General features: G+C 42.7%; 3 protein-coding genes across 4 annotated transcripts; all 3 read right to left on the minus strand.

The window, feature by feature from the left end:
- Positions 1-363: 363 nt before the first annotated feature.
- On the minus strand, positions 364-5,562 carry LOC137286643 (prisilkin-39-like). 2 transcript variants are annotated; one of them, XM_067818617.1, is made up of 4 exons: positions 5,431-5,533; positions 2,892-3,029; positions 2,520-2,822; positions 364-1,273 (listed from the first exon to the last, which is right to left on the minus strand). In XM_067818617.1, the coding sequence occupies exons 1-4, from the start codon at positions 5,477-5,479 to the stop codon at positions 1,200-1,202; spliced, it is 564 nt and encodes a 187-aa protein (XP_067674718.1). In that variant the 5' UTR covers positions 5,480-5,533; the 3' UTR covers positions 364-1,199. The 2 variants fall into 2 exon arrangements, with proteins under 2 accessions (XP_067674718.1, XP_067674711.1); XM_067818610.1 differs by having other exon boundaries at positions 2,520-3,029; positions 5,431-5,562.
- Positions 5,563-32,599: 27,037 nt separating this feature from the next.
- Positions 32,600-51,559, minus strand: LOC137257919 (uncharacterized). The gene is made up of 6 exons (XM_067795431.1): positions 51,277-51,559; positions 42,679-44,388; positions 41,828-41,884; positions 35,070-35,153; positions 33,474-34,583; positions 32,600-32,676 (listed from the first exon to the last, which is right to left on the minus strand). Exons 1-6 carry the CDS (start codon positions 51,557-51,559, stop codon positions 32,615-32,617), a joined length of 3,306 nt encoding a protein of 1,101 aa, XP_067651532.1. The 3' UTR covers positions 32,600-32,614.
- An 8,308-nt stretch (positions 51,560-59,867) lies between these two features.
- On the minus strand, positions 59,868-60,494 carry LOC137285911 (uncharacterized). Its single transcript, XM_067817769.1, has one exon. It carries the CDS (start codon positions 60,492-60,494, stop codon positions 59,868-59,870), a length of 627 nt encoding a protein of 208 aa, XP_067673870.1.
- Positions 60,495-62,880: the final 2,386 nt, after the last annotated feature.

The following is a 62,880-nucleotide window of genomic DNA, read 5'->3' on the forward strand; positions in this document are numbered from 1 at the left end:
GCATAAGAACCTGAGCGAAATGAGCCCACAGTATACAATGATGGAGGTCTCAGACTTTACCTTCCCGGAGCATAACCGATCACCCGCCCAGTGTTTCACGGTGAATCATTGAGTACATGAGCTGAGTAAGAGCATTTGGACACGCCACAAACCTAAGCTCACGACATGGAAGACCACGACCAGCATCCCAACGGCTAAATGTCCAGGATGGGACGCACTGATATAAATGAGATACTGTAATAACATTTCTGCTCTGAGACAGTTAAGTTATTGGTTGCCTGGACTAAATAACGTAAATCCCGATGATGATTCACGAGCGCTTCACTTTACTATGACATGAAACAACATATGACACAATACCTGTTTCATTAACAGCTGATTTAATCAAGGTTCATAATTTTAAACACAGTAGGCCGACCATCACAATGAACTGAACAATAAACTGTAGTCGCCAAGACTAAAACAACCACCTGCCCTTCACGTATGAGCAAGATGATATATGACTGTTTGATATTGGTCCCCCATGTTGACGTTATATATTCACGCTGAGCCAAAGAGTGACGTTATATCTTTACGCTGAGCCAAAAGGTGACGCTATATATTCACACTAGGTTAAAAAGTGACACTATATCTTTACGCTGAGCCAAATAGTGAAGTTATATCTTCACACTGAGCCAAAAAGTGACTCTTTTTTAAGCTAAAAAGTGACACTATGTGTTTTCGCTACGCCAAACAGTGACGCTATATCCTTACGCGGAGCCAAGGATAAGCCAACAAACTGGTGAACACCACATGACCTTATAATGATACACATGCCCGTATGATGGTACTTATGCAGGTCTTCTTTTCATTTAGTTCCTGTCTTTGAAAGGAGGAGCCAAATTTTAATCACATTCAGACGATTGTGTTGTACCCCTGTTCTAGGTGTGTTGATGCAGACCTTGCAGACATTTGACTAGAGTCCCACAGTGATCGAGGTGAACACACTGTTTCGAAGGAGAGGATAGTAGAAGACCAATATATATCAGTGTTCTTATATGAGGCAACCTGAGAATGTGTTGCTACATAGACCACGGCAGTGACAAACGTAGCTGTTGTTTCGGCGCTTATAGATCCTGTTGATGGTCACATACAATGAGGCGATTGTTTTCAGATGTCGTAAGGACGTTAAACGTTGCGCTGATATAACAGTCCAGTGTCTAGAGGGCGAACATTTCTGCCATTTTCGTCATCAATATCAAGTTTGCTGATGAATCGACTGCTTGTTTGTTGACTGAAATGAGAAAAAAAGGTTTATTCACATTTGACCGATGTATGAGTGAGAAGTTCTTCTTGAATGATATGTTACTGGTATCTGGACCATGAGACGAATGCAGCAAACAGGTAGGGTAGTACTGCTAACCCGACTGTATCCTCTACTACTTCTTGTTCTGCTGCTAACACCATTGCTGATACTGAAGCTGTTACTACCGTCTCTGGTATTACCACCACCACCACCGTTACTACTACTACTACTACTACTACTACTACTACTACTACTACTACTACTACTGCTGCTGCTGCTGCTGCTGCTGCTGCTGCTGCTGCTGCTGCTGCTACTGCTGCTGCTGCTGCTGCTACTGCTGCTGCTGCTGCTGCTGCTGCTACTACTACTACTACTACTACTACTACTACTACTACTGCTGCTGCTGCTGCTGCTACTACTACTACTACTACTACTACTACTACTGCTACTACTACTACTACTACTACTACCGGTAATAATAGTACTAGTACTACTACTGTTGTTCCTTTTGTTCTTATGCTACTACAACTATCACAATAGGAGTAAATGATACTACTGCGACTGCTGGTGCCACTGCTATTACAACAACAACAGCAGCAGCAACAACAACAACAACTACTACTATTACTACTACTACTACTACTACCACCAGTACTACTACTACTACTACTTTTACTACTACGACTACTACTACATTTTCTACTACTGCTACTTTTACTACTACTACTGCTAAATAATCACGTTTAAGCGCTGCAGAAACTTAATCTTGTCCCAGAATGGCCTTCAATTTGAACAACCCAACTTTGCAATACTCGTGTTCGTTCGCCTCTATAACTTGGCCAGCGTACCTAAATAGCTATAACACAGCTAGTGCTAGTAACCTACAGTGGTGACTCCTAATGTTGCAAAAGTGTTTAGGGCAAGCTGGCATACCTTCCAAAGAGTTGGAATTGTGGCTTTTTGTAATGACACGATGGACGATATATTTCGAATAATATCCAATCTTTTTCACGCAATAAATAATGTGTGTTCTCTAGACAATTCCATTCCGCTTCTACACGGGGAACAGTCATGTCTCTGCCTTGTTGACAACATTCCATCTGCATCTTTTTCAGTTTTTGAGATGTATTACATATAGCTTCTCTCCTTAACTTTTCTCGTGTATGAATATGTTACACCATGTGAACTTACGAGCAGTAATCCTCAGCACTTATATTCAAGTGATGTTACCCACCGTATAGGGGACAGCACATTCCAATAGCCCCTGCCTGCACACATCGCCGTCCACCACGGAACTTGACTGGACAGAAGTCAAACCCCGGGTAACACCCTCGGGGGAGGAGGTACCGCAGCATGGACTCCATATCAATTCCGTAAGAACAACCCAGTTTCTTCGCCCCGAGGTAGAATGGCGACTTGTGGAAGGCTGATCTTCGTCTCCCCATCATAGCGCCTGCTATACCATCCATTAGTCCCCCTGGCACACCGCCTAGCACACCGCCCGGCGCACCACCTGACATGCCGCCTGGCATCCCGCCTGACATACCGCCTGGCATACCGCCTGGCACACCGCCTGGCACACCGCCTGGCACACCGATTGGCACACCGCCTGACATACCGCCTGGCATCCCACCTGGCACACCGCCTGGCACACCGCCTGGCATACTCATTGGCATACCCATTCCTGGCACGCCACTCATTCCGCCCATCATTGGGGAAAGCTGTCCCTGCATCTGAGCTTCAACTGAAAACAGGACAGGAACAGTACAGGAGAATGATTATATTATTGCGAAATATTTGCAAAGGTAATTATCGCGTACAATCTCTAACTTGACATGATGCGAAGCAAATTCAGTGAAGGTTTAAACTTCAGAGAAACAAAAAATAAACATGATAAGGTTTAGTGTGTAAGAAAAGATGTCGTATTTATTATAAGAATAGAAATGATCAACTGGCATAAAGCTATTTCACTAGGTCAGAAACCTTTGTGTTTACCGTCGGTGCAAAATATTTACTTATATTTTATAAGTAAATCCAGTTTGCCAGGTCGTCTAAATCGCAACATTTGCTTGTTCAGAGTTGCGTCCCTTTGGTAACACGATACATGTAATCGCGAGTTCGAATCCCAGGCTGTTTGCCTTTCCAGTTGCGAAATACGCAGGCTTAATAAATTCATGAGATTTTATGTACATAAAGGGATCAATTCAGCATTCCTTGCGGTGAAAATATTGGATGCAGGATATGGGACACAACGAGGTTGTCAACAACACAGGCGAAGGAATAAATAATGTGGCGTGACATGAACCAGGTGGTATTTTATGTTCTTTAATGAACGTAACTTGACACGCCTTTAACTCATGCATCAAAACAACTTTCATGGAACCTGTCAATCAAAGCAAGAGATGAACGCCACTCAGGGAAATTGAGTAACTCATGTGAAAAAAATATTTTTGAAATATGACCTATCCAAGGACTGGCTGTCCAGAAAGTGACCAGTCCCGAATAAACACAGCCAGTCCCAAACACTAAACCAATGAAAAAATAAGTGATAAGATGGTCTTCAAACCAAGTTAATTTTATTATTTTTATTTGTACCCCGACCAAAAGACGACATTACTTATTTAACATATAGACCTTCGCTAAAATAAAACAACAACGACTGTTAGGACGCAGTATGGCTAATAGTAAACCAAGTAATCGAATAAAACATGACAGAGAATGCAGGAACAGCACCCCCTAAAGATATGTTTATTGCTTTTTATCCTCATGCTACAGGGTTTGTGATTTTTCTTTTTTAACGATCTGGAAAATCCATGAAAATCGCCCAAACAACGAACATTCTGTGCAGAAAGATACAGGTAAATAGGCTGGGAATTCCCAAGACCGTGAAGATAATTCCACGAATTGAACTCTGTGTAGACTGTGCCAGAGCATGATCTGTGATAGAGTGAGGCCCCAATCTATGAACGGCGCAGCTTCATCCACGTCTTGGCTCTCAGACTGTTACTGTTGGTCCTCTAATGACCTCAAACAACGTGAAAGTCAATTTTTATCATAATGTATTCTACCACCTTTTACACATTCAGGGATTTCATATGGTACCTGTGACTGACAGTCTTTTCACTGATAGACATACAACAACCAACTTCAACTTGAGCTAAAGCGGTTCTTTTGTAAGGAGAGATTACGTGAGTGAATGTCTGATCAATGTGCTCTACAACGACCTCAGTGTAGCGCGTCATTGTACGTCAGTGTCACGTGACCAGCGTCTCGTCGAATGGACAAGTTGTATATCGTGTGAACTTCAAAATAACGGAAACAGGTATAAGTTAAACAATAACCGTGAAAAGAGTGTAGAGCTCGCGACCAACTGAGATCATGCAGAAATATCAATGATTTCAACGGCTTCAAGTATTTTAAGTTCTTTGCCAAATTTTAGAAATTGGATGGTACTGTTCTTACTATCAGCTACAAGGTAGTCTATCCAGAGTATTAAGTTTTAAGAATGACTGTTAGAGTTAGTCAAACTAACAAACACATGTCAGGATGCTCCTTACAGGCCACGGTGGGTGAGAAACTAGCGTGTAACATCGTACAGTCTTAAAGCATAATCACAACACCATAATGCTACTACAACTTAAGATCATTACACACATGCACATACGCACAAGCACGCACGAACACACACAGATAAACAATTACTTTTAGATTATCCCATATATTCTGCATTGGGATATGTGAGGACAAACCATATCTTAAAGGCCATTTTAACATGAACACCTAGGGCATCTGAATAACCCTGACAAATATGGCCTTTATTGTGCATTCTACCCCTCTATCGTCAAAGGTATCTCTTATACTCACGTGAAATATTCGAGGCCAAATATTTCCTATCTATTTGTTTAAATTTGAAAATATATATATATGAAATATTCCTTTAAATTAACGTGAAAGAGACACTCAATTATTTTTACATTTTTGCCTTTAGATTATCAGAATCCTTTCAAATGAACCAGATTGAAATTATTGCCTATTCGTAAAATTGTGCACAGTTGTATCTTTCAAATTAAGAACAATACACAAATCTTTGCTCTTGATCTCTAAAACACAGTATCTGGTCCTGATGAACCCGACAGTGATCTTACCTAAACATGCTGCTACCGTCACGGTCAAGAAACAAGGAAACAAAACCATGATGTAATCCAGCAGAAGTCGGCACGCGGACTAACTGCTGACCCGCGATCCGGTCCTTTTATCACGGGAATCATACTCCCCCTGTCACCGACTCGTCAGTCGTCCCACATGTCCGGGTCTATTTTCATGTACTTGTACACTCAGCTAACACGCCGTAACTCGCGGAGTTCACCATAAAAACAACTGTGAAAGACAGGTGGATGTTTATTGTTTACAGTCTAGTGACATTGTTGGGGGTGGGTACAGAATGATCCAGGAAATGCTGTTATATATTATCTTCACCATGTTCAAATCCTAATCCCTACACACTCTAACTGGTCGCCAGTTAATGTTTACCTCAAGAAGAAAATGGGTGAATTGTGTTTTACATCAGTGTAAGCAGGGGGACCATATACAGATATTGATTGTTCCTGGAGTTCGCAATATCCCAGATAACATATATAACACTGAAGGGCGCGAGGAAAACGTCCCCACGTGTTGGATTCCGTCGAGAATCAATCTTTCGAAGTGACGACGGGAAACCTGACCACTTGGCTTACCACACCTTTACCCTAGAAAATGTAATGCAATGTGTCAATACTGGCAACAGTATTGAGCGTTGTAACAGATCGAGTCTGCTCCAGGTTATCTAGTGATTCATATAGTGAACTGCAATACACAACTAACCATTGCTCAGAGCCTGGCCTCCTGATCCATCACGCTGCCTCCTGGAGTGAGGGATCGGAGGGAGGAAGGGAGGAGGGTGTACGTTTAGGTTTACACCGCTTTTAGCGATATTCCAATAGTATCACGGCTGGGGACACCGCATATTGGGCTTCACACATTGTACCCATATGGGGAATCGAACTCGGATCCTCGGCGTGAAGGCGATCGCTTTAACCACTATTCTACTCACACCACCTCCTACGACAAGGAAATGTTTCTGGGGATCACTTCTAACCAAGTAACACCACGTGTTAAATCGCGATATTAAATGTCCCATTTACAACTGTGGGTTAACATGTATTATAGAATTTACATTCAAAATTTGAACAAAATACACTCTTCAAGAAAAAAAAGAAACGCAAAATGAAATTAAAAAGTGATACTTACAATGTTTTCCACATATTATCTCAAACATGTTTTAGGGTTGCACGTTGTTTCTAGAATGTTGTAGAACAGCATGCTTGACCAAACGCAGCCAAAAATGATTTTGAACGGTTTTATCAGGATTGGCATGATGTGTGTGGATGTCATCTACACGTCCTTGAATAACATCCTTGAATAACATCCTTGAATAACATCCTTGAATAACACCAAATTTTCATCGATATTTGGGTTTTGCGCTTCTTTTTTCGAAGAGTGTATTTGTAGCTTGCTGATTCCCAAGGACAATCGTACGGCTGAACCTTGGTGACGTCGGTATTAATTGTTGACAATGACAGCATCTGCTTTCACTCAATGATAATTTCCAAAATGTTTCGTTTAAATGACTTAAATGTACATCAAATTTGACTACTGTAAATAATTTTCCAACCCGTGTAGCAAATGTTGCCAGACTGTGAAGAATAAATTCTGATGATATTACATGTTTGAGACATTTGAGAAATAAGTTGTCTCTACAACAACAGCGCTGTTGATCCACCTTTAATCTATGGGAAATCTAACAACAGGGAACAGTAAGTTCTGTGTTACAACTTTTTAGTTTACAGTTTACTGATTAATTTCCTGTTTAAGTCAGGAATATCCTATGAAATATATTGCGCATGACGTCCTCTTAAACACTCTGCTCATAAACATTTTCCCTGGCTCAAGTACAGAAGACGTCATACACATGTCTTATGAAATGCATTCAGTAAGTTTGGACATAAAACTATACCAGTCGATTTGATTTTTTCAGGCTTGTTATTTATGTGACTCCACAGCAAAGATTGCTCCAGCTCTGTGTTTGGAGACTGGCGATTGGAACGGAGAAGCCAGTGATAAATATTGTGAGCAACGAACACAGTCACTTCTGTCACAGTCACAGTCACAGTCTGTCAGTCACGAAGAATAGAAGCATACATCTCCAATAGTCAAACTAAACTAGCACGTGGACAGGTTACCATTTAATAAAAATCGTAGAAACTATCCATCAGCAGGATGTAGAAACACCTTCATTGTTACCGTCCCTAATTTCAATTCATGGTTGGGTTGTTCAAACACAGGGCAAAACAATAAACAAGCATGAGAAGAACAGTGTAACAGGATGCTTTTTGAAGCCCGGTGTCGTGGTGATAAATGAGTCTCCCCACCTGCCATCTTGGATCACACTTACTCGATATTAATAGAACGTTTCATGTTGCACACACCACATGCCAGTTTTTGTCTGAGTGCTGTTGTTTATGGGTTGTGTCTGTGACTTTGACAATAATAATATTTTTTCGTAACACTGAATAATATACACGCAAAATATTGCCGTACGTGTACGAGTCAGAATACAGCTTATTTCCACAGGCAGATAACCGAGATTGCATTACATCGAATGATATCCTCTCAGCATATTAAGTGAGTAAGTATTGTTTCATGTACAATTCAACCAACGAACTCGATGAAGAGAGCGTTGTTTATACACTCACATGCAAATGAAACGCAAGTATAGTATAAAGTGTGTGTGTACTAATTTTGCGTAATAATTAAAATAATAGAATAAGCATTGATCACTGCAATACATCTCCTGTACATATAGTAGATCTGACTATTCGTAAAGGCCCTGTGGATCCTCCTGCACACATCCAGAACAGCTGCATGAAGCTCATCAGCAGTTGTAGGCACTGGTCGCACTTCATTCAGACGCCTTTCAACCTCATCCCACAAGTGTTCAGATCAGGGCTGAGAGCTGAGAAAGCTAGGACACTGATGTTGTTTTGTTCAAGAGCGAGCGTTATCCTGCTGGAAAAACGTTTTTTACGATGTTGGGCGAACAAGGAACAGCATGGGGTCTGATGACTTGGCCAATGTACCGCTGAGGCGTGACCCCATGTCCTCGACCTTGACCCACATTCTGGAAGCACACTGGTTCAGGTCTTGCATTAAATCCAAATCCGGGCCAAATCATTGCACTAGGTCCACCCCATGCATCCCTTTCCCCAAACAAAATCTCTCAGCCAAACGATCTCCTTGATGTTGACAAATCCTGACCCTTCCATCTACATGTGGCACGCAAAACCGACTCTCATCAGAGAATATGACACGTCTCCATTCACGTTGATGCCACTTTAGATGACCCTGTGTCCCTGAAGTCGTGCTTGTCGATGCCGTGGTTGGAGGAAAGGAAGAAGTGCAGGTCTGCGATATCGTAAGTTGTTGGAACGCAGACGTGGGATGACAGTGTCACTGCTGATGTGTCGAATATGCGTTTCTGTGGTGTCTTGATCAGTCTGACTTCCTGTCAGGAAAGGGTCTCGCTGGTGTTGACGTGTAGCGTGTCGATCTTGTCGAGGCGTGGCGACCCTCGGTCCGCCGCTAAGGGGAAGGTCATCTGTAGTCTGCGTTGTGTTGTATCGATGCTGGAGATGGTGCGATCGTGGTTATGTTGACATTAAAGTGATGGACAATATCTTGGACAGACTCTCCAGCTTCCAAAGGTCCGATAACCTGGTTCCTCTCAAGTTGATTTCAACGTGGCATTGTTGAAAAAAGAGTGACTTGCCAAAGATTGTGGCTCAGTTTTATACCCACTGAAGATAGTGACAACTCGTGCATGTTTGATTGCATGAGAAAAGTGTGCGTGATGCTCACGTCACCATTGAAACGGCGCGTTCAGGCGATTTGGGTTTTTTTCTGTAACAACACTGGCCTTGCAAAATACAACAGAAAACACCACCAAACATTTACCACGTTGTTATACGTTTAGTGGTCTGAGTTTAATTCCTACATTGACTAAGAAACATGCTGTTCTTTTGCGTATACCTGTTAGGTACAATGTCTGGTACTACTGTGTACATGCATGTGCAAAGGGCACATTTCGAGATCGAGTGCCACCCGACGCCCATATTGTCGGGACGCAGAGTTTTTACAAAGTGTTTACATTGCTGAATTTTCACCTGTGCGTTTCTCTTTTGACAGTGTTATGTCTAGATTTGAAGGGAGTTTACTGGCCATATTGTGGACGGTCAAGTACTTCAAGAAGCCAGTTAGAGATCAAGGCAAGAATTCCCATATGAAGGTCATATGTCGTGCAGAATACTGGAAATTTTTGGTGTTGAGTCCTTTATATTGTTTAGGTCTTATTGGCGTGTTGATGTTGAAAATATACCGCTGGTCCTTTTCATTATTCCTTGTAGAATAAACGAGAATTTACCGTTTCTTTTGTGTGGACAATCTGAAATATGTGGAGATTGAGTCCTGAGCTCAGCATAGCGAATATACCGAGAGCTTTTAATCTACAAACTCACGTAAATCGTGACAGGAGGATTCGCTGTAGATTAATGACCTACTATTCAGCAAGGAACTGTCACAAAAAAAGCTTCTGTTTCACTAAAGTGGAACACAAACATGTCCAAAACAAGATTAACTTTTTACTTACGATTATAATCTTTAATATAGAAATAAATTAGCATGGTGTTGTTTTTATGATCAGTATGATATATGCCGATACAATGCTTACACACGAGAGGTGGGTAACAGATATAGTTAGGCTTTTCTTACCGTGGTCTTGTCTATGGTCTATCTTTCCAACATAATCACGTCTAAGACCCAGGAATGATTGGGATATAAAGTGACCTCTTACTGGTTCGCTTCATATAAGTGTGCAATGGATGGCACACAAGTGATTAACCTGTAACACATTAGCATCACATATGCCGTGGAATAGTTCACACACTTGACACATGGGTGGAAATGAACCTCCTGGCAGAATTATTTGGGTATTATTTAGGGAAGAAAACAACTACGTTTTGATCGTACTGGTTTGTGCAGCACTTGTTATTTGTGTAGTTTTCAGCAAGACGCTCTGACATACGTGATCCATAACTGTCACAATATATCTAGTCTTTGTCGGAGACAGTTGTATATTAAATGTTGTTCCTGATACCGGGCAGGTTGCCCGCCACACAGTAGTTATGCAGAACTTGAATAAAGTTCTTTTCCTGTTCATTTGCAATTGACGAAACATTAAAGTGATTTTGGTCTCCAATTTTATTTGGAGAGCGCAGAGAAACATGTAGAAACACGTATGAAAAATGGAAGAATGATACTCCATTATTTAAAGACTATGATAATGTAACTAAGTGACCACACATCACGAACCGAACACACTTATCTGACTATGATAAATAAAATAAGCGATCACTAATTTCGAACTGAAAGTGAAGCCTGACCTAACACCTTTCTGATTATCCTACTATGGAAATGATACTAAATGATCACATATCACAAACTGAAAGTAGTCATTCCAAATCCAATACACTTATCTGACTGTCTGACCTTCGTTTGACCTGATCACGAACTTAACGTGTCTAAAGGGAAATGCATTCCTCCAGGTGTCCGTAAATCATTTAAAACATCTCCCCATTTATCACAGTTATGCTAATATGACGGACTTCGTTCTCGTTTCAAAATCTGAATTTCAAAAGTAATTGTACTAGTTACAACGTGGTGTATTCTGTTAACTTAGCTCCAAGTAAATAAATCAGCCTGGCGAGTAGCAAAGTCTTGTTGTATGTCTGGCATGGCTTGTAGTCTGGCATGTGTTCATGCACCAGTTATATATACATACATGTATCATTGGCTGTCTACGGGTGTTTCTCGTAACTGTAACTACCTCTAATTTGCGATGATGATCTCTCACACAAGTTACGGAACATTCCTCTCAAGAATGCATCATTTCAAACGTTTCGATGTGGAGTGAGTTTAAACAGTGCTCCGGGTATACCGCTATATGTCAGCATACAGGTGAAAGAATCCCAGTAACTCTGCAGCTGTTACATCCTTAATCCAGTTATGTCACGACATTTCGGTTGATTAAGGAAAAGGCGATTATGATACAGGTGTCATACATTCTTATCTGAAACGAATAAAAGCACTAGTTTGTAGGTCGGACAAGGCAGGGTCCTGGTCATCGATGACGTGATTGTCTAGTGTGATTGGTGTATTTCAGTGATTCATTTATGACATTTTCACAGCTCATGCTTCTTGTACATCTAAGGAAGTCAGTCAAGTCTGGTGATTCTTTTGCACTGGCATTTTTATGTTCTTACAGTGCCATTTATGCCTGGATCCATGTATAAATAAAGAAATAATTGTTATTTGTTGTATCTTAATTGTAGTCTTGTTGTGTGTTATTGTAATATTGTTAGTAGATGAATTGCTTTGTTTGTAATTGCTAAAGTTTGTTAGTGTAAGATCCGATAGCACACCAGCAGCAGCACCATCACCAGCAGCAGCAGCAGCAGCAGTAGTAGTAGTGGTAGTAGGATGACAGGAAAGAAGTTAGGTATTTGCCCCTATTATGTTAGTCCAGACAACGAATAGGACATCTAACAGGAAGCGCTGCCTAGTCCACTGACAAAGTTTCGGACAATATCTCTGACGGACACCTTGAACAATGGGGACACAACTAGTGCAAGCGACACAATTAGCAATGTAGATCCACATATTGGGATGTCTTTTCCCTGAATTTTGGCAGTCCAGGGGGCAGATAATTCATAAATATACATCCTTTTATCGTAATTGCCAAAATGGTGAAGGTCAGATGGGTTAATGGTGAACGCTTGAGGCTTAATGACGGCCTGTTACTTTTATCATATCCATTTATCATGACGCAAACTTCAAATTCTGGGTCGTATTCTGGGTCTGAGTTAAAATCAGTATCTGAGTAAAGAAGGTAATAAAAAATTGTTTGTGGCAGTCTGTCGCGATAATTGACAAGGTGTTGAACAATCCCGTGAAATATGTTGCATAATCTACATAATGATTCAACATTACATTCCATTGCCAAACCACGCCAGCGGGTTTTCTAGCTTGAAATGACTGGTCAGTCATTCACGTCAGCGAATGACTGCAGGGTTGCTGTTTTCCGCAACATAGTACCCTCACATGTCTACGTTTAAAGAGTCTTCCCTTGAAACTGAGCAGGCGCAGCTTACATTCCTATATCATAACCATCTTCATCATGCTCATTGTCACTACTGTTTTGAGATTGGGACATTGGCCATTCATTGTCCGTCAAATCAAGAAAGGGATCAATAGTCATCGCCGGAACTGTAACAGCTCGTATCCATCACGGCCCGTTTCACAAGCTCTCGTAAGATTTAAGATCTCGTACCCTTTTTCGTAGCATTCGTAACTCCTATACTGTAACATAGGAAGGGGGCGAGGTCATCACAGGAAACATGCCACATGTTACATAGGTGGAAAGATCTCACAGTCCTGTCCACCGCCACCGTAGTGCATCTTCACACGTAGAACTTGACGACACAGGGACCCCAGGATTGATGAATAATTCATATGTTTAATGACTCCCTGCTGCAGGTACTCGTCGATGTTCAGAAAGTTTGTTACAGCTGTAACACAACACAACTAACCATGGGCATGGTCTTGCCATGCTTCACCAATACGGAGTACGGACTTCCTTTCTTGGACAGTTCTTATTTTGTCCGTGTGTGGTGTAAGAAGGCATCATCTCACCAGACTGTGTTTCATATGTCAGAGTCATTGTACTAGGTGTACCTGATTCGTCTGACCAACTTGTGTTTCATGTATGTCTGTTTTTACATGCTGTGTTAGTGGCTTGTCTCACCAACTCGTGTTTCATATACATCTATGTCAGTGCACAAGATACATAGCTCACCTTAGAAAGAGGGCATTGTGCCACTGTGCTCTTGTTTAAGGAAACAGGCACAGATTCAGTTTCAGGTTTATGTGCGTTAAATCTCCTATAACCGGCTGACATAATGCACCGGTTAGGACACCTTCAACACAACAGGTGTTGATGGACAATGTTTCACCGCTAAGTCAGAAAAACGTTGTTTTGTTGTTCACGTATACGAGCGACATTTAGTCTTTCTTATGCTTAGGAAATTACAGCAAATGTAACAATTAAGTCTGTCGAACGTGGAACTGAAATTGTTCAATGAATAGTTTTGTTTCTCGTTTTAGGTGAATGAATTGAAGGAAATAAATATATAGTAAACCTGTTTGACACCGTCTATTCTTTCCTTCAGACGAAGAATAGGCAGTTCAAACCCTAATTTCACATTCTTAATTCTATCTCTGTCCTGTGTGTGGATTTCTTTACATTCTGGTTCTTTAGATGTTAAATCTGATACACTGTTTGAGTCGACATTTGTTGTGCAGAGACTTGGAGTCAAGGTGAGACTCAGTGACTTAGCTTATAACCTGCACAAGGCGGCGTTAAGTTCACTTACACACACAAATGAGAGATCACGTGTGAAACCTGTTCTGTAAAACATTCTAATTAAGAGAAAGCAATACAGTGAACTAGATGAGCAGCAGCACGTTCAGCGCCTAGTAGTCAAACAGTTTCATCCTTGATGAAAAACGGCAGATTCTCCGAGACAGTTCTTTTGGGTTCGACCAGTTACGTTGGAAAGACACGTGTAGCCAAGTAACCAATACACAATGCTGTTTGACAATACTGATGGTACTCACATGGTGTTAAGTACTCATCTGCAGGTTCACACATTTAAGTTTGCATGTGAAATGTAGATATATCTCGGTGACGAGTAGAATACCTCGGAGACGAGTAGAATATCTCGGTGACGAGTATAATATGGAGGTGACGGGTAGAATATGGAGGTGACAAGGAAGTGAACAGTATCGATCCAGGCAAGCGTTTGTTTCACGCTGCGAGTCTGGGCCAAACATTCCAGTGATCAACAATTTGAGCAACGATCGACACAACTAGGATGCGATGACATGCACCAATCAAGTCAGCAAGCCCACCACTCGATCGATACCATTAAACACCTCTTACGACAAACCTGGGTTACCGAAGACCAAATCTAGCCGGACGGTCAGTGATTTCTAGGCACGTAAGATGATCATACGATGGCATACGATCAACCAGATGAACACCGGAAAAGGTGTCGCCACTTACCGGTTGTTGAGGTACCACTGAGGAACTGCATGCCGATTGACGTTTAGAGGATTTAAGGTCGAAACATGTTTATGTCGTGTTGTTTAGTGGCTTCACGACAGTGTTGCACGTGACCCCTAGACATTACATCATGTGCTGCCATTAATAACACCCATGTTGTGTTCTATGTATTTAACGATAATAGTGCACTTTCACAATGCGCACATGCAGCATGCTCAAGGCGTGTAACGTATTTCTTTACCCCATAACCGCTTGTTGTCCCACGAAGGATGCTGGTTCATGGATATTTGTTTTACCGAATACAAAAAAACTGTCATTCAAAATCTCCTTCAAGTAAGATAATGTAATACTTGGGCATTGTTGTGACCATCATTAATTACATAGTAGTATAGGGAATGGGGGTTCTGGCTCACTTTCAAGAAATGTCTCTACAAAGCCTTATTTACTAAATAAGGCTTTGGTTGGGCCATTAGATCTTGCTACTATTACCCCTACTACAAAAAAGTTGGCGGTAATTACTGTGCCTTGGTAGGAGGTAATACTGTGCCGTACGGTACGATCAATAATTCTTCTCTTACAAAACCCCTACCCGGCCCATCCCTCAAGTAGTACAAGTTAGGTTCGTCGGCTTTCATATCCACTTTATCTATGTTGTAAGTTTTGACTGACCATATAGGATCGGTGGCTCGCTTACGGCTATCGCCCTCGTGTTCCCCCGGCTGGTATAGATACCTCACTTTGGCGCCCTATGTCACGTTTATATCGATGAAACAGTTTAACGTGAACCGCCTACGATCTCTTTGGTGTTCATAATAAAGGCTTGCTGGGCTTTTTGTATTCCCTGTTCTATGTACTTTTTTTTCTCGTCCTCGCTGATAGCAGACTTACGAGACTTGGATCGAATATCTTGTTTCATTTCGTTATATTTTTTGAGTTCAGATAGGATTGAACGAAACTCCTCTTCTGAGATTTTACTGTCAGAGAGTGCCGTGGAAATACGCTCACTAACTGTGTTCAGCTTTGCTTCGGCCAGAACCCTGATCTCGTCGTGTTTCAATGCCTTACGATGCAGTCTGCGTGATACCAACTTAAGCGTCAACCCTAACACCCCCGCTATCCCAGCTGTTATTTCAAAACCTAGCACTATAGGTGCAGCCACGATGGTGGTTAACAACCCAACGCCTGCCGCCCCTAGTCCCATGCTGGTTGTAATAAGGATAGTGTCAGCCCCGTCTACGATATTGAAAGCTCTATTATATTTTTTACATAGTGCTTTCCGCGTGTCACGGTCTTGTTCTAGTTGGCGTTTCACATCACATAACTGCCTCAAACGGAACCCATCTACGGTTTCCAGCGTCTTCGCTACTTCCTCTACGACTGGGTACAGACCCATCCTATAATATATATTTTGAAAGATTTTTTAATTGGGTTTCAATTAAAAGTCTATCAATGAATTTGAAGTCTACAAGTTCTAGACCACTAGTCAGGGAAATAGGTGAGAGGTAAATAAAATTTCTTGTTGTAATATAAACCCCACTGAGGCTTATTAAGTAGTTTATAGGACCCCCGTGGGTATCCTGTTGTATAACAATACGACAATATTGGTTTATGTGTTCTTTAGCCCAGTGTATTGACACCCCGGGTAAAATTTGGTGTGATATTGGGAGGGTTCTATAGAAAGACGTAAAGAAGACTTCTATGATGAGGGTGGAAGGGGGAGATATTCTATCAAGATCACTGCTAAATTTTAATTTATTGTCTGGATGAGCCCTTAACCCATTTTTTTCGTAACTAATAGATTCTGTGTTTACTAATGTATTCTCCGGAATGAAATCCCCGGGCCAGATACCGTTGTTCCTAATCTTAGAGATATACCCATTATTTAATATTATATTAGGTGAGGTGGGTGTTAAGTTGATCAGCCATTTAGGTTTTTTAAAATCTGGTAACGGCACCCGTCTGTACACGTTGTCTTTGAAGTGTAGGATGTAGAATTCATCTTCCTCACCAGGCTGATCGAATCCCTCTGTATCTCCCAGGTCGTTAAGTGTAGTGTTGGGATGATGACTGGTCATTATTATACTATTATGATATAATTTCCAACTGGTTTTCTGATAATAATTCAGGGGTTAACTTAATACCCATGAAGTGTATGTTGTCAGGCAGGAATATATTGATTAATGATATCTTGTTTTCCACGATCACGTTGACCCCCTGCAGACTGGTCTTGGAGTCGACACCCACCCGCACGTAAACGTTGCAAACTTGAAACTGGTGTCGTTTCACCCACCCGAGTTTGATCCCCTTCACGATCTCGACATCATTCCCCGATGGTTCCCCTAGGTAGACTTTGATGAACAATGTTGAGTTTGCCGGTAGATCCTCTAGTATCTTGACCACGCCTTCGAATTCAGACACCAACTGTAATTTCACGTTTTGCATGGCCGGTTTACTCGATAGCATGTGGGCTGCCATAGTGTTGACTGGGCTGACGACTATACTACGTCTCTGAGTTGGGACGTAAGCCACGAGCAGGGTTCCATTGTTCACGACTTTGTTTAGGTGGTTGTCTTTGTTATCCGTGAACACGTAAGGGGAGACGAGTTTAATATTGAGAAACCATTTGTTATCGGGTAACAACACCCACTTGTCATCTTCGGTGAAGACGAGCATATATGGTTTGTTTTTGGCGACGGTAGTGCTCTCAACATCGTCTAAGTCGAACAGTTTACCACCGAACGATGGGTATATTACCCAATTATTATCACCGATGTTGACAAGGGAGTACTTAGTGTTTACTGTTGCTCTTGTGGTATCTATCATATCACTTAGGGTTCCACCGGAGGGGATTTCAACGCGTTTGTAAATGTTGTTTTTCAGTTGCAAGGCATACGATTTACCATCTACTCCGGGAGCGTCGAAACCGCGTGTGTCTCCGAGGTCGGAGATCCCGATATTGACGCATTTTTTCACTCCGGGCCCTTGTGCGCTGGTCATGTTACGTGAAGCGTTAAGCTGAGGTATCCTATATTTACAGGATTATGATTTATATCTAACACCGATATTGTCAGCTCAGGTATGTTGCCCTGGGTTAATCTCTTATACTGCCGTGGTGAAAACGACTCGGTTCTACCGTCGTTGAATTTCTCAGTTTTCACCGGCACTGCTCTCAATATAGTGGAAGGGTGGCCTCCTTGAATGTTATACGTTGTGCTCACCTGACCGAGATGAATGTACAGCTCTCGGTACGGTACTAGGTCGGGTAACTTCGTACCTGTGACGGTTGTTGTTGGTTTTATCTCGTCAGGAGACATACCGAGCATCCTTGCTAATGGTCGGCCGAGCCTCAAAGGGTTTATTCCATTGTTGATTAACACCACTGTACCGTTTGAGTCGTTCATCTTGAGTTCGGCTCCCAGGGGTTTGAAGACCTCATCGTTTAGAGAGCACACGCTGTAGTAGCCGTCAGTTATCTGGCTGCGAGTTCCACTGACGAACAGCTTATTGTTGCTGCAGGAAATAAGTGCTCCTCTTCCTCAAGATAAAGCGTGGAGTATGACGAATAACCCCTATGATAGACGCGCTTATGAACGTATTTGTGGGGAGTTTGAGATTCCAACGAATAAAGACTTTCGCCTTCCTGGTGTGAACCATGGTCTCGGTATAGTTCTCGTGTACTTCTACAGGTCCGGAAAATATTATGCCGGTTCTAAAGATGGTTCATACAACCCAAACCGGCATACATTTACAGGCCCCACAACGAATGAAAAGATCCATGTCAGCTGTATAAAGCAAACCAGTCCTGATGCAGCCACAGCCTGGACTAAAATGATCTCAAAAACATCGAAAGGATTCACTCGTGCTGGTACAATACGCTTGAACGACTCGATTCGAACGTACGTGTGGGCGCTGTTGGGTGCGCAGTCGATGACGCGTTCTAACATCCTCGGTAAGGGAACTGCTTACGACGCTCAGACACAATTCGTTTCCAACGTTGAGGATGCTATCAATTCTCCAGTTGATCTCCCGAGGGCTATCAACCGTTACCAAAACGTGTTAGAATACGCCAGATCGAAAGTCAATTACGTGTTCGGCGTGGGGTTGTACATGGCTCCGAGTGATATGCAACTGAGAATAAAAAAAGTGGTGGGTTATAACAACGAAATAGTCATAGCCACGAAGGATCAAAAGTTGGGTATCAACCCCGATATTAACACCCCACATATCCCACACATCCCACCACGTGAAAAGGGTATAGTGGCGCCACCTCCGGAGTCTAAAGTTCAACCAACACCACAGGAGGTGGCCCCTCATATGCAGGCCTCCTATCAGCAGCATATCGATAATAAAACAGCCCTAGTGGTTGGTGGGGTAGCTTTGGGGCTTATTTGGTTAAAGATTTCTTAGCCGCTACGTACACCAGACCCGCCACGGCGACGATGGCTGCCCACAGGTTTTGACTGAGCCACATGGCAGTTTTAGACAGAGCGCTCAACAACCACGAGACGATGCTACCCAGGATGCCGGGAAGGGCTTCGGCGGCTTTACCAGCCAGTTTAGCTAGGCCTTCCCCGAGTTTTTTAATCCAGTCTTTAACACCACCGCCAGGGGGTGTGGGGGTAACTCCCCCACCGGCAGGCCCCACAGGGGTTCCCCCCGTCAGTGACACCACGAGGGTTGATATAATGAAACCCAATGCAGTCAGAATGCTGGCGATGGTGATCCCTTGCTCCCGGAACAATATCTGAATCCTGTTGGCTAAAGTTGTATCCTCGTTCAGTATTCTATCGATTGTTTCCCGAATACGACTGATCTGGGATCGAAGCTGTTCACGATTCGAGGAAGCGGATTCCAATCGTGTACGTCTCTCGTCTTCTAAATCACGTAGTCGTTCATTGATACGACGCTTCATATCATCGTTTTCAGTTTCGTTGAGTTTGGTTTTTTCCCTAGCGATGTGCTCGTCGATTTCGTTCAGTTTCCCCATGTTGTTCACGAGTTCTCCACGCACGCGTTTCACGGCTTCGTCTAAGCCGCGCAGTTCCCTTACCGGAAAGTCAAACCCCGGTAACGGTTTGTCCCAGTAGGTGCTCAACAGTTTTTCTATGCTGTCTGAGGCTTCTGTAGCACGCTGTGGTGTCATTTCATCTCTAGTGGTGAGGTGGGATCTGGTAGCTTGCAGATCTTCTTTAACGGCCTTAGGTATTGCACCACCGTAATCATTCATGTTTAGATTTTTACGGATAAATTCAACACCATAGCGGCTGGCTAGAGTTGACAAGGCCAGTGGTTTTTTATTGCTCTTGTTAAAGAGGTCAACCCCTGGGTCAGACTTAAGGCGTAGAACACCCTTTGTATCAATAAAAAAATCCTTATGGTATCGACCCTGTGGTTCAACGTAGTTTTTATCTCTTCTTAAACTTTCGAAATAATCATTTACCGTTGTTTCCAAGAGTTCTTGGTTCAATGGTGAACTAGTAAATGAGGTCTCCTGCTCATCATATGCCTGGGCACTAGCGCCCGGCATCTCATCCATAGGTATGTCTTCATCCATTAGTATTAAAAATATATTTCTTTTATATAACAATGTACGGTAGAAAATTAGATCCTTTCAGAAAATTGAGAGAGCCATTAGGAGCCAGAGCCGTGCGACAGTCGGTGACCATCACCAATAATCCCAGCAAGATAGACCAGAATCAAACTCTGCTGGTTAGATTTCCAAACCTTGGTGAGAATGACCTCATTGTACCAGGCACTGTTCGACTGGCGTTCAATATCACGTTGACCTCCGGCAACGACAAACGCGAGCTAGTGCGGAACGTGGGTCGAGCTATCATCAAGAAAATGACCGTCAAGATCAGCGGTAACGAGGTGCTGAGCATCGACGACAGCGACGTGTTTCACTGCTACAAAGATCTCTGGAAAAGCGATGGAGAACGAGTCAATGATGTGTACCAGGGTATCAGCAAATCAACCCGGGCGCGCATAGGGTATGTCTTCACGCAAGACCAACAAGACAAGCTATCGGCCGGTGAAAAGGCCATCGCTCTAGCATACGGGAATCGATTCTGCGTGCCGCTCGACTTCGAGTTGCTCACGGGACACGCGCCGTTTTACCAGGCCGCGCTGGGTGATAGGCTTGAATACGAGCTCACGTTTAACGACTATAGCAAAGTAGTGCGTACGCCGAACGGTGATGAGGCCAGTTATGCCATAGACAACATCTCTCTGGAGTTCGACATGGTCACTAGCCCGGAGCTGGCCAGGCAGGTTCGAAGTCAGTACTCTGGGAAGATGGCTATCCTATACGATCGCGTACTGAGACATAGATCAGTCGTGCGAGATAAGAGCGACACTGTGTGGAATATCAACCTGAACGTGCCGGCGAGATCGATGAAAGGTATCCTGGTCGTCCCCGTGGAGGATTACGAGCCATTCCAGAGGGACAGCGAGAAGTTTTTCAACCCCGAGATTGAAAAGGTGGAAGTGACCATCGAGGGCGTGCCCAACCAGCTGTTCAGTCATGGTATGAGACCACACCAGCAGTGGGATGAGATAAAAAAGCTACCAGTGGGGGATTACATAACAAAGGACCTGGACCTAAGCTCCGTGCAGATCGGTGAATACCTGACCACCAAGTACGCCCTATGGTTGGACATGCGATCCACGGATGATGATAAACTGCACGGTAGCGGGCGCCGTATAGATAACGGCAGCGAAGGGATAACCATCCAGATTACTAAGAAGGCTCAAACCGCTGGTAAGTTGAAATTATATCTGTACGTTATTATGGACGCGCAACTTAATATAGACAATGGGAGATTCGTGCAAGCCATCTACTGATGGGGGAGACCCCCACACCCCCCAGGGGTACCCACAACTACCCACTGACCCACACTGCGCTATCATATGCGGGCAGACTGGCTGTGGGAAGACCGTTTTCGTGTTGGATATGTTGGAGGGTTACTACAAGGATGTGTTCGATAACATCGTTATCATGTGCCCTACTCTGGGTATGAATAAAACGTACGCGCGACCTTGGGTAATGACGGACCCGGACGTACACAAAATCGACCCTGGAACACGCCTGCAGGACTGGTTGAAAGCTCTTCACGAGAAATTTAAAGGGGAACCGACGCTGTTTTTACTGGACGACTGCAGCGCTAATCGCGAGATAACAAAAAAGAGAGACATGCTATCGTACCTGGCCTTCTCCGGCCGGCATGCAAATCACAGCGTCTGGGTGCTAACGCAGAAGTTCAACTCGGTGTTGAAAGACCTCAGGGAGCAGACGCGATGGGTGGCCTTATTTCACTGCAAGGATAGGGATTCGTTCGAGGAGTGTTTGAGAGAGAACGATGTGATGAGTAAATTAGAACGGGAACGGGTGAAGAAACAGCTCGCTGAAACTAAACACGCTAAGCTCGTTCTAAAGACCGACCAACCAGTAGCATATATAGTATGCTAAGCAAAGCTAAGCAAAGCTAAGCAAAGCTAAGCAAAGCTAAGCATATAGCTATGATATTTGAAGTATTTGTCGTGTGCAACTTAACTTTCATTTCTCTGTGTTTTGTCTGCATCGGGTATTATATAGTTAAAACTAAATCTTACTTGTTATATTATAAGATGGAGTGTGAGGAATTGCTCGAACAATTGTCGTTGGAGGGTTCCCCCACTGGGGATTCCCCCAAGCGAGAGAAACTGGTGGCGTTGGCTGTTGGAGGCAAAGCCAAACATTACTTTGGAGACTACACCCCGGATAAAATTCACAAAATGTCAGCCGAAGAAATCGATAAGCTGTACGCTAGATACGAGTCCCGGCTCGGAGCAGAAATGACAAAGACAATAGGATCGGCTATGACCCAGATATACACCGGTATTGTATCACACTTCCTTCCCATTCCACCAGAGCGCCGACTTTACCTGTGGGAAGACCTCGAGAAAGACCCTTTTATCGAACACGCCGTGAGCTCTATCAGCTGCGGGTTGTACCACAAATATGGTATGTTGTTGGCTCCAGTGACGGCGGCGATTATCACGGCAAAACATTGTCAATTTGAGAGAAAGAATAATAATAATAGTATAGATGGATGCTGCACAGGAAACCCCAGTGGGGGTACCCCCCACACCCCAAACTGTGAGTCCCGAGGTGACGGAACCAGTGACGGTGGAGACCACTTCAACAGTAACCAGACAGAAGAATCCTAAGAGAGTAGCTGCCGGTAAAAAACGGTGGTGTAACCAACATAAAGTGACCAACCCAACCCGACTGTTGTTGGCTGTAGGTGTAACTGCTGCCTTGGCTATCTCGTGGTTATATACACGTGATGGAAACCCTCACCGTGAGGTGGTACCTGAGGTGGTACCCCCCACAGTGGGGGTTACCCCCACCGTCGACCCGCATATCATGTTATAATTTTCATATTTTATATCATATACATAATGTCTGAGGGGAAAACGTTCGTCAACGACGCATACCACGCCACAGTGGTCGCCAGTTTAGCAGTAGGGTACGCTCGGTTGACTAAAATGGTGCTTAAACAACCAACTATCAAGCTAGATTTCAACCTGCAGGATATGGGTATGCTCATAATGAACCTTGGTATGGCGATGGCCACAAAAGACATCCTAGTAAAACAAGGAATAATACCTGATAATATAATGAAATAAATATAGGGATGGCCACGATAGCTATGATGGTCGGTGGGGCGTTAGTGAATGCCCTGGCATTTTCCGGGAGTAATTTCCTCTTCTCGAAACTACGAGATGATCACGCGGCTGAAATACAGGAAGAAAGGAAGCGACACGATCTCGCTACTGAGAAATTACAAAGAGCACAGGACGAGTACGTTAAAAAACGCCTCCAGAGGATCGATTTTATTAACGAACAACTCAAGCGTGAAAACCATGCCATTAAAACATTCTACGATGTCGATGAAGCAATGAAAGAATACTACCTACTAACTGGTAAACAACTGGAACCGCTCAATGAACCCACACTCGCTCAGTACTACACACCATCCAAGGGACAAATGAATCGTGAACTGGGCTTCATAGTGTTGGGTATAGCAGCTACTGCGTTGGTTGCGAAGCAATTAAACTAAAATACCTATATAAGTAAACATGAGACCCGCTCCATACCGATGTGAATATATACTTATGGGGAAGACCGAGGCCTGTGGTAGGAAATGCAGGAATCAGGGGTTCTGTTGTTTCCATATGGGAAGTCCTAACTACACGTGTTCTGTGTGTGGTATCGGGGTTAAAGGGCACTACTGTTTATGTAAAGCTCACGGAGCGAACGTAGTCAGACATCAACTCATATACGAGAATAAAAAAGGCTACATAAAAGAACGTAGGCGACTGCTCAAGATAGCCACTTAAGAGTTACTGTGAACCAATTAGAGATTATACACACCTACGTATAGCTATGTCTGCGGAAAGTGTGATTAAAAACATATTCAAATATGAACTGGCTTTATGGGGAAGCTTCAGATTTAAGATAATATTGGACGTGGTATGGATTAAAGAGGGGTTTAAGTATACTCACCCCTTCGAATGGGAGCGGGATATCGCGACTCAATACCATATAGAACGTTTTTCAAGTCTAAGTGAATACTATAACCAAGGCGAGTGCTGGATTGAAACAGCCACACTATATATTTTACCAGGTACGTGGGACGATTTGACAGAATTACTAGAATTGGACCCGGCTGCCCGAGTTTGGCCTCTTCTGGATTGAAATATTTTTTAATAAGGTTACTGTGAACCAATTAGACATTAGTTCTCTTAGGTGTAAACACGATGTCTACTGTAAGCGAGCTCAAGAGGGTCGCAAAACAGAGAGGTGTTATCGGGTATTCTAGAATGCGGAAGTCAGCATTGTTGAGATTACTAGGTTTAGAAGCCCCTCCTACGGTAAAACAATTAAAAGCTCAAGCGAAACAGCTTGGGCACACGGGTTATTCAAACCTGGGGAGAGCCGGGTTAACCGCATTGTTATCACATGCCCCCGTAGCAAAACCTCCCACTGTAAAACAACTGAAAGCCGAGGCACACGATTTGGGTTTAGGCGGGTATTCCCGTATGAGAAAACCACAGCTTGTAGAATTATTACGACAGAATAGAGCTATTGACCTACAGTTCGTGCGCACTGAGCGCGCTGTAGGTAACTATTTGAGAGGTTGGCGCATGCACGTTGATAGAAACATAGACATTACAGATATCAAGCCTCTGATAGCTGATAAGGTCAACCAGGAACTAAATAACCTAGGAAGTATCAAGTTTCAGATCACAGTGAAAATGTCGCTCGATAAGCAGGTTGGGAGTACCACTGAGTATATTCAGCCTTACTTCCGAGGTCAACAAGAGGTCGTCACACATGCAGAGACCATTGACGCATCAATCGATACAAGTTTTCAGCAGATACGAGAATACCTAGAACGCTACACACACTTGGGGTCCGGGTGGGCTGTAGATAAAATCGATAATGTCTATCTAGACATAGCTAACTACGTGCCGTTCAGAGGCGGGTCATACCTAGCCTTACCTCCCTACTATAGAAACAAACATGCCATAGTAAACGTTAAGAATAGAGGAAACGATTGCCTGAGGTTAGCTATCAGGTCAGCCTTATTTCCAGCTGGCAAGAATTCAGATAGGCTTTCTAGCTATCCCCAAGATGATGGGCTTAATTGGGATGGTATAGATGAACCCACCCCAATATCCCAGATCACTAAAGTAGAAAAACAGAACAATCTGGCTATAAATGTCTTTGGGCACGAAGGCAACACAACAATAGTACACAGGGTCAGCCCGGTGAAGGATCGTCAAGTTATCAATATATTCATGATCCAGCGAGGTGAAAAGTATCACTACACATGGATAAAACATCTCAGCCGGTTGTTGCACGACCAATCAGCACACAGAGAAAAGACCCACTTCTGTGAACGATGCCTACACGGTTTCAGTCGAGCTGATTTATTAGAATCCCACCGGGATGATTGTCAAGGTGTGGGGCAGACGGCCATACGAGTCGACATGCCTAAGGAAGGTGAAAATATCCTAAAATTCAGTAACCACAAGAACCAAATGTCTGTACCTTATATTATATACGCCGACTTCGAAGCCTTAGTTGTGGGTGGGGATTCCCCCACACCCCCTAGTGGGGGTAGCTTCACCCACAAGACACAAGAGCATAAAGCCTGTTCGTTTGGATACATTATCGTCCGTTGTGACGGGGAAACGAAAGCTCCGGTAGTGTATAGGGGGCCTGACGCGGCTGAAATGTTTCTAAAGTGTTTGCAGGAGGAAGAAAAAATTATTAGGAATGCATTGTATAGAATCGCTCCCATGCGTATGACCCGAGCCGACAGGCTAGCTCACGCTAGTAGCACTAACTGTCACGTGTGTGAATCACCACTTAACGGTGATTCGGTGAGAGATCACTGTCACATAACTGGTAAGTATAGAGGCGCCACTCACAACGCGTGCAACCTCAAGCTTAAAATCAACCCTAAGACAATAAACATCCCCGTTGTCTTTCACAACTTGAGAGGGTACGACTCACACTTGATCATGCAGGCCATCGCGAAAATCGATGGTAATATAACGTGCATCCCCAACAACATGGAGAGATACATCTCCTTCAGCTTAAACGGACTTAGGTTCATTGACTCGTTTCAGTTCCTCCTGTCGTCACTCGACAGTCTGGTCAAGGCCAACAATACCTTCCCTATCACCGATCGATACACAGACGCCGAGACTAGACCCCTGCTTATGAGGAAGGGTGTGTACCCCTATGAGTACATAGATAGTTGGGCCAAGTTCACCGAGACCAGACTACCCCCTATTGACTGCTTTTATAGCAAGCTGAATGAGGCGTCCGTCTCACGAGATGATTACTCGCACGCGACTAACGTATGGAATAAACTGGGTTGTAAGAACCTGGGTGATTATCACGACCTGTACTTGAGGACAGATGTACTGCTGTTAGCCGACGTGTTTGAAACGTTTCGGCGGACCTGTTAAAAGCAGTATAAACTCGACCCCGCATGGTATTACACCAGCCCAGGTCTGTCGTGGGACGCCTTGCTTAAAAAGACCGGAGTTAATTTGGAATTGCTCACAGATTACGACATGCACCTATTCATTGAGAAAGGCTTGCGAGGTGGGATTTCCATGGCATCCAAACGATACGCGAAAGCAAATAATCAATACGTGAAAGGTTACGATCCTAACAAACCAACCAATCACATTCTATACCTCGACGCAAACAACCTGTACGGCTGGGCCATGAGTCAGTATCTACCTACAGGGGGATTCGAATGGGTACCCCACGTTGATGTTATGGGGGTTGCACCAGATTCGAACAAAGGGTATATCCTCGAAGTTGACTTAGAGTATCCCAAGGAATTACACACATCGCACAACAGCTATCCCCTTGCACCCGAACGTATGAGGGTTAACACAGACTGGATGTCTGAGTACCAACATAACTTGTCAGGTGGTCGTGTGACAGACGTTGAAAAACTCGTGCCTAACTTAATGAATAAGACCAAGTACATCGTTCACTATCGCAACCTACAGCTGTACCTGTCGTTGGGTATGAGGCTGACCAAAATACACAGGGTGCTCATGTTCGACCAGAGCCCATGGATGGAGCCCTACATCAGAATGAACACAGACCTACGAAAAAAAGCCACCAGTGATTTTGAGAAAAATCTCTACAAGCTCATGAACAACTCGGTGTTTGGTAAGACTATGGAGAACCTGAGGAAACGCGTGACCGTGAAGCTGGTTAGATCTAGTGAGGAAGACAAGCTCAGGAAATTGATAGCCAATCCGGCATTCAACCGTAGTAAGATATTCACAGACAACCTGGTTGCCCTACACATGAAGAAAAGCCACATAAAATTCAACCGGCCTGTTTACGTGGGGATGAGCATCCTCGATTTATCCAAACACCTGATGTACGACTTTTACTACAACGAGCTCAAGAAACAGTACGGCGACAGGTGTGAAGTGCTGTACACTGACACGGATTCCCTGCTGATGGATATTCGAACCGAGGACGTGTACGAGGACATGAAGAAACACCTCGATTTATACGACACCAGCGACTACCCTAAGACCCATACCCTACACAGTACGGTAAATAAAAAGGTCCTAGGTAAGATGAAGGACGAGTGTGCTGGCACGCCCATAGCCGAGTACATAGGTTTGAGACCTAAGATGTACTCCATACTGAAAGCCGACAATAGTGAGATCCGGAAGGCTAAGGGGGTTAAGAAGTATGTGGTGAAACAACACATCAAACACGCCAGATTCAAGGAAGCCCTGTTCAAGACCCGTACCTTTAGACATAAAATGAACACACTTAGAAGTGATGGACATAAGATATACGGACTGACTATAAACAAGACGTCCCTGTCGCCTATGGACACGAAACGTTGGATAGCTATTGATGGTATAAACACATACGCGTATGGACATGAAAAAATTTGAGGCTATTTACTACAGCCCGCGTGGGTACTGGAAAGGAGCTAGCGCAGTAGATAAGCTAGCTAAACTAGCGCGAGTGCCCCCGGAGGAAGCCAAAGCGTGGCTTGAAAAACAAGCCCTGTGGCAAATCTATTTGCCGGCACCACGCTACGTGCCTAGAAGGAGGTTCGGTATTAACATACCTAATAGCGTTCACCAGGCAGACCTACTGTTCCTACCCCACGACAAGAGGTACAAGTATGCCTTAACCGTAGTGGACGTAGCCAGTCGTTACAAGGAAGCCGAACCCTTGACCACGAAAGATTCGGCCCAGGTAGCCAGAGGATTCGAACGCATATACAAACGCAGTCCGCTGACGTGGCCAACAGAGCTGCAAGTTGACCCCGGACGGGAGTTCATGGGTGCCGTGTCACAACTGCTAGCCAAACACGATACAAAGGTCAGGCGTGGCACGGCCGGAGCCCATCGCAGCCAAGCCATAGTTGAGAGATTTAATAGGACTTTGGCTGAGCGCTTGTTCGGCTATCAGTATGCTAGGGAGATGGCCACCCCTGGAAAACGATCGACTGAATGGGTCACGAGGTTACCCAAGGTGGTGTCGGCAATCAACCATGAAGTCACCCGTCTCACCGGTAAGAAACCGGCAGACGCTATCAAACTAAAATCAATAGTTGCAGAGTCGGCCGCTCCATTGCGTGGGAAGGAGAAACAGATACCAGATAGGGCCTTAGTGAGGTATCTATACCAGCCGGGGGAACACGAGGGCGATAGCCGTAAGCGAGCCACCGATCCTATATGGTCAGTCAAAACTTACAACATAGATAAAGTGGATATGAAAGCCGACGAACCTAACTTGTACTACTTGAGGGATGGGCCGGGTAGGGGTTTTGTAAGAGAAGAATTATTGATCGTACCGTACGGCACAGTATTACCTCCTACCAAGGCACAGTAATTACCGCCAACTTTTTTGTAGTAGGGGTAATAGTAGCAAGATCTAATGGCCCAACCAAAGCCTTATTTAGTAAATAAGGCTTTGTAGAGACATTTCTTGAAAGTGAGCCAGAACCCCCATTCCCTATACTACTTACATAACCTCCTTAACATATCTCTGTCAGTGTGACTTATTACCCATGCGTTTAACCCTCACGCTATTCCTGTTTACAAACTGTGCAAGATAGGGGATAGAATAGATAGAATTTTGCATGATTAATAAAATCTCACTCTATAGTCTTGTGATTAAAACTATGTTTAAGTCAGGTCGTTCAGCACAACATTTTGTTTCTGTAGCCATCAATTACTTTAAAATAAAAGATGAAATAAAATAGGTTTCTTCCAGGCTTCCCACTTTTACATCCTGGTAGATCCATATTATCCTGCACACAGATCACGTTTTTGATAATCTGTGTCCATTTTGAACTTCCTGGGGAGTATACAGGCCTGTGCAGATTGGTGTCCAACTGGTCACTGACAGTTACTTCACATGGTACCACATGGCGGCACAGCTTGAAGTAGTAACAATGACAAGGCAAGGGTATCCATGGGATAGAATACAAAACAGCGCAGTTCTCTGTATGCTTCTGACACTGTTAAGCCCATGTTGAAACAGGTGTACGCAAGAGTACGTTGTCGGTCAAATAAAATGGTATTTATAGGCGCGTTTACATGGCAGGGCTTCTATTACAGAAAATAACGACTGTTTTTCAAATTCATTCCGAGTGTCACGTAGTTTTTGTCAGAGAATTGAAGACCATAGTTAAGCACAGTGTATTCTACAAATCGATCAAGACATAGCTGTGACCTGTCCGTGAAAAAAATTATGCAAGGTAAATGATCCTCAGAAACAGTTTCAATTTGGTATAAAGAATAAACTTTTGTTTTGAATATTTACTGAATACTATTTTATTTGTTTAATGCTGCACTCAGTAATACTCCGACTTTATGGCGGAAGCATAGCAAGATGTATTTGGTACAGTTGGAAAGCTTGGAATCTCAAGTTTCCCAGCCGCCAACGTTGCCAGATTTAAACGTGTCATGCAATATTTCACTTAGGGGCATTTCCGTGATAATACTGTCTTTTTTTTCAGAGACCAAGACTGCTGTGTAGAGGCAGATAGCTATGAACAGTGATTTGAAAAGTATACAGGTGTGGGATTGAAAGACGAGTCCTGTTCGTTGTCATTATTCTTGTCGAACATGTCCTGTCTTGCCTCGCTATAGCGAACTCGTTTTATAATGAAGAGATCGAAGATGCACGGTAGTGTATGTGTGCAGAGAACCTGTAATGCTTTGATGCTTGAATACCGCGATGTCCTTTCTCAACCAGCAAGAAATGCTACAGCTGACAAGCCCAGGTATAAGAATTAAATGCAGCCTCATTGAAAGAGGCCGATCACATCACAGTTGGGAACGCAAAATCAGTGAAATATTGTGAACATCGTGCACGTGTAGCCAATTACCAGTGGCTCTGTAGTGACCTTTTCAACATTGAATGTAAATTTAATAATCAAATCGGCGATATAGATTTTAACGCCGCTTTGTCCAGTATGCCGATGATATCAAAGCGTGTGGGCTCAGTGTGGCAGGAAATCCCGAAGTAATGACTTTCATCACTATTATGAAGCTGCTGAATGCCGCTGATGAAGCCACATACTCAGGGCGGGCTGGGACTCGAACTCACGATTGTAAGTTCTTGTACATCCAAAGTACGTAACTCAAAGCTATTGCCGTGCTTTAGGCGACAGTTACCTTTGGTCCCGTACTTTGTGAGTTAGTGAGTGAGTTTCACGCCGCATTCAGTATTAATCCAGCTACATGGTGGCGGTCTGTAAATACTCGAGTCTGGACCAGACAAACCAGTAAACAACAGCAAGGGCATTGATCTGTATTTTGTAAAGTATACCAATGAACCAATGATTTAGTTCACGATAATGACATTGTTACAACTTGAATATACGTTCATGTGATATGCAGTAATTCACGCTTATAACGAACTGTCGTCTAACACGCTGATGGACATGACTAAATGCCTTTTGTGCTTTCCGACTACCTGCTAGATGTGAAACCTCACTTCTCTACAACTCAAAACATGCACCTGCTGTTGTTTTATGCCGCTGCAGGCAACATCTCGGTTTTAATTACTGTGTGTCTGTAATCGGGGCCCTTGACAGGTCGGTACAACAATGTACGCCATCTAGACAACGTTACAAACAGAACAGTTCAACACTGACACCACACATTAAACTTCGGCTTCAGTGCATCATCCAAGTTGTGAACGTACCCTATCATTGGCTGGTTTACGACCCGAAACGGCTGTTAACCATCCAGTCACAGTATTGCCATGTGCAAGAGAAATACTATGCGGAATAACAATGCATCAGTTGCGTCGGTGGTGTCACGTCCGAAACAAAGCTGTGTTAGCTATAAGGGATTTTGCATACTGAAAACACAAGACAAATGAGGATGCTCTAGTGGCCCTAGATTATATAACAAACAGCAAAAGAGACACAATTTTCGACAAAAATGACTCTATAAAAGTAAGCGTTCATGTTTATGTCTTCTGTTTTAGAAAATGACAAAAAGCCAGAGTTATGTTTCTTTTGCTGGTCAGTATATTATATCCTAAGTAACACTCTACGTTGTTATCGAGATGACACTGACATGAAACTTGCTGCGAGAGTGCGTGAGTGAGTATTGTTTAGCATCCCGTTTAGCAATGTCCCTCGCGTCTTGAATCGAGTACAGGTCTAATTTCGACAAATTAACCACGTTGAGTAGTCTAACACATTTCATATTCATTTGTTTATATATTGTGGTCAACATGGTATTAACTACAGCAACTTCAGAAAGGTTGTTTTGCGTCTGAGCGGATCTCGACTAGTAGACTCTACGAGATGCAATGTTCCTACCTAGCTATGGACTTCATGTGACCATTGGTTCAGGTAGAATGAGTAGGTACCTGGATTTGAGATCATCACACACGTAGAGACAAGTTTAAACCCTCAGAGACTGTCATCATGTTACGTTTTCCTCCCCATATTGGATGACATACCCTTACCTAGAGTAGTATACCGTGATATACCGCATCATACCGTGTGATACCGTGAGATACTGTGATAAAACGTGACATACCGGGACATACCGTAACAAACCGTTCTATGCCGAGGTGTACCATGATATACCGTGAGATATCACCGTGAAACGAAATATACCGTGACGTGAGACATCATGAGATACAGTCAGATACCCTACAGTACCTGTATCTATGTAACTGCGAGGTATTTCCATGTCTTAAATGAGTGTAACAATAGCTCTTCATCTTCGATATTTTATTAGGTATCAAGGCATGTAAAGACAACACAGGATGCTATGGCTTCCATACAATCATATACAATTCACTTGAAGTTGTCGAAGAGGTGATGTACACCATTAATTTACACCTGAGGTATTCAGTATCTGACTTTAATAATGTTATTGTTGACAGAACATTTCAGCTCTGAAAGCGGCAAGTTCAGTGAAGGTGTCCACATCTCATTACTTGGTCAGTGTCCAGGTCACTAACTGTCGTACATGTTCACCATGTTGCTCTGAGCCTCTCGCTGTATCATGGTGTATGTCACTGAAACAGGATACACAGACATCAGTCAGCAGAACACCTCGGGAGTACACCTGCCACCTTTGGGTAGCAACATCTTTTCCATACATTGTGCGCCCTACTGTTGACTAAGGGGAACACTTGGGGATAAATGTAGATGGGTGAGCGAAGGGCGGGGGAGGGTCAGGAATAATCCAATCAACAAACCCGCGGCATTTCGCTATGCAGTGGGCGGTGAAGTACCCTAATGGTCATATCGTTCGCTTGTCACGCGGAAGCTCCGATTACCCACATTGCTACAATGTGTAAAGTCTGTATCATTTCTGATGTTCCTTGCCGTGATATTGCTGGAATATTGTTAAAAAGAAGCGTAAAACTAAACTCGCTGTACATAGTTGCGACCCTTATGTACGTAAGACACCTATGTTACTCGGTTCGAATCCATGCCTATCCAGATCATGTTTGTAGAATTTATCAGCATCATAAACGTTGTCCGTAGTCCATCAAAAACAGTCAACGTCTGAATACATCGGTCGGACTTCACATTTACAGAAATCTCACTACCATCATTTAACTGGAATATTGCAATCGTCCTCTACAGGGCATTGCTCCGACATGATAGTATGACATCTAACGCCACTAGATGAAATACTAATACTGAGGGTATGTCAAAGTCATCTGATAATCATGTGTTTTTATATAGGGATCACTCTTATAAGGCTTTTTTCTTGTGACAGTACACGTTGAATTATTCTCATCACTATAAACAAACATTCAACCGAAAATGCATTAACTGACAGGTTTTTCCATGAAGACCTTACCTCCCTGGGGGCAGCAGAAGGCCACGTGGTACACCATCTTGCAGGACAGGGAGCCGGGACAAGCGTCGTCATCACAGTCGTAGCTCTTTCCTTTGCGTCCCTTGAGAGAAGCCACGGTTTTGCAGTCTAGAGATTTGGCTGCACTGATGCTGGTCGCAACATCCGCCAATTTCATGACGATGTTCTGCTTGGGCTGCAGTGCAGGCAGAGAGCCGAGAAGGGCGAGTCTGCTTGGGTTGATGGTGTTGGGCTGATTAACTGGGACTAAGTCTAGAGGACCGAACATTGACTTGTGAGGAGCTTTGATCATGTTAACACCAACTCCTCCTGCGGGAGTGTAGATCGGATCGTCCACTGGCTTTGCTGGAGCTGTAGGAGGTATTGCCACTGGTGAAGAGCTGTGAACAGGTCCTGACAACATAGCACGTCCCAACTTTGTGAGACTGTTAGCAGGGGATTGTATTGGGTGCTGACCTGGACCGACTAGCTCCAAAGGTGCTGGTTGACCTACAGGTCGAGCAGCCCCGAAGGGAAGTGGATCTACAGCAGCATATGGCAGGAGCGAGGCAGCTGGAGCCATCAGTGCTTTGAGGAGTGTTGCTACCCGTGTTGCACTGTAGGTTTTACTTGTTTGAGTCGGTGGTAAAGTTGTAGTGAGAACTGAAGCAGCTGTTTGCGTTCTGGTCCGTTGGATTTGGGTGCTCCTAGCTGTAGGTGTTCTAGGCTGCGTCGTCCTTGTTTGAGTATTGGCCAGAGGAGAAACTCCTAGTGCAGATGATCTGGTGACACTTGATCTAGGTAGTGGTGATTGTTGACTGGCCCCAGTTGGCTGACTTTGGCTATTTGTTTGGGTCATGCCAGTTTGAATATTGGCTAGAGGAGATGCTCCCGGTGCTGACGACCCTCTCACGTTTGAAGTACTTAGTGGTGATTGTTGACTGGCACCAGTTGGCTGACTTTGTCTGTTTGTTTGGGTCATGCCAGTTTGAATATTGGCTAGAGGAGATGCTTCTGGTACTGACGACCTTCTCACGTTTGAAGTACCTAGTGGTGTTTGGTGACTGACACCAGCTGGCTGATCTTGTGTGTTAGTAAAATGTCCGACCTGTCCTGTCGGAGTATTTGTCCTCACATGAGTTTGTGCAGCTGGGTACCTGACATCGTGGTGTGGGTTGGCATATAAGGTTGGGAAGGTGTTCCTCAGCAACTGCAGGTATTGTTGATAAGCAGCAAGTGATGTGGTGGGATGGCCGTTAGGATATGTACCGAGACGAACATTTCCTGTGGACCCTTGGTAGGGGGTCACTCCATTCAATATTCCATTTGTATATGAAACTCGCTGTCCGTTTGTGAGCGTGCTACTTTGAACCAGACCCGAAGGTGTCCCAGCATACGTATAGACCATTGGTTGACCGTTAGTATATGTCTGTTGATGACCGACTGCTGTCCTACTAACGGGCATATCGTTTGTATACATCCCGTGATACCGTCCCCCAACTGTCTGCTGCATGGGTGCGCTACCACTAGTAGTTTGTTGTCCAGTGTGATATATCCCGGATGAACCGCTATAGGGGACACCTTGTTGTGTGACTGTACCGTGCCCTGTAGCGGGGGCTCCAGAAGCAGCTTGTCCCGACTGGAGGACAGTAGGTGGCGTGGTGACCGAGAATCCAAGGCACCCTGAAACATTTGACAATCTATGTTATTCAAAATACATAATTGTCGCTGTTTGTCTGTCTGTATGTTGATAAATGGGAGCATTCAATACTGAAACATCTGTCGAATTGGCGACGTATACCTGGAACACTGTAACACATCTCTGTTTAACATTCAACAGCACCGTTCGTATCATGGCATCCGTGTTTTCTATCTATGATCATTGCAGTGTGTTACTGATTTACTATCGCACAACGTGTGTAGCTTTGCTGTATCAATGCGTACTTAAGATACGAACATCGATAATATACGATAATATTACATAAAAAGGATCTGTTGCCAAGACGTGACGAGTATATTCCATCCAGCCACTCCAGTTATTAACTAACTTGCATGCGTTATTCTATGTAAAAAAGTAACAGGACATTATTATGAAATTAATTTAAATTTAAATTACCAGTGTCCTCATTCTGCCTTACACCTTACGACTTAAACTTTAGACGATACTGCGTGTGACATCGGGGACCAGGAAGTCTGATCCTTAAGTCTTAGAGTGTATGGGTGAGTGAGTGAGTATGGATTTACTTCGCTTAAAGCAATATTCCAACAATGTCATGGCATGGGACACCAGAAATGACCTTCACACATTGTACCCATGTGGGAATCGAACCCGGGTGTTCGGTGTGACGAGCGAACGCGTTAAGCACTAGGCTAAGACAAAATGTGACCTTTGAGTCCGAATGTAGCAATACTTCGGTAGTAAGAAGTCACACAAAACACTCCAAATACATTTCAGTAATATTAGTACCAAAGTATTGTCTTTACATCACGGTGATGATGCTCGTGATTGAAGCTATGAACAGGTTGAAATATTTGTTCAGCGAATCCTGATCAGCAAAGGACTGTTACATCACCTCTATATGTGAGTGAGTTTAGTGTTTCATCTCACTCAGCAATGTTCCAACTATATGGCGGCTGTCTGTAAATAATCGAGCCTGGACCAGACAATGATCAACACAATCAGCATCCATTTTTCAAACCAATGACACGTGTCAACCAAGTCAACGAACCAGACTAACAGATCCCGTTAATTACCTCTTACGACAAGCATGGGTTACTGAAGATAAATTCTAATTCGGATCTTCAAGAGTCTCATGGGTCCCTCTATTAACATGAGCATGGATTGAAAATCATATTTGTATTTCAACTACAGAATCGAAGCAATAACAGTACCGATAGTAACGCGTGTACCGTTGGAAACACTAGAACAAGTGTAGGTTGGGCTTACCTGACATAAGCATACATAGAAGCACACTGGATGCGAACACAGGAAAAGATGATGTGAACATTCTGAGAGACTCTGTGATCATGTCGTGCTGTGTAGGGGAGGCATAGCTTTATATACCCCTAAGTGAATCTGCAGCCGTCACCCCCACTGCCCGATAAAGAGGAATGTCCTTCATCTGACCTCCTCAATGTCACACCTGAACATAAACTGATCAAGGGGATAGAAAAAGTGGATGATGATTTTTGAGACGGCATTACCTTTATTGTTGACATTGAAATGTAAGCATAAACGCTCTGACAAAATAATATATTGACTTTGTGATAAATGAACATCGATGACACTGCCTTGACCTGAACAAAGGATACAAAGAACGTAGACACCATGTATGTTATTTGTGATTGAAAGGTGAAGCGTGTGCTCGTAAACACAAGCTTGTTCTTGTATGCAAGTATGTTTTACCGATGTCCATTGCATAACAGCTTTCAGTTTCTGGTTAATTTCGTCATTATTGAATTTATTGTAGTTTAAGACTTGAGAAGGCTGTTGTTTCGTATTGACTTACTTACCGGGAGAGAGCGAGTACCTAGATATATTTGACATAGGGATTTGCTCAAAATGTGTATAAATATTATTCAATAAGCCCGTCACAGGTAGATAGGGACCACCGACATAGTGAAGCTGTGAAGTCTCAAACACAACTAGTATGTCCTTTACCTAGTATTTCCTTTTGTTTCTGCAGCAAACATTTTAATAAAAAAAGATGGTTGTATACTTTCCCTTCCCCTTCCCCGGCAGAGTCTTTTGTCTGCTATAATGTTTCTTCTTCTCTGCGAATTCAGGACCTGGAAACATCGTTCACTGTTGTCGATTAACGCAGTTCAAACAGTTGTCACGTTCACGGATGAAACAACAAACATTTCCATAATCTCTGCTAAAAGCTGCTCCTCTTTATATTTGGGTTTTGATGAATCGAATGGGGATGTTGGGTGTTGGCGGAAAGATTAGTGTTACCGTACCACACAAGAGGCATCCGTGGTGTATGTTATACAGTGTCGAAAAGAAGAGTAAGATAATTTATGGATAAAAACTTCTTGTATTACTATGATGCTAGGTTCCGGTATACGTTCGCATTCTTATACTGTTGTCAAGGATGAGTGAAGTTATAAACAAACTGTTATACCTTTCTTATTATACACCAAATTCTAAAATACCAATCACACGGATCAGATATGCACGTGTTTTGTTTTTGCCTCGCCCAGACGTTGTCGTTGCATATATAGTAATGTTTCTGTATCGTTCCTTTGCACACAGACGAAAATGTACTGTCCACTGCCTAATGACAATATTAAGTGAAGAATCAAGATTGACGTAAGAGACGAGTGACGTCAGATCTGTTGCCATCCCTGGAGAGACATTGTTCCAGTGGTGATAGATGGCGCTCCTAGCTTTCTTTTGATTTTCGATCCAGGTAGTCTTAAATCTCTGGGATTATTGTTTGAAGCGCATGGTGGCCCCGACAAAACAACGACGTTCAAGTAAAGCAGAAAGTCGTTTGTCAGTCTTGCTGTATGAGGCCTTGCGTTATCGTGTGGGTAGACAATGTCACCAGACATAACTGGTCTCAGATCCTTTTCCACACCACAACGCTAAAATCTGCTGTCGCCAGTAGACATCAGTCGTCGGCATTCATGCGTCTATCGCCTGTCATGGTGTCAGTACCGTCGCTGATACTGACGTCGCCATTTCAGTGAGTGAGTGAGTTTAGTTTTACTCCGCACTCAATATACCAGCTTTATCGCGGCGGTCTGTAAATAATCGAGCCTGGACAAGACAATCAACCGTGATCAACAGCATGAGCATTGATCTGCTCAATTTGGGACCGATGACGTGTCAACCAAGTCAGCGAGCCTGACCACCATATCCCGTTACTCGCCTCTTACGGCAAGCACGTCGCCATTACAAAACGATTTCTCATATGCAAGCGGTGATCATCAAATCACTGTGTGTTGTCACGTGTAGTTGGCCATTCTTAGTCCTGTCTTACGTATTGCCTAATTGTTTGAGTCGTTGCATCGGCCAGTGATAGTTGTTCGAGTGCAGCCGATGGTTCTGCCAATGGTGGTATGATTACCTCCTTGTCGGGTCATTCCGACAACGTTCTCTCTTTCCATTTGCCTCAAAGTATTTCTTAATTTTCATTTTATTACGGTATAGCTCATGTAACGCGTAGTGTGTTTGATACCTTTAGGATGCACGTGCATTTCGTGATACAGAATAAAAGGATCGTTTTGGATATTTGGGGACATTAAGTTGACTCGTTAACTTGTCTCACCCTTTACTACCGGAACGAATGGGTCTGTGGACGTGTGACATGGCTCTATCTGATTTTATCGCGTAATTTTTATTTTTGTGAATATTTTGCAGTGTGTAATTTCTGTTGAGCTCTGCAGTACGTAAGCAAACATTAAACCCGTCGACCTTTCATTACGTTTACGATTACACTGATTTTGAGGAAACTTTGAATGAACGGATGACACATAGTTTTCAGTTAAAAGGACAGTTAACCAGAACACATACATGTACGCCAGACACTTTGAAGTGAAACCCGCCAATCAATCATTATGATTAACCGTTAAATGATTACAAGGGAGGAACGACATGAGGTGACAGTACAATGTTCAAAGGCAGCATGGTTATAATGTGAGGATTAACCTTTAGCCTGCTGAATTAATTTCAGCATAGGCTGTTGATAAGAGAGTGGGAGGTTTCAAACAGTCGGTGTGTCACTTAATTAGGGACAAATGAAAAACATATTTGGCAGAAATACTAAATGCAAAAATGAACATTATTTTCGTACGGAGGTTAATGACATAAATATCATAATTTCCTAAATTTTCCTGAATTACTTGATTGACAGTCAAATGCGTTCCACATTAGGAATCGAATAAATCGTGGAATTACCGAAAACCGATTTCAGTATTCTTATTACCGATATCTCATAATTATCTGACTTTAATTCCGTATATTTGTATCGGCAAATATCAGCGTGAAAAATAAAAAAAATAATCGAAAACATTCGTCGTAAACAAATCATATTTTCCCAATGGCGACTTTTCGGTATGGATTCTTATACCGTTTTCAAGCATATGGGAGGACAAGGTGTAACAGTTTATATACAGATACATGAGATATTGCTGAGGAGATTAACAATAACAACAACATAATTGAGGAGATGAGATAACAAAAACATCAAAGGATAAAATTAGAGTTGTTGATATCACCAGTGATTAGTGTGAAGCCAGGGGTAGGGGTGGGGGGATTGCAGCGTTGAGGGGACCAATTAATGGAGGATTAGTGACGGAAGCCAGAGATTAAAGTCAGATTTGTTGATTAAAGAGTCAAACTGGTTAGGTAAAAATATACCCTGATCCCTGTTTATAGAAGGGTTGTGTCTGCGGATGTGAATAGCTTCTGCCAATTTTCTCTGATATAATCATGTTTGTTGCTGGTGAGTGTTTTGATAGTGTCCCAATTGATTTTGTGTTCAGGAAATTTTGTGATGTGTTCCGAAATGGCTGATTTTTTGTCTGCTTTGTTTGTTGATGTCTTGTGTTCTTTGATGCGAATGTTTAGTGGTCTGGATGTTTCCCCAATGTAGTTGCGCCCACAGTTGCATCTGATGTTGTATACCACACCCATAGGTTCTTGTTTTGTTGTGGGATGTTTCCTACCATTTGCCCTGATGATGGTGTTGATGGATGTGGCTGTGGTGAGGTATGTGTCGATACCCCAGTAATGTACGCTTATAACGAACTCTCATCTAACACGCCGATGGACATGACTAAATGCCTTTTTTTTTGCGTTCCGACTACCTGCTAGATGTGAAACCACACTTCTCTACAACTCAAAACATGCACCTGTTGTTGTTTTATGCCACTGCAGGCAACATCTCGGTTTTAATTACTATGTGTCTGTAAATGGGGCCCTTGACAGGTCGGTACAACAATGTGCGCCATCTAGACAACGTTACAGACAGAACAGTTAGACACTGACACCACACATTAAACTTCGGCTTCAGTGCATCATCCAAGTTGTGAACGTACCCTATCATTGGCTGGTCTACGACCACCCGAAACGGCTGTTAACCATCCAGTCACAGTATTGCCATGTGCAAGAGAAACATTATGCGGAATAACAATGCATCAGTTGCGTCGGTGGTGTCACGTCCGAAACAAAGCTGTGTTAGCTATAGGGGATTTCGCATACTGAAAACACAAGACAAATGAGGATGCTCTAGTGGCCCTAGATTATATAACAAACAGCAAAAGAGACACAATTTCCGACAAAAATGACTCTTATAAAAGTAAGCGGTCATGTTTATGTCTTCTGTTTTAGAAAATGACAAAAAGCCAGAGTTATGTTTCTTTTGCTGGTCAGTATATTATATCCTAAGTAACACTCTACGTTGTTATCGAGATGACACTGACATGAAACTTGCTGCGAGAGTGCGTGAGTGAGTATTGTTTAGCATCCCGTTTAGCAATGTCCCTCGCGTCTTGAATCGAGTACAGGTCTAATTTCGACAAATTAACCACGTTGAGTAGTCTAACACATTTCATATTCATTTGTTTATATATTGTGGTCACGACCTGCGCTGGGTCGGATTCAACATGGTATTAACTACAGCAACTTCAGAAAGGTTGTTTTGCGTCTGAGCGGATCTCGACTAGTAGACTCTACGAGATGCAATGTTCCTACCTAGCTATGGACTTCATGTGACCATTGGTTCAGGTAGAATGAGTAGGTACCTGGATTTGAGATCATCACACACGTAGAGACAAGTTTAAACCCTCAGAGACTGTCATCATGTTACGTTTTCCTCCCCATATTGGATGACATACCCTTACCTAGAGTAGTATACCGTGATATACCGCATCATACCGTGTGATACCGTGAGATACTGTGATAAAACGTGACATACCGGGACATACCGTAACAAACCGTTCTATGCCGAGGTGTACCATGATATACCGTGAGATATCACCGTGAAACGAAATATACCGTGACGTGAGACATCATGAGATACAGTCAGATACCCTACAGTACCTGTATCTATGTAACTGCGAGGTATTTCCATGTCTTAAATGAGTGTAACAATAGCTCTTCATCTTCGATATTTTATTAGATATATTACCTTTCAAGACAACACAGGATGCTATGGCTTATATACAATTATATATAATTCACTTGAAATTGTCGAAGAGGTGATGTACACCATTAATTTACACCTGAGGTATTCAGTATCTGACTTTAATAATGTTATTGTTGACAGAACATTTCAGCTCTGAAAGCGGCAAGTTCAGTGAAGGTGTCCACATCTCATTACTTGGTCAGTGTCCAGGTCACTAACTGTCGTACATGTTCACCATGTTGCTCTGAGCCTCTCGCTGTATCGTGGTGTATGTCACTGAAACAGGATACACAGACATCAGTCAGCAGAACACCACGGGAGTACACCTGCCACCTTTGGGTAGCAACATCTTTTCCATACATTGTGCGCCCTACTGTTGACTAAGAGGAACACTTGGGGATAAATGTAGATGGGTGAGCGAAGGGTGGGGGAGGGTCAGGAATAATCCAATCAACAAACCCGCGGCATTTCGCTATGCAGTGGGCGGTGAAGTACCCTGATGGTACGTTGGCTTGTCACGTGGAAGCTCCGATTACCCACATTGCTACAATGTGTAAAGTCTGTATCATTTCTGATGTTCCTTGCCGTGATATTGCTGGAATATTGTTAAAAAGAAGCGTAAAACTAAACTCACTATGCGACCCTTATGTACGTAAGACACCTATGTTACTCGGTTCGAATGCAGGCCTATCCAGATCATGTTTGTAGAATTTATCAGCATCATAAACGTTGTCCGTAGTCCATCAAAAACAGTCAACGTCTGAATACATCGGTCGGACTTCACATTTACAGAAATCTCACTACCATCATTTAACTGGAATATTGCAATCTTCCTCTACAGGGCATTGCTCCGACATGACAGTATGACATCTAACGTCACAGGATGAAATACTAATACCGAGGGTATATACGTATGTCAAAGTCATCTGATAATTATGTGTTTTTATATCGGGATCACTCTTATAAGGCTTTTTTTCTTATGAAGGTACACGTTGAATTATTCTCATCACTATAAACAAACATTCAACCGAAAATGCAATAACTGACAGGTTTTTCCATGAAGACCTTACCTCCCTGGGGGCAGCAGAAGGCCACGTGGTACACCATCTTGCAGGACAGGGAGCCGGGACAAGCGTCGTCATCACAGTCGTAGCTCTTTCCTTTGCGTCCCTTGAGAGAAGCCACGGTTTTGCAGTCTAGAGATTTGGCTGCACTGATGCTGGTCGCAACATCCGCCAATTTCATGACGATGTTCTGCTTGGGCTGCAGTGCAGGCAGAGAGCCGAGAAGGGCGAGTCTGCTTGGGTTGATGGTGTTGGGCTGATTAACTGGGACTAAGTCTAGAGGACCGAACATTGACTTGTGAGGAGCTTTGATCAAGTTAACGCCAACTCCTCCTGCGGGAGTGTAGATCGGATCGTCCACTGGCTTTCCTGGAACTGTAGGAGGTATTGCCACTGGTGAAGAGCTGTGAACAGGTCCTGACAACATAGCACGTCCCAACTTTGTGAGACTGTTAGCAGGGGATTGTATTGGGTGTTGACCTGGACCGATTAGCTCCAAAGGTGCTGGTTGACCTACAGGCCGAGCAGCCCCGTAGGGAAGTGGATCTACAGCAGCATATGGCAGGAGCGAGGCAGCTGGAGCCATCAGTGCTTTCAGGAGTGTTGCTACCCGTGATGCACTGTAGGTTTTACTTGTCTGTAGTGGTGGTGTCGAGGCAGAACCAGTTTGAGTCGGTGGTAAAGTTGTAGTGAGAACTGAAGCAGCTGTTTGTGTTCTGGTCTGTTGGATCTGGGTGTTCCTAGCTGTAGGTGTTCTAGGCTGCGTCGTCCTTGTTTGAGTATTGGCCAGAGGAAATGCTCCTAGTGCAGATGATTTGGTGACACTTGATCTAGGTAGTGATGTTTGATGACTGGCCCCAGTTGGCTGACTTTGTCTATTTGTTTGGGTCATGCCAGTTTGAATATTGGCTAGAGGAGATGCTCCCGGTGCTGACGACCCTCTCACGTTTGAAGTACTTAGTGGTGATTGTTGACGGGCACCAGTTGGCTGACTTTGTCTGTTTGTTTGGGTCATGCCAGTTTGAATATTGGCTAGAGGAGATGCTCCTGGTGCTGACGACCTTCTCACGTTTGAAGTACCTAGTGGTGTTTGATGACTGGCACCAGTTGGCTGACCTTGTGTGTTAGTAAAATGTCCGACCTGTCCTGTCGGTGTATTTGTCCTCACATGAGTTTGTGCAGCTGGGTACCTGACATCGTGGTGTGGGTTGGCATATAAGGTTGGGAAAATGTTCTTCAGCAACTGCAGGTATTGTTGATAAGCAGCAAGTGATGTGGTGGGATGGCCGTTAGGATATGTACCGAGACGAACATTTCCTGTGGACCCTTGGTAGGGGGTCACTCCATTCAATATTCCATTTGTATATGAAACTCGCTGTCCGTTTGTGAGCGTGCTACTTTGAACCAGACCCGAAGGTGTCCCAGCATACGTATAGACCATTGGTTGACCGTTAGTATATGTCTGTTGATGACCGACTGCTGTCCTACTAACGGGCATATCGTTTGTATACATCCCGTGATACCGTCCCCCAACTGTCTGCTGCATGGGTGCGCTACCACTAGTAGTTTGTTGTCCAGTGTGATATATCCCGGATGAACCGCTATAGGGGACACCTTGTTGTGTGACCGTGCCTTGCCCTGTAGCGGGGACTCCAGAAGCAGCCTGTCCCGACTGGAGGACAGGAGGTGGCGTGGTGACCGAGAATCCAAGGCACCCTGAAACATTTGACAATCTATGTTATTCAAAATACATAATTGTCGCTGTTTGTCTGTCTGTATGTTGATAAATGGGAGTATGCAATACTGAAACATCTGTCGAATTGGCGACGTATGCCTGGAACACTGTATTTGACATCTCTGTTTAACATTCAACAGCACCGTTCGTATCATGGCATCCATGTTTTCTATCTATGATCATTGCAGTGTGTTACTGATTTACTATCACGCAACGTGTGTAGCTTTGATGTATCAATGCACACGTAATACAAGATGTGAACTTCGATAATATGCGATAATATTACATGCATCATTCTATGTAAAAAAATCCTGGAAGTTATTATGAAATTAATTGAAATTTAAATTACTAGTGTCCTCATTCTGCCTTACACCTTACGACTTAAACTTTAGACGATACTGCGTGTGACATCGGGGACCAGGAAGTCTGATCCTTAAGTCTCAGAGTGAGTGGGTGAGTGAGTGAGTATGGATTTCCTTCGCTTAAAGCAATATTCCAACAATGTCATGGCATGGGACACCAGAAATGACCTTCACACATTGTACCCATGTGGGAATCGAACCCGGGTGTTCGGTGTGACGAGCGAACGCGTTAAGCACTAGGCTAAGACAAAATTTGACCTTTGAGTCCGATGTAGCAATACCTCGATAAGAAGTCACACAAAACACTCCAAATACATTTCAGTAATATTAGTACCAGGTCAATAATATAAGTATTGTCTTTACATCACGGTGATGATGCTCGTGATTGAAGCTATGAACAGTTTGAAATATTTGTTCAGCGAATCCTGATCAGCAAAGGACTGTAACATCACCTCTATATGTGAGTGAGTTTAGTGTTTCATCTCACTCAGGAATGGTCCAACTATACAGCGGCTGTCTGTAAATAATCGAGCCTGGACCAGACAATCCAGTGATCAACACAATCAGCATCCATTTTTGAAACCAATGACATGTGTGAACCAAGTCAGCGAGCCAGACTAACAGATCCCGTTAATCACCTCTTACGACAAGCATGGGTTACTGAAGATAAATTCTAATTCGGATCTTCAAGAGTCTCATGGGTCCCTCTATTAACATGAGCATGGATTGAAAATCATATTTGTATTTCAACTACAGAATCGAAGCAACAACAGTACCGATAGTAACGCGTGTACCGTTGGAAACACTAGAACAAGTGTAGGTTGGGCTTACCTGACATAAGCATACATAGAAGCACACAGGATGCGAACACAGGAAAAGATGATGTGAACATTCTGAGAGAGTCTGTGATCATGTCGTGCTGTGTAGGGGAGGCATGGCTTTATATACCCCTAAGTGAATCTGCAGCCGTCACCCCCACTGCCCGATAAAGAGGAATGACCTTCATCTGACCTCCTCAATGTCACTCCTGAACATAAACTGATCAAGGGGATAGAAAAAGTGGAGGATGATTTTTGAGCCGGCATTACCTTTATTGTTGACATTGAAATGTAAGCATAAACGCTCTGACAAAATAATATATTGACTTTGTGACAAATGAACATCGATGACACTGCCTTGACCTGAACAAGGATACAAAGAACGTAGACACCATGTATGTTGTTTGTGATATGATTGAAAGGTGAAGCGTGTGCTCGTAAACACAAGCTTGCTCTTGTATGCAAGTATGTTTTACCGATGTCCATTCCATAACAGCTTTCTGATTTTGGTTAATCTCATCATTATTGAATTTATTGTAGTTTAGGACTTGAGAAGGCTATTGTTTCGACCTCACTTGAGCTTACTTACCGGGAGAGAGAGTGTACCTAAATACATTTGACATAGGGATTTGCTCAAAATGTGTATAAATATTATTCAATAAGCCCGTCACAGGTAGATAGCGACCACCGACATCGTGAAGCTGTGAAGTCCCAAACACAACTAGTATGTCCTTTGTATTTTCATTTCCTTTTGTTTCTGCAGTAAACATTGTTATAAAAAACATGGTTGTATACTTTCCCTTCCCCGGCAGAGTCTTTTGTCTGATATAGTGTTTTTGTTGTCTGCAAATTCTGGACCTGGTCACTGTTGTCGATTAACGCAGTTCAAACACGTGACACGTTCACGGATAAAACAACAAACAAATATGTCCATAATCTCGGCTAAAAGCTGCTCCTCTTTATATTTGGGTTTTGATGAATCGAATGGGGATGTTGGGTGTTGGCGGAAAGATAAAAGTATCCGTTCCACACCAGAGACATCCGTGGTGTACGTCATACAGTGCTGATAAGAACAGTAAGATAACTTGTGGATAAAAACGTCTTGTATTACTGTGATGCTAGGTTCCGGTATGCATTCGCATTCTTATACTGTTATCAAGGATGAGTGAAGTTATAAACAAACTGTTATACCTTCCTTATTATACACCAACTTCTAAATTACCAATCGAACAGATATGCACGTGTTTTGTTTTTGCCTCGCCCAGTCGTTGTCGATGCATATATACTAGTGTTGCTCAAAAGAAGGTATACAGTGTGTTTGACCAAACGTGAAGAGGAAGGAAAAGCATTTATGAATAAACATCTTTTAAAATCCAGTAAAATACAGCACATCTACACAATATTCCCGATGGCATGCAAAATCGTAAGTATTATTTGAATGACATGCATTATCATGGTCCTAATATTTACACAAGGCGTTCTTTTCTGCAAAAAAATATCAAATGTTGAATCATATGTGAGTATGACCACCACTGGCTTCAATACACTCCAAAACACGTCGACACATAGACGTAAGGCGAAAATACTTTGTACGTCATAATATCTATATATGTGTGTCTCTGTTAACCTAAAGGAGGAATGAACATCTAGAAAAATTGTCAATGTTTCTGTATCGTTCCTTTCCACACAGACGAAAATGTACTGTCCACTGTCTAATGACAATATTATCTGTATACATGAACTACAGGCATCATAAGTGAAGAATCAAGATTGACGAAAGAGACGCTAAATTCTGCCGTCGCCAGTAAACACCACTCGTCGTCATTCATGCATCTATCGTCCGTCATGGTGTCAGTACCGTCCCTGATAGTGACGTCGCCGTTTCTGTGAGTGAGTGAGTGAATGAGTTCAGCCTTACTCCGCACTCTGCAATATGCCAGCTATATGGCGGTCTGTAAATAATCGAGTCTGAACAAGACAATCAACCGTGATCAACAGCATGAGCATTGATCTGCTCAAATGGGAACCGATGACGTGTCAACCGAAGTCAACAAGTCTGACCACCCTATCCCGGACGTGGGACATGGCTCAGTATGGTTTTATCACTTAATGTGAATATTTAGCAGTGTGTAATTTCTGTTGAACTCTGCAGTACGTAAAAATGAAAAATGAAACCCGTCGTCCTCTCATCACGTTTACCATTACACTGATTAAGAGAAAACGTTGAATGAACGGTGGTTCAAATGATAGGTCTTTAATGTGACTACCACTCCCCAGTCTCATAGCCAGTTCATTGACAAAACTCGACAAGGACAAACACGTCATTGTTACGTTTTGAACAACTTGATGTGACAACATGAGGTGACAACATGAGGTGACAACACGAGGTGACAGTACAATGTTCAAAGGCAGCATAGTTATAATGTGAGGATTAACCTTTAGCCTGCTGAATTAATTTCAGCATAAGGTGTTGTTACGAGGGTGGGTGGTTTCAAACAGTCGGTGTGTCACTAACTTAGGGACAAATGAAAAACATATTTGACAGAAATACTAAATGCAAAAATGAACATTAATATCCTACGGAGGTTAATAACATAAAAAAACATAAATAATGTAAAATTTCCCAAATTTACTTGACTGACAGTCAAATGTGTTCCATATTGGGAATCGAATAAATCGTGGAATTACCGAAAACCGATTTCAGTATTCTTATTACCGATGTCTCATAATTATCTGACTTTGATTCCGTATATTTGTATCGACAAATATCAGCTTGACGACAAATGAAAAATCATTTCTGAAAAAAATAATCGAAAACATTCGTCGTAAGCAAATCTTATTTTCGATGTCATCGCGTTTTAATCAAATGGAACTATTACGTTTATTGGAACGTGTCATGTCATGATAAGTGCAGCATAAAAATGTGATTTATGAACATTCACGAGTCCTAACTGCAAGTGGTATGGTTCATTATTTTCGACAGAAACCCACGGAAAACCAGCGTTGCATCGTGCTACACGTACGAAAAGCATACATAGCGCGCCTCGACCACCCCTATATGAAATATTGCTATTTTGGTCATTACACTTTCCTGTGTAGCCCTGTGAATATCTTATTGTAAACGTGTTTCATTTATCATTTTATGTTTAATATGACGAAAGTTAAGATCGCTAGGTCTTCGTTGTTAGTAAATGCAAAGGTCACCGGATGTGATGTCACAATATATAGATTGAATTGTAACAGTAAATTTGGAGATATTTCGTCTTGCAAACCCAAACTTAAAACAAATCGTTATTTATGTTCTTAGGATTTTTATGTGGTTGGGGCTATATATAATTGTATATATAGCTTGGGCTATATATAACTTGTATTCTCCCATGACCGCGAAACACTTCACATGTAAGTTTTTCAGTATCTATTATTTGAAGTTTTGTTGCTATTAGGACCATAACTTTATTCCACACTGAATATGTAGATAAGAAACATGTAATTGTGAGATCAACTTTCACAGTAGACAATCAGCTGTTCCAACACATCTATTTTCGCCATAAGCAGGTCTTTACACATATTCAATTCGGTATCAAAAGCAATGCTAAGACTTTTATCATTAGAAAACTTACTGCGTCTATCCATATTACGGTTCCTATGAGTAATAACAGTGCTACGGCGTATATGAATGTTCACGTGTTCATAATACGGTACCCTGCGAAAAAGTAAAGATGTTTTCACTATTTGTCACACAAACCTGATAGTTACTTGGAGCAATGTAAGACACGCGATCGTCTCACATCTATCAGTGATCAACTCTCTAATACACCCCACAGGCTCATATTCTTACACTTACGAACCTAATTTCACATTAGACATATACACAATATGTAACTGATGTCACGTTACAGTGAGTCTGCATGCGCATTTGAGAAGGAGTCGTCAAGCATAAACAATATAACCTATGCGGTATTATTACTAGAACAGTCAAGGTTGCGAATGTTGATGTTGTGGCTAATTAAAAATAACTTAATTCTGCTTTCCTGACCTGTAAATGTAAATGGAATGTTAATAGGTCCTTGGCTGAAAGCTGAAAGGTCTTGAGGTCTGTTTGGCCATTGATTGAGTGAATCTCGCAGTCCGTGTTTATTGCTGATTGACGATCCCGTACATGGATAAGAAAGGTAGAGAGAGCGTATAGAGAGGTATTGTGACGTGTTAGGTCGATCGTAGTATTTTGAACTATGACAACTATCTCCACCGCAAAGACGTTTGCAGGGTGAAAATATCTTGGGTATTTGTGTGTGAGTGTGTGAGTATGTGAGCTTACTTAAATCCGTCTTGTAATTTTCATTATTACAGCGAGGCGACCCTCGGATCTGAACCTATTATATCAGCGGATCCTTATGCGTTATAAGGAAGGTAAGTCTTCACAGATGGTAAGGATTAGAAAGTACTGTATTCATCGACGGGACGGCATTGCTACGACGAGGTGGTCCAAATGATAGATCGTTAATGTGACTACCACTCCCCAGTCTCTCAGCCAGTTCATTGACAAAACTCGACAAGAACAAACACGTCATTGTTACGTTTTGAGCACCTTTATTGACTACCACTCTCCACACAGAAAGTGCAGATATTCTGATGAATATAAATACAAGTGATCCCCGGCAGAACAAGCCTGTTACACGCCTCGGCAAATCCCAGAGAACAAGGTGTCTGGTTCTTCATCTGGGTCATTGTGCACGGTTATTAATTCATCAAGATTTCAATTTTCTCCAAATACGCCTTCACCCGAATCAGGTTGTCTGTCACTGTGAAAATATAAAATGCGATCATTACAGAAACCATGTAGATATAACATGCATAAATATGTTTCTCGTTCCATTCGGTAGCACATATAGGGATGCTGACCTACTGGTGAAATGGCTACTTAAGTGCATGTCCCTAGACATGAATGAGTGAATATGATTGTACACCATTTTTGACATTATTCAAGCAATATAACGGCGACGGTAGACACCGGAAATGGGTTTCATACATTGAAGGCATGTGGAGAATAGATCTGAGGTCTTCATCGTGATGAGCGGAAGATACTGTAAAGCCCCGCCATTAGTGAATATTGCATTGGAAGTCACACGAGCCTACAGGTTCAAGTTTGTTTGAGAAGAAATAACTGGCAACGATAGTTCATGAGAACTAGAAAGAAGCACTGTTTACAAGGTTCAAGACACGTGAAAACATGCAAAAATGTTCAGGCTAGTGCTCTGAACTAGATGGATGACTTTACCTAAAATGTTACATAAAATTCACATTTTACCTGAATCCCTAACTTGAACTACACATTTTCTTTGGATATTAGCTAGGTTACCCAACTTGGCGTCTATGTAATAATCAACAGTGAGGAAGTAACAGCGAACAACGTCTTAAGTGAACTACCGATATTTCATATGCTACAGCAGTTTAACCGTATCCGAGTCATCAGAGGATCAAACTTAATGAATGACAAACATGCTGCCAATTTTTTAGTAGACTCTGAGTGACAATTATCGCATCGGACCGAAAGGTTTCTTGTGAAGAGCTCTTCTGTGTGAGTAGTAACTTGTTCCTGATTATCTTGATAGATATACACAACTTACATAACATAGCACATTCGTGTTATATTATTGTAAAGAAAATCAACGACTTTGGTAATGGTTACCTGTTGCAGGACAACAAAAGGCAACATGGCCCGCCGTCTTGCACGTCGTTGTGGGTGGGCACCTGTCGTCGCAGCTCATGGGGAAGAAGGCAAGATGATCCAGTCCCATCAGCTCAGCTACCGTCTTACAATCCAAGGATCTGGCTGCCTTTATTGTACTCACAAGCTCGACCATCTGCATCAGGAACTCAAACGGAGATTGAGTCCTGGGTGCAGATGCTGCTTGCTGAGGAGAGGTTGTATTGGTGACATGCTGTAGCAGTGATGCAGGAGGAAGTTCCATGTTTGCTGAAGCCCCAAATCTCACTGATGGATGAGAAGGGCTAGTGAAAGAGTTCAGTGAAGATGCTTGTTGTCTTGCCAGTGGACCTCTCTGTGTTTCGTGCCGTGTCATCCTGCTGTGAGATGGACTGAACTGTTGACGCACATAGTTTGACGGTCCGTACATAAATGTTTGTGACTGCCGAGGACTGAGAGGCTCCCGCGCGTTTGGAACTTGAATGTAATTAGATGTTCTTTGCGTTGAGAACGTGGATTGGCGTGGCGAAGATAAGTGCTTGGCTTGAAGAGTCTGAGTAGGTATTGCATGAACTGGAGCTCTTCGAAAGGGAAATTGCTGGATAGGGACACTAATGGGTGCTTGTTGAGGAGATCTTTGCACTTGGACACTTTCTGCAGGTGCTTGTTGACGAGATCTTTGGACATGGGCACTTTGTGCAAGTGCTTTTTGAGGAGATCGTTGGATGGGAACACTTTGTGCAGATGCTTGTTGAGAAGGAATTCTACTGACAGGAACAGTTTGTGCAAGCACTCGTGGGGTGTAAGAGTGAGTTGCACCGTACGAGGAAGTTTTCGACTCTCCCTGGTCCCGTACTGAAGCCGGAGATGGCAGCAGTGCCTGCATAAGCGCTCTTACCCTTGTTTGATTGTATTGTGGTGAATTTACTGCTTGTCCCCTAACAGATCCAGAATCTGTTCCAAGTGATCCTACTCGTGCTCCTGGGTCCTTTATAGTGGGGTCACTGCGTGAGTATTTCCCGTCATCTAAATTGTGAGGTCCTGGATGTGTGTAGGGGCTTGTTGGTTTGCTGTTAGAATGTATGCCGGATTGGCTACTGCCAATAACTGTTTGTCTTGTGCTGTCATCATTCACGCTGTAGCGGCGTTCTGGTGAGATGTTGGTTGGTTGGCTGTAAGCGTTGGTATGTGTTGGATCAACAACTGGCTGCGTGTTGTACATCGTTGAACTACCATCACCTTGTGTAGGATACCGACTAGCAGCGGGAGCTACAGAACTTCTGTCATCATTTGAAGTCGAATGTAGTGGAGCCGTCCTTGGAAAGTCGCGATGAACTGATCGACTGTTACTATTGGTTCCAGTATAACCGCTGTTTGTTGGTTGATTGGTACCATACGTTCCTGTGTAGTCGGTGTTTTGTGGTTGACTGTTGGAATAGGCTCCAGTATGACCGCTGTTTGTTAGTTGATTATTGTCATACGTTCCTGTATATACGGTGTTTTGATATGGTTGGCTGTTAGCATACATTGCCGAGTAGTCGGTGACCGGAGCGTATCTGTTTGTAACCGTTCCTGAAATGTCGTTGATTGGTGGTTGATTGTTCATATACGTCGCTGCATTGTCAGTGATGGGTGCTTGACTGTTGCCATACGTAGCTCTATTGTCCAGGATTGGTTGTTGACTGTTACTATACATAGCTGTATTGTCAGTGATTGGTTGTTGATTGTTACCATACATTGCTATATTGTCCACAATTGGTTGTTGAATGTTACTATATGTCACTGTATTGTCATTGATTGGTTGTTGACTGTTACTATACGTCGCTGTATTGTCAATGATTGGTGGTTGACTGTTACTATACATTGCTGTGTTGTCCACGATTGGTTGTTGACTGTTACTATACGTCGCTGCATTGTCATTGATTGGTGGTTGGCCGTAACTGTACATTGCTGTATTGTCAATGACAGGTGGTTGACTGTTACTATACGTCGCTGCATTGTCATTGATTGGGGGTTGGCCGTAACTGTACATTGCTGTATTGTCAGTGACAGGTGGTTGACTGTTACTATAAGTCACTGTATTCTCAGTGACTGGCGGTTGACTGTTACTATACGTCGCTGTATTGTCGTGCTTGACTACTGGTGGTTGACTGTCGCTGTATGTAACTGTATTGTCCGTGATTGGCGGTTGACTATCACTATACGTAGCTGCATAGTCGGTGACTGGTGGTTGACTGTCACTGTATGTAGCTGAATAGTCCACGATTGGTGGCTGACTGTTGCTGTTTGTAGCTGCATAGTCGGTGACTGGTGGTTGACTGTTACTATATGTCGCTGAATAGTCCGTGATTGGTGGTTGACTGTCACTGTATGTAGCTGAATAGTCCATGATTGGTGGCTGACTGTTGCTGTTTGTAGCTGCATAGTCGGTGACTGGCGGTTGACTATCACTATACGTAGCTGAATAGTCCGTGATTGCTGGTTGACTGTTACTATATGTCGCTGAATAGTCCATGGTTGGTGGTTGACTGTCACTGTATGTAGCTGAATAGTCCATGATTGGTGGTTGACTGTTGCTGTTTGTAGCTGCATAGTCGGTGACTGGTGGTTGATTATTAATGTACGACTGTGAATTGTCGGTGATTGGCGGTTGACTGTCACTATACGTAGCTGAATAGTCCGTGATTGCTGGTTGACTGTTTCTATATGTCGCTGAATAGTCCATGGTTGGTGGTTGACTGTCACTGTATGTAGCTGAATAGTCCATGATTGGTGGTTGACTGTTGCTGTTTGTAGCTGCATAGTCGGTGACTGGTGGTTGATTATTAATGTACGACTGTGAATTGTCAGTGATTGGTGATTGACTGTCACTATACGTCACTGAGTCGTCCATGATTGGTGGCTGAGTGTCATCATACCCGTAGTAGCTGATTGCCGGTTGACCAGTCATAGTGTCCGTCGTTGTACCAGATATAACGACTTCGGGCGACAAATTGGTGACGCGTGTTGTGGGAAGACCCAAGTTAGGTGAGGTAGATGATGTTGTTGGAACTGTGGCTTGTGTCGTCACACTGGCTTCAGTGCTGGTTGTTTGGCTGACGGCGGTCACGGACGACGACGCTGGTGTCGTCGTCGTTGACGTAAAAGACGGTTCTTGACATCCTGTTCCAAAATATACAACACTACATATATTAACACTATCTGTCTTCAAGTGCAGTCGAGATCCTGTTTATCCGGACATTTTGGTTACTCTCGGAAATCATCCGGTGAGCGAGGCGTCCGGTTAATTGGATCAAACGAGAAAAACGGCCCAGAGCTCCAGATAATTTTTCAAGCAATTAGGTAGTTACTCCCATGTCTGTTTGTGTATGATTAATTACAATTTCATAAGGAGTAACTAGCATTTTGCATACTCTCACTAGTAAGAAGAACTGAGTACTTTTACACAGAGTTTCCTTCCTTATTGGGTACTTAACTCTTCTTAATATGTAAATTGGGTACTTAACTCTTCCAAATATGTAAAAATATATACATCTCAATGAACTAAAAATATTAGTAATTGTCATTTTTCTATACATTTGGCAGCCATTTCTAAACACTCAATACTCAACGTGGAAGTCATATGTGACTATCAGAGTAACTCCGGACAGTGGCTTCGGCTATTATAGTATATGTTCATATAAACATCGCTTACTATCAGCTAATGCTGTTTTAGAGTTTGTGAGCAACGACGAGCCAATTTAGTCCAGGTCGGAAACAGGTGGTTGAAAGTAAGAACATCGGCCTACATCGTATGAGTACAATGAGGCACATTCTAATTGCCCACCTACAATAATTGTACTGAAGAACTTTTCTCATGTAATTCAATGTTGTGAGTGAGTGAGTTTATGGGTTTCGCACATTGTATCCATATGGGGAATCGAACCCGGATCATCGGCGTGACGAGCGACCGCTATAACCAGTAGGCTACCCAGTGCTGTGAGAATAGTCCATCTAAACCTTACATCAATCTTGATATTACCAATTTACTCTTTAAAAAAGTAGGGGAACATGCACTTTGAAGTCTGGTAGAAAGAAAACCCGTTGAGGAACATTACAATGACGTTCATCTTGTGTATGCAGCATCATTCACGTTATCGACACACGCAAACACAATGGGAAGCACGTGCACAACGTGGGAGCCTCCTACACGTTTCAGGGTTTTCAGGGTCAAATCACACTCTACTGACTAAATATTGTAAACCTGAAATGTTCATGTCATACTCCAGCCACCTGACAAGGGGGATAACTGAACAAACAGATTTGCTTTGAATGAAATTCATGTGGTGACGCATTCTCAAAACATCCGTTATTATTGTATCAACATTGATTCAATCCCATATATCTCCCAAGTTCAACAATCGTACATTGAAAGTACAGTTCCGCTACTTTTTGAAGAGTATATGTTGGTGTTGTAGATGTTTAAAGGTTGATCCGTTTGAAACACATGGACATCAGAGATCATGCATTAGTTTTTCCACATACGCCATTATGAAACATCAATGGCCTCTTCCACTTTACATCGCAGTGGCTCAGAAACACTAGAATCTGGGTTTGACAAACCAATGACTACTAGTATGAACAACGTCCCACCAATTCCATCATCATGGCAACGAAACCATCTAGTTGAGTCACTAGTTGAGTGAGCAATATGATGGGAGGACATCGAAAATGGGTTTCACACATTGTACCCATGTGGGGAATCGAACACGGGTCGAACCACCTCCTAAGTCACAGTGAAATCATTTCCAGAAAATTGATATTTTATGTAAAGGTGGATTCTAGTTTGGGTTGAGGTTGGGTTTACAGTTTGGATTCAGGTTAGCCTTAATAACAATTCTTCCCATCAAAACGTTATTATATTTTATCAGTGGAGTTATGTGTTAGTTTTAAAGGCTCCAAATATGCGGGGCCTTTACCAAACGTACCTGGAATGGAATAAGACTTACCTGACATCTGCAGACACACCACACAAACCAAGACAAGGTTCCACAGCATTCCAGCACTCATGCTTGTGTTCTTGACCAGACACCAAACACATCGAACCATGCATCGATCCGTCTATATATACCCGTCATCACTTTCCATCCCATCTGAACTATGTACGACCTCACAACTTCTTCAGAAGTCCCGCCATAAATGCATCACGGTGTTGGCAGGTGATGGGGTAATTTACGCACCAGTGTGAACACGACATGATCTGTACCTGACCGGGAGCATCAACTGTCTTGTTTCACTTGTTCGTTATGGTCGAAACATGTGAATGTTAAGCTCTGTTTTTTGCTACTTCAACATTCTACTCTGTCGAGACGAGAAGTTAGTCTATAAAATATCTTCCCACAGGTTGAAAACATTCTTGATATCTGCATGCGCAGTTGTGTGTCCTTAATGTCGCTATGAAAAGCTCAACGAAACTAAATTTTAGTTTTCATTAATGCTGAGTTTCAACAGAATAATTGACATGAAATATTCAAACAAGTAGGTACGTGTTTACTGTTGGTTGTTTCCGTGGTTCTTCTAAAACGATGAGCCAGCAATAGGCACGCTTCGCTTGATACTGCAACCAGTGTAGAGTATATTTCTGTACAGTTTGCTTCTAATTATGAATATCCTATAACATACTGGGGGAAACAAATAAGGGAACACCACTTCATGGCAGTGTTCCTTTACTTGTTCTCAGCTTTCCTCCCACGACGCTATTCAAAGATAGTGATGAAAACTGGAAAATATTAAAGGAACACATGAATTTCCCTGTTCCTTTGTTTCTTTCAGTATATATTACGCGAAGCCTAGTCTTGGTGTCTTCGGTTGTGATAGGTGACTCGTATTGTAAATACACTCGACTCATTCAAGCTTGAAAACAATTATCATGAATCAGTTATCTCTGTCAGGCACAATCCTGTATCTAGTGGACATGTGGTGCCTATAGGTTCAGCGTGGTATATAGATCTGTGAAGATCCGAGTTACAGTTGGTCTTCAGCAACTTGTGCTTGTCGTAAAAGGCAACTAAGGGGATCGAATGGTCAAAGTCGCTCATTTGGTTGACACATGTCATCGCAAAGCATAGATCGATGTGCACACTGTTGATCAGTAGATTGTCTGATCCGACCCCAATTGTCTAAAGACCGCAGCCAAAACAACAAACAAACAAACGTGACATGTAAACATATATCATTTTAGGCCATCCCACAACTCTGATATCCCGAAACAGTAGGCGGTTACACTTTAGGTCACCCCACAACTCTGATATCCCGAAACATGTGTTGAACATCGCAGGTTTAAGTGAATACAGCCTGCAATTTATGCGTTTAGCTGAAATGGGTTTTTGCAGAATTGTTGTGTTGTGTACACCGTCGGAAGTTGTTGACAGTTCATGTTCGTGTATAAAGGTTATTTGTCTTGTGTTTTGTACAGCATGGTGTCATTCGTCAAGTTTCCCTGGCAAGCGCGTGCATTAAATGGTGACAGTGTTTACGCTATTACAACATTTATCTAAAAACACACCGCGTTTTATTGCCAGATGCATCCAAACAATGCACAATGCACTCAAATATGTCATGCACACTGCCATGCATGAGCTACAGCATGACACATGACGTGTACATAACACAAGGTAACACACAACTAACAGGAATCGCGCAAGACTGAGCATTACGAAACATACATTATATCAAAGATGAAGAGTACAACTTTATGGATTACAACTTTTTTTATTGCCTCAAGCGACGTTTCTTACATCATTATCAAGCTGGGAGTGGCTAGAAATAATTGGAGACAATATTATAGACAGGGTATGTTGTGGTAAACAGCGGATTAACATGCCAGTGGTACATAATTGGAAGAGACTAGTAGGGAATTAAGAACAGCAAATAACATAAGTGAAGAAGTCAATGAAAAGGGGGACTAAGTGGTAACAACAAATAGACACGATGCTCTGATAGTCTCTAGTTCGATTAGTTCTTCATAGGCCGGAGACTTCATACAGAAGCTATCTATATGGCAAACGATGGATAAAAATATATGATTATGTGTGTATAAATGTATCATAATATACGTGACAAGAAAACCCTCTAACACATATAACGATAGTATTGATTTATAGAATGTTATCATCTTTAGTACAATAAGGAAATAAGACTGCAGGATTCCAGTGTGGAGAACAAATCCAAATTTAACGCCTCATCGTCGACCATTGTCCGATGCAGATACGTACTTTCACCTCCGACATATGTTTCGACAGTTTGTTTTGTCTGGAGTTTTTGTGGGCTGCTGAATTAGCTCGCACATGATTTATGGGCTGCTGAATTAGCTCGCACATGATTTATGGGCTGCTGAATTAGCTCGCACATGATTTATGGGCTGCTGAATTAACTCGCACATGTTTTATGGGCTGCTGCATTAACTCGCACATGATTTATGGGCTGCTGAATTAACTCGCACATGTTTTATAGGCTGCTGAATTAAACCGCACATGTTTTATAGGCTGCTGAATTAAACCGCACATGTTTTATAGGCTGGTGCATTAACTCGCACATGATTTATGGGCTGCTGAATTAACTCGCACATGTTTTATAGGCTGGTGCATTAACTCGCACATGTTTTATAGGCTGCTGAATTAAACCGCACATGTTTTGATGGATGGCGGATGGATGCCATCATATTCAGATTGCGTACAGTCGACCTTGTAGTTTTAGCACATCTGTCACTTGGTTAAGATTTTGCTTTTTTAGCTTTCAATGTATTGATTTTTTTTTAAATTTTGGAACATGCCATTGCAAAGCATTTCAGCTTTACACACTTTGATATGTGTATATGACACTATTCAGTTCAGATGTAGTCGAGATTAGCAACGAATATTGAGAGGGTGTTGTCGCTTAATTGGTCAATAACGCTGAAATTTGTGCTTCACACGGTGACCTACTGACTGTGTGGAACAGTCATTGGAAGCACTTTAAATAATGATACGTGAGATAGAATCTGAAGTTCAATTGTTACTATGGGGTATTTAATCCTTAATTCAAGTTACTTTGGTTCAGAGAGGGGAAGCAAAGAGTTAGCGATTAGAAAAGGTTAGTTGGAACCAGCGAAACGTGCGACTTCAGCCCAGTCACCACCCTGTTCTTCCTGTACTGGATGTCCTTCAGCCACATAGTGTAATGAAGGAGTGTGATGAATCCAGTAGGACATCCAGGTCCACCTCTCCCGATGATGCATTGGGAAATGCGGATTTTCCAGTTGGAGTTGATACACTTCCACTTGTCGGGAGGTTTGCTTTGCCATCGATAAATTCAGTGCCTAGTTGCATTTCTTCCTCTGGATATGACAGATGATGATGTTCCTCTATCGGCATGGGTGTTTCAGTATGGGTATTTCGATCGTTACAGAGGGTGCATTTCGGAAGGAGTATGACTGCTTGTGAGCTGGTTCATCATTTGTGTTTGAGGATAATGTTTGACTTCATCTCGTCGTGATTCCACCTGTCCAGTTACTACAATTTCAGAAAACGGAACAAGATTGTCAGTCGATTTTTTTTTCACATTTCATTTTCATTACCTGCGATCGACATACGTTCTGGGTGGGTTTCTGTTCTGGTTCCCCTATAATGGTACACCCACTCTCTGTATGGCTCCTCAAAGTCCTGTGCATCCTGTGCTGTATCGGGTGGTACCGGTGGTGTGTATTGAAACCCTGATGACTCCGGAGGAGGAGGTGGTGGTTTGTATCTGTTGACGAGTCCACCCCACCCTGAGCGACCAGGAAAAGGAGAAAACGTTCTCTGTGTACCACGTCCGTACAAGGGATACTTAGATCCGCCATTGGGAGAGGATGAGGGGACCCTAAGAGGAGGGTCCGCATCTGGTGTTTTTGGCGGGGCCTTCACATGTGGTGTTTTTGGAGGAGGCTTCACATCTGGTATATTTGGTGGGGCCTTCACATCTGGCATATTTGGCGGAGGTTTCGCGTTTGGTGGATTTGGCAGAGGGTTGGCATCTGGTTTGTTTTGAGGAGTGCTCGCTTCTGGTGTAACAGTCCACGGTGTAGGGGTGGTGTTCCGTGGAATGGGGTTTCTTGGAGCCGGAGGCGGTGGCACAAATCCAAACAGTGACGGATAGGGATAAAGACCGAACGCCTCGCATCCTGCAACAATGGAACTACACATGTATGACATGCAGCCATTTGGTGTAAGTTCGTGACATGATCGGTGATATTAGACTGAACTCAATATTACAATCGCAAAAGGATATTACAGGTTCGTTGTATCAGAATACATCATGTGAGTATTGCGCTACATTGTGTGAGTGACATTAATCCACCAGTACTGATTGAAATAAAAGTTTCAGACTGTCTTCACACTGAGATCAATCAAATTGTTATTAAGAATCGTGACATATAAAACAAACAATATCGGGTTATAAATCGTTTCAATTACTACTAGGGTGGTAGGGTAGTTCAGTGGAGATATCATTGGTTTGTCAATTCAAAGGTCGGGTTCAAACACAGCAAAAATAAGCTGGTTTCCGGAACACTGAAACCGAGAAGAAACGTCATGGAAACCAACATTTCCAGTTGGTTTCCAGGGAGTTTCCTATAGTTTCATTGTGGTTTCCATGCAACTGAAACTGCACCATTTCAGGATGGTTTCCAGTTCGTTTCATTACCCACTCCTCCAAGCGGGATCCAGTTGGTTTCCATGTACGAGTTTATTGTAGGTTTCAACCTGGTTTCCATGTATGAGTTTATTGTAGGTTTCAACCTGGTTTCCATGTATGAGTTTATTGCAGGTTTCAACCTGGTTTCCATGTATGAGTTTACTGTAGGTTTCAACCTGGTTTCCATGTATGAGTTTATTGCAGGTTTCAACCTGGTTTCCATGTAGGAGTTTATTGCAGGTTTCAACCTGGTTTCCGTGTTGTAGTTTCCAACCTAGTTTAATACCTAGTTTCCATGAACTGAAACTTGCTCGTGTCGGCCCTTTACCCGGTCCTCCGGAAAAGATGTTGTTTCATATCTCACATGTAGCAAATCAGGTATTTTATACAATTGCATAATGGTAAAGGGCTTCAGGATGACAAACAACAGAATAAAACACAAATTCAAGTTTATTTATATTCAACAATATGTTTGTAATCAAATAATATTCGGAATATTCCTAGTTTGAAAAATGTTAGCTCTTTCCCCAAGAGAGGAAGAACTGTGTGCTTCTTCTCCTCCGGCCAGTCAATCGTTTCACAGCCTTCCTGCTTTCCAGCTTCTGAAATTTAGAAAACAAACTATCAGTACAAACAAGCATTAGTCTATGATATCCATGGCTAGAGAAAAGAAAACTGTCAAACATTGCTTGAGGTGAAATACACTGAACCCCCATGTCCGATAAGCGAAGAGATCAAAAAGTATAAACTGAGCATTTGACATCAAAAGTTTCAATCGCAGAACAGCGGAGACATGAAGAAATTCGCCTTTGAAAGCCATAATTTATTTTCTGAATGTTACATACAATGCACATTATGAGTATAGAACTACGATTTATCCGTGATTGTGAAAAGACATGTTTTCTTTACCAATAATGTGGAGTCATTCAGGCAGACAAGCTATGAATATGGGGTCACAAGCATACGGTGCAGCATAATGTGCTACATAATATTTAAACCTTTTTAAGCTGTATTTTTCAAAGGATAAATTGCACATTTTAAACAGTGTTCATTTTGAAATTCCTTGAATGTACATAGAAAGAATCCAAATTAACTTGATATTTTAAAGGTTTCCTTAAAATTTTTAATCTCTGCAAGATGTCAAATGACTAGAATACTCTGAACTTTTTGCCGTTCTTTGCATGCAAGCCTTGGGCCTCTGTTTTTCCCACACTTTCATAAGTGATCCATCTTGTTCATCCAAACCCATCAAAAAGCTTCTGAAAGGAGACATGTGCATGATGCATAACTATAAGTGAAACATGTTTCCAGTTGGAGGTTACAAGAATAGTGACATGCGCTATGCGTTTTTACTGATTCCTAGGATTTACATTATTTGGTTATGTTGTATGTGCATTATGTACTGGACGGTTCAGGTTATACATACCTTTTGTATGTCAAAATGAGTTGGTCCAGACTGCCGTCTTCAGTTTTTCCAACACTGCCCTCCTTTATGCTGGAAACGTAGAAATGCATCGATTAAAAAAAGTCAGGAACTTGTCATATTGCACTCTTGAAAACAAGTGTCGAATAAAAAGAATAAACATCAATTTGCAAAGCGTAGAATATGCTAGATGAAAAGAATCCAGGTCAGCAAATTCATATACTATTTTGGGTTGGCAATCCATCATTGTATACCCATATGTTCTTTATATACTCTTCATAACATTTTCTGTGTAACTAACACAATCCACATTTCTTCATTCAGAGTTCGTTAAATCTTGATATGATAAGCATAACACTACTTACATCAGATGGCAAATCTAAATTAAATCATAAATCAATAATATAAAACTCTTCAATATTAGTTTGAAAACATTGTGAAATTTCAATTTTGAAATTTCCTCAAACAATGCA

The sequence above is a fragment of the Haliotis asinina genome, chromosome 1 (assembly GCF_037392515.1).
Source record: "Haliotis asinina isolate JCU_RB_2024 chromosome 1, JCU_Hal_asi_v2, whole genome shotgun sequence".
NCBI classification, from domain to species: Eukaryota; Metazoa; Mollusca; class Gastropoda; order Lepetellida; family Haliotidae; genus Haliotis; species Haliotis asinina.

Bases quoted from the DNA above. Each gene is read 5' to 3' on its own strand.
- LOC137286643 (XM_067818610.1), bottom strand. From the start codon at position 5,479: ATGGTTTTGTTTCCTTGTTTCTTGACCGTGACGGTAGCAGCATGTTTA. The intron at 3,030-5,430 runs GTAAGATCACTG...TCCTGTTTTCAG, and splicing joins GACGGTAGCAGCATGTTTAG to TTGAAGCTCAGATGCAGGGA. The intron at 1,274-2,519 runs GTGGGTAACATC...TTCTCATTTCAG, and splicing joins AATGTGCTGTCCCCTATACG to TCAACAAACAAGCAGTCGAT.
- LOC137257919 (XM_067795431.1), bottom strand. From the start codon at position 51,559: ATGGAACTTCCTCCTGCATCACTGCTACAGCATGTCACCAATACAACC. The intron at 44,389-51,276 runs GTAACCATTACC...CAAATGTTTCAG, and splicing joins CTTTTGTTGTCCTGCAACAG to GGTGCCTTGGATTCTCGGTC. The intron at 35,154-41,827 runs GTTAGTGACCTG...CAAATGTTTCAG, and splicing joins CATGGTGAACATGTACGACA to GGTGCCTTGGATTCTCGGTC.
- LOC137285911 (XM_067817769.1), bottom strand. From the start codon at position 60,494: ATGTGTAGTTCCATTGTTGCAGGATGCGAGGCGTTCGGTCTTTATCCC.